At 46.4% G+C, this 72089-nt stretch overlaps 1 protein-coding gene across 1 annotated transcript; it reads left to right on the top strand.

Annotated features, from left to right (window-relative positions):
- Positions 1-29789: 29789 nt before the first annotated feature.
- Positions 29790-56580, top strand: TEX14 (testis expressed 14, intercellular bridge forming factor). Its single transcript, XM_066588273.1, has 6 exons — positions 29790-33623; positions 42310-42440; positions 49449-49572; positions 51482-51660; positions 55446-55597; positions 56375-56580. The coding sequence occupies exons 1-6, from the start codon at positions 29790-29792 to the stop codon at positions 56578-56580; spliced, it is 4626 nt and encodes a 1541-aa protein (XP_066444370.1).
- The last annotated feature ends 15509 nt before the right edge of the window (positions 56581-72089 follow it).

Genomic DNA, 72089 nt, shown 5'->3' on the forward strand with positions numbered 1-72089 from the left:
TCAGCTACACTTCAAAACAATTTTCATTTCTATTATTTTATAAAATATTTTTTTACCAACATTATTCACTCTTTTGTGAAAATAAGGCCTATACCACTAGATGGCGCTTAGTACCCCGATGATCCCAATATGGCACCTTCAATGCTTCCCTCAATGTATTTCACTCAACAAAGAGCAGGAACATCAAGGTTTTTATTTCAGATTTGTATTAAATTAGTATTGACTTTGTTACACTTTTGACTTGTGTAGAAGGAAGCCTGGTCAGAATGGATGAGAAAATAAGGTTCCTTCTGGGCGTAAAAATGTGTAACAATGAATCTGCACCTTATCCTAAACAGGAAATTCATATTATAAAAAAGACATTAAAGGACAAATCGCAAAAGGTCATAAAACTTATCTCATCACCAGTATGGGTAAAAGTTGTTACAGTTTATGAAGATAAGGTGGTGATCCTAGTACAGTGATGGCAAACCTTTTAGAGACTGTGTGCCCAAACTGCAACCCAAAACCCACTTATTTATCGCAAAGTGCCAACATGTCAGGGGGCGGGGCTTACATTATTTTACCTCCGTCGTTCTAAAAAGGACAGGGCTGCTTACAAATAGACAGCGTGCAGATTTAGACTGCTTTTTGGAAGCGGAAATGCTGCAGAACGTCCTCAGCAAAAAATTCTGTGGAAACTTCTGCAGCATTTCCGCATCCAAAAAAGTCAAAATCTGCACACTGTCTATTTTGAAACAGCCCTGCCCATTTCCGCCACATGTAAACATACCCCAGTGGTAATAGTGACCCCCCCAGCGGCCCTAGCGAAAATAGTGACCCCCCAAATGGCCACAGCGATAATAAAGACCCTCCCTAGCGGTAATAGTGACCCTCCCAGGGCACCAGCAATAATAGTGACACCCCCCCAGCGATAATAGTAACCCCCCAGCAGCCCCAGTGATAATAGTGGCAACCCACCCCCAGGCGATAATAGTGACCCCCCCCCCGGTGATATAAGTGACCCTCCCCCCAGCGGTAGTAGTGACCGCCCCCACAGCGGTCCTTAGCAGTAATAGTGACATCCCACAGTGGCCCCCAGAATAATAGTACCCACCCCAACTGTAATACTGACCCCCCCTACACAGGAGCCCCCCCGTATCATAGTGACACCACACAGTGGCCCCCAATATCATAGTGACACCTGTGAGGTGTGATAGACATGATGATTAGTCAGTGTAAAATGTCTATTGATTTGTACTAAACTAGATGTATTACGCAGCTGTAGTGATTTAACTCTTAGAGGCTAATGACTGCATAATTTCATTATAGTAATTGCTGGACAATGGCATGGTGAAAGATGTGTGTTATAATGTTAGCCTAATATATATATGTTCCACAAGCAGCCTCTGAGAGTTAAAAGTCATAGTATTACATGTATACCTGTATTCAATACTGAGTGTTTCCCCAGTCCTTTCCCATCCCCCACACAGAAACTTCTCCATACTAACTTCTGCAACAAAGAGATACTTTCAGTTTTGACCGCATGTAATAGAACAAAGGACAAATGAGACACACAGTGGACTTTGGAGAGGGGTGGGGGATTCTATATGATCTGACAAATGAGAATTCTATATGTTACTGATGTAATCTGTTGCACACCCATAAAGGGGCAGGTGTCATGTGTTACAATAAAAGCCTGAGGCTCTACACTTTAGAGAGACTCTCCCAGCTTAGACCAGCACTTGTGTCTGATCTGGTCGATGATGTGTGCACACTATACAATTTGGAAGCTACAGAATACCCCGAAACCTGCTGGAGGAAAATATGATCCAGTTCAGAGGTACTGAGGGGCGTGATAGTGGATGGTCGCTACATCGCCCCTAGGTTCCTGTATTATGCCTAGTGGGGCTGGAGGAAGTTCATGTCCCGCTGTTTGAGACATGAAAGTCCAGGAGTTCAATGTAATCTCCAGCAAGTAGTTGCTGGAGGTTTTCCTTTAAAAGTCTTTGGGCCTGGATTTTTGGAATGGATGTCAGTTTGGTAGTAAGGCCATCCATTCCAATTCCTCCACTCCAGGGTGTGTGCGAGGTCAATCAGCACAGGTGCTGAGGCTGAGCCAGCAGGAGGTGTGCATATAAATAGCAGTGTGCACTGACACAGGGGGGAATAAGATGGCTGCTGGACCCTGGCAGCCTGTGATACCTGCTAGAGGTGGAAGCCTTGCTGTGTGGTGAACCTGCTGAGCGTGACCTGGTCAGGCAGGGACTGCCTATGGACCTATTGCTAGACTGTTATTTTCATGCCTGAAGCTAAGGCTGAATTTTTTTTTATTTTTCTGGACTGAAATAAACGCAGGTCACGCCTGCACTGGGACTTTACCAACTTGTTTCCGTCTTTGACTGCCGCAAAACCCGCAATCTACCGAGCTGTCCTCCCAAACACCCCACAGCAGCCCCCAGTATCATAGTGACACCCCACAGTGGCCGCCAGTATCATAGTGACACCCCACAGCAGCCCCTAGTAGTAAGAGTGACACCCCACAGTGGCCCCCAGAATCATATTGACACCCCACAGCAGCCCCTAGTAGTAATAGTGACACCCCACAGTGGTCCCCAGTATCACAGTGATGCCACACAGTGGCCCACAGTATCATAATGACATCCCACAGCAACCCCCAGTATCATAGTGACACCCCACAGCGGCCCCCAGTATCATAGTGACACCCCACAGCGGCCCCCAGTAGTAATAGTGACACCGCATAGCGGCCCCCAGTATCATAGTGACACTGCATAGCGGCCCCCAGTATAATAGTGACACTCTACAGCGGCCCCAGTATAATAGTGACACCCTACAGCGGCCCTAGCGAAAATAGTGAACACCCACAAATGGCGCCAGCGATAATAGAGACCATTCCTAGTGGTAATAGTGACTCCCCCAAGGCTCCAGCGATAATAGTAACTCCCCCTTCCCGCCAGCAGCCCCAGTGATAATAGTGACAACCCACCCCCTGGTGATATTAGTGACCCCCCAGCGGTAGTAGTGACATTCCCTCTTGCGGTTATAGTGACTGCCCCACAGCGGTCCTTAGCAGAAATAGTGACATCCCACAGTGGCCCCCAGCATAATAGTGCCCACCCCAACGGAAATAGTGACCCCCCCACAGTAGCCCGCCGTATCATAGTGACTCCACCCAGTTGCCCCCAGTATCATAGTGACACCTCACAGCAGCCCCCAGTATCATAGTGACACCATACAGCGGCCCCCAGTATCATAGTGACACCTCACAGCGGCCCCCAGTATCATAGTGACACCTCAAAGCAGCCCCCAGTATCATAGTGAAACCCCACAGTGGACGCCAGTATCATAGTGACACCACACAGCGGCCCCCAGTAGTAATAGTGACACCCTACAGCGGCCCGCAGTAGTAATAGTGACACCCCACAGTGGCCCCCAGTATAATAGTGACACCCTACAGTGGCCCCCAGTATCAAAGTGACACCCCACAGCGGCCCCCAGTATAATAGTGACACCCTACAGTGGCCCCCAGTATCATATTGACACCCTACAGCAGCCCCCAGTAGTAATAGTGACACCCCACAGTGGTCCCCGGTATCATAGTGACCCCACACTGTAGCCCACAGTATCATAATGACATCCCACAGCGGCCCCCAGTATCATAGTGACACTACACAGTGGCCCCCAGTATCATAGTGACACCCCACAGTGGCCCCCAGTATCATAGTGACACCCCACAGTGGCCCCCAGTATCATAGTGACACCCCACAGCGGCCCCCAGTATCATAGTGACACCCCACAGCGGCCCCCAGTATCATAGTGACACCACACAGTGGCCCACAGTATCAGTGTGTGCATCTGGTCGGGGAGCTGCAGTACCCCAGCCGGTAATCACTGTAATGGTGAGAGACGTCACCAGAAAGCAGGACAAAAGGTCCTAAAGCGGGACTGTCCTTCCTAAATCGGGACGTCTGGTCACCTTAGTTTACAGCCATGTGATCCCGGCCTAATAGGGGTGTGAAGAAGAACACAGCATGTTCTATTTTAGGGCTTCTTCACATGGGCTTATGCGCGACTATGCTCGCAGTTACGGTGCATAGACACTCATGAACGTGTTTTCCTTTCTCGAAGTATTAAAACTCTGCAGTATAGCGCAAGATGAATAAAAATGCGTGAAGATTGGTCCTGTTGTATCTTTCTCCCACATAGTATTAACGGGCGAGAATCCTACTAGTGCAAATGAAACTGTTGAATCAATGGTTTCCTTTCGTCCCCTTATGCAGCCGTGATTATCATGGCTGGATAACGGGACAAAATCGCACCCATGTGTTTAAGGCCTTTACGGCGTATTGTGAGCAATAGAGCCCTGTTGTCCTCTATGGGTGTGTAATAAATGCTGTACATACTATTACATTGCGTATAAACACACACACACACATGCATCGTTGCTTAGCGACAGAGCGGGAAAGAAGAAAAAATGAAACCAGGACGGCTGCGGATGACAGCGTGCGTGATATGTTATCATGTGCAGTCCAAAATCACTGCCATACACGGCGATATGTCGGGTCACACAGCGGTAAAATGCTGCGTTATACTGCATGCTCGTGTAAAGGAGCCCTTATGGTTAAACAGATGAGCGCATGCGCTACTACGTTCGTGGCTACGGAGTGTATTAGTGCATGAACTGTTTGTTTTTGACTATTCATACTCTGTGCTATTGCGGTAAGATAGGCCCCGCCCTATAACGCAGCATTAGGCCCCGCCCTATAACGTAGCATTAGGCCCCGCCCTATAACGTAGTATTAGGCCCCGCCCTATAATGTAGTATTAGGCCCCGCCCTATAATGTAGTATTAGGCCACACCCTATAATGTAGTATTAGGCCCCGCCCTATAACGTAGCATTAGGCCCCGCCCTATAACGTAGTATTAGGCCCCGCCCTATAACGTAGTATTAGGCCACACCCTATAATGTAGTATTAGGCCCTGCCCTATAACGTATTAGGCCCGCCCTATAACGTATTAGGCCCCGCCCTATAACGTAGTATTAGGCCCCGCCCTATAACGTAGTATTAGGCCCCCTGCACACAGCAGACACAGATTCCACCTGAGGAGTCCGGCACTGGCAGCAGCGGCGTCTGAGTGTACCTGCTCAGTCGCCATATTTTCTGTACTGCTTTTGGACCCGGGGGCTTGCCGTTGTTCACACGCAGTAATTTATTTTTTCCTGTGCTGTCATTGCGGATGGTCAGATGGCTTCCAATGACTTCAATGTAAGCCGTTCGTGTGGAGCCCGCATGGAAGTGAAGCATGCTGCGAGTTTTCCTCCGCAAGTGGAAATTGCTATTGATTTCCGCTCATGTGAAGGAAGCAGCGGATTTCCTTGGGAAGTAAAAGGCGGTATTTGCTGCAGAATCCGTGGTTGGCGTCTGCACTGCAAATCTGCAGCAAATACGGCCCGTGGGCAGGAGGCCATAATGTGTGAGGGTCCTGATAGTGGAAACCATCAATGGTTTCGCTGCGTCCCGTTATGTAGCCGTGATTTTCACAGCCGCATAATGGGACAAAAATACAGGCATGTTTTTAATAAGCCCTAAAGGAGCATGCAGGTTATGTGAGGGGCAGCAGCTGGCAGAGCTCACTATGGACTCATCTCCACTGCATGGAAACCTAGGCAGATTCTGTGTGAAATCTCATCACTGACACCACAGAAGTACAGGGCGCAGCTGACAGAGCACTGCTCTACACACTGCTGCCGGCTCCTATACAGGCAGCAGAGCGCGGACTCCGCGGCCCTGGGAGAAAAACGGAGTAAACTGCGGTCTTCTACAAAATGGCGGCCGCAGCTGTTTAATTGGGTTATGTGGTGTCACGTGGTGTTTCTCCGCCGCTTCCACGAGGAGCGGCCTGTGTGTATGTCGCAGTTGTGCGGTGTGTGGGCGGGGCGCTCTCCTCGCTGTGTACACACGGCTGTAGCTCTGCATCTCGGCCTCTGCTGTTTGCACGAAGGTTAGTTCCTCGTGGGTGTCACGCGGTCCTCCGCTGGACCAGTGTGCTAACACTCTTCTGCTGGGGTCTGGCACCACCAGTAATTGCCAGAAGCAAGGTGTCTGCCTGCCCCTCGCCATGTGTACATGCCTCAGTGTCCAAGCACACAGCTGGGGGTCCCAGCTCCATAAGAGTGCAGCAGCCCCCATAACTGGACCATTACTCCTTTCTGAGTGACCCGCACGGTTATTGCGCCCGCAGCCAGCGATCAGTCATTCATCGCATAGAATTACCATTTTATGGTTGGAAAACCCCTTGAAAAGCTGAAATAGCGTGATTTATCCCAAATAGTGCAAGAGGAGGGGCTGCGGGCGCCGCTCACACTGCGGAGACGTCTTGGAATCTGGTTGCAGCTCCTCCACTTCAGCCGCTCTCACACATGGATGCGGCAAAACTCTGCGATTTATTTTCTTTTTCGGGAGATTAGGTTCGCTAAATGATGAAAAATAGAGTAGACAACGCTCAAAAACGGCAGCACTGGACACTTAACACGTATCTGTGAGGCCCCACTGTAGTCAATGGGAGCGTTATGCTGCGATCACCGTGGCGTTCCAAACGCTGTGGTCATCGCGGTAATGCGCCTGTGTGAGAGCGGCCGTCCTCCTGTAGTAGGTGGGAGAAAACTGTGAACCGCACGTGGCGGATATTCGCACCGGTCACTGTGCTGCCAACCTGCACATGGTGTCACATGTCAGAAACGCCAGTTAGATTCTGTCGCCAATACCGGAAAAAGCGATTTGTTTCCCGCATCGCAGAAACCATCATTCATGCGTATGACTCCATTTAAAAGAATGGTGGTCATGTGCTTCTCGCGGTGCACAAATCTCGTGCGCGAATCTCAGCCGTATGAAGCCGGCCTTCAGGCTTCTTCTGATGGCCGGGATTTTGTCCCATTCTGCATCAGTCAAAATCTTGGACGCAAAACGCGATGAAAGAAAACCACTGATTTTGCTGGTTTTGTTTTGGCTAGCGGGATACTAGCGTAATATTACTGCGTGCGAGAGAAGATGGGTCGGGCAGGTCCTGTCTGCTGATTTGTTTTTGGATTGTGCGCAATAGTACTGAGCTTAAATAGTCAAAAAAAATCACTGGTTCATCCGTAAACGTGGTCAGTAGTGGCGAGTGTATTTGCGTATGCGCCTGTATGTTGGCGCCCTTACATGTGGGGTCTGATGCCAATATGAGCCTTGTGTGGTGCAAAGTGTAAGCTCTTGCCTACAACCTAAAGGTTGCAAGTTCAATCCCAGCGTGAGTCAGGTAGCCGGCTCAAGGTTGGCTCAGCCTTCAATCCTTCTGAGGTTGGTAAAATGAGTACCCAGCTTGGTGGGGGGTAATAAGTAAAAATTACCTGAAAGCGCTGTGGAATAAGTTGGCGCTATACATAAATGACAAGATTTATTTTAATATGGCAACTGTTCTGTAACTGAGCAGGATGTGGAGTTGGAAATGTGCAGCATGCTTGTATGTGATGGTTGAGAGTTGATTGCTGGGGGTCCGTCAGTTAGGGACCCCCTACAATCTGCTGCTATCCAGCCCTATGTCGGATTGTCGGGGTCCTGAATGACAGATCCCTGCCATTCAACAGCTGATCACGGGGGGCTCTGTACAGCAGACCCTCGCCAATCAGCAATGGATGACCTATCATCAGTAATTAAAGGGGTATTCTGGTGAAATGAAGTTATCCCCTATCGGCCACTACATGGGAGGTCCTTGCGGGGCTTCCGCTCCGACCAGTCTTCATATTTGAACCCAATAGAATTCCGTGCGAGGTTCCCAAATGCTCACAAATTGGAAATACGCTGCGCAATTCAGTATTAAAAAAGGACACCTCATTAGGCTAAATAGCCTTTTTTTTTAAATTAAAGTATTTTTTATTAAACTTTTTCACCTTTTGCATATTCTAAAACATTTTTTTAAACAAATCTTTGGTTTCCCCTCCCTTCCCCTCTCCCCCCTCCCTCCCCCATCCCCCCTAAGATCTCTCTCTCAACGTTCTGTTCTTTGGGTAAACTGTCTCTGAATGAACAGTGTTGTGTCGTAAACAATAATAACAGTTCATGTAACGTATATTTGTTTTCTTCTTTGGTCTTCGTGTTGCTTATCTTCTTGCTGTTTTCTTTTATTGATTCAGGGTTAGATTTTTTGTTGCATTCGAGGGGGGGTCATATTTCTTTTGCCCGTTGCCCGGTCTCTCTCTCTCCAATCCCTCCTTTCTTAACTTTTCCCTATTACTCCTTACCACTTTATTTTATTGTATATCGAGTCTGTAATTTGTTCTACATTTCCCAATAAACTTTATATATATCGATTACATACGTTGTTATGTCTTAGTAAATCCCCGGTTTACTGGTGCCTCCCCACACGGCTCACCACTCCCTATGTATTTGGTCCAACATTACTGCTCTGGGCGTGTATCCATCTCAGCCATATGTCCTGATATTTTTGACTGGTCTTACGCTTAGTGTAAATACTCCTTTCCCACGGTAAAATTTGGTTGACCTTATTTTTGAATTCTCCCAGCGTGGGTGGTTCTTCGTCCAACCAGCGCTGGGCTATTGTTTTTCTGGCTATATACAATAGTCTGGCTACCGCTAGTTTTTCATGATCATCTAATGTTAGATCCTGTATGTATCCCAGAATGCACACGTATGGTGTAAAGTCCATACGTATGCCAAATGCCGCGTTAATTGCATTTCTTATTCCCATCCAATATCTGTGCAATTTTGGACATCGCCGTGTGGGTTTTGCACCTTACACATATCGGGGAGGTTCTCATTCCTATATTGTGTAAGAAGGCCGGGGTGCGGTACACTCTGTGTATTAGAAATATTTGTGAGACTCTGTGTGATTCGCTCAGAGATAACTTGGGTGTCATTTGTAGGATTTCCTCCCAGTGCGACTCCTCAATGGGCCCTATGTCTGCCTCCCATTTTGCTCTTGTTGATAACGGGTTGTGTGCATTGACCGTGTCCTGTATATGGGAATATAGTACAGATATTTTCCCCGCTGTGGTGGTGGCTTTTCCTATTATGTCCGCTACTATATTTATTACCATTGTTATTTCCGCCGTGTTTTTTTCCGCTTGTATAGCGTGTCTAAGTTGCAGATATTTGTAAAAGTCACTATTGGGGATGTCGTGGTTTTGCCTTAACTGCTCGAAGGTTTTTAGTTCCCCCCCCCCTCCAGTATCTGGTCCATTCTCCTAACTCCCCTGTCTTTCCACCCTTGGAATCCTTTTAGCTTGTTGATTTCTGGCAGGTGCGGGTTATTCCATATGGGGGTATGTTGTGTGCAGTTTTTTATATCAAGCATGTTTCTGGTCTTCCACCATATTTTATGTATCAATAATAGCGTGGGGGCACTTTGACCGTTTTTTTTAAACGCTCCACGTTCCAGGGTTTCAAACAAATGTGATCCGTTAAAGAGATTTTTAAGGATTCTGAAACTAGCGTCGTGTGTTTCTTCTGTCTCCCATCCCCTGAGATGTTGCAGCTGGGAGGCCATGAAGTACGAGAACGGATTGGGCAAGGCTAATCCTCCCTTTTCTTTTGAATTGTATAGCAGTTCTAATTTTATCCTAGGTGTCTTCCCTCCCCATATGAGTTCTCTAAACAGTCCCTTGGCCTTGTGGAAACATTTTTGTGTTATCCAGTGTGGGGAGTTGTGTATTAGATACAGTAATTGGGGCATCCATATCATTTTTATAAGATTCACTCTTCCTATGATTGTCTTGGTTAGTTTTTTCCATATGTGAAGTTTTTGTTTCCATTTTTCCATAAGTGGTTCCAGGTTTATTTTCCCGTACTCACTGACCTCTTTCGTAATTTTAACTCCCAGATATTTAATTGTTGGGGTGCATTTCAGGGTTAATTCTCTATTGGCAACTTGCATGTCTGGGGTGTCTATTGATAGTATTTCGGATTTGGTCCAATTGATAGCGAGTCCTGAGAAGGCTCCAAATTCTTTTATTGTTTGCATCGTGGTTTCTAAAGATTTTTCCCTGTCCCCTAAAAATAATAACATGTCGTCTGCATACAAAGCGATTTTCTCCTCCATGTTTCCTCTTATGAATCCCACTATTTCCTGGTGTGACCGAATTTTGCATGCTAGGGGCTCTATTGCAAGTGCAAACAGGAGTGGTGATAGTGGGCATCCCTGCCTTGTCCCTCTATGTAGTGGGAATGTTTCTGATGACCCCCCGTTGATGGACACATCCGCCTCCGCTCTAGCATATAGGAGTTTTACTCGTCTCACAAATATTGGGCCACAGCCCATTTTTTCTAGTACCTTCCACAGGTATTGCCACTCAACGCTATCAAACGCCTTGGCCGCGTCCAGTGAGCATATGATTCTGTCTCCGGTATTATCTACGGGTATTTGTAGGTTTAGAAATACTCTACGGATGTTCGTAGCCGTTGATCTTGCTGGTATAAACCCACTCTGGTCTGGATGCACCAAGGTGGATGCCACTTGTGATAGCCGCTTGGCTAGAACTTTTGCTATAATTTTGACATCCGCGTTTAACAGCGATATCGGCCTATACGAGTCCATCAACAGGGGGTCCTTTTCTGGTTTTAACAGAATTATTATTTTTGCTTTTCGCATTGTTTGTGGTAGTTCCCCTTCCTTTTCCGCCCCCGCCCATGTCTCCAGGAGTTGTGGTAATAAAGTGTCTGCATGTTGTTTGTAAAATTCTATTGGGAAACCATCCTCCCCTGGGGCCTTGTTATTTTGCATGTCTTTTACTGCCTCTTGCATCTCCTCCAAGTCTATTGGTGCATCTAGAAACTCTCTCTGTTCCTCCGTCAATTTATGTGTTCTTATATCCGCCAAGTATTCCTCGATTTGTTCTACCGTTTTTTCCAGTTTCGAGGAATACAGAGAGGAGTAAAATTCCCGTGCAATCTCTCTTATGGATGTTGCGTCCCTGACTATCTCGCCTTGTGCGTCTTTTAGTTCAATGATGTATGTGGGGCTGGTTTGTGCTCGGGCTATAACTGCCAGCATATGTCCCGTTTTTTCTCCCTCCTCATAATATGTCTGTTTCCTGAACCCATTTTTAGTGGCTGCCGTTTCTAGGACGTATTTATTAAGGGCCTCTTGGGCCTGTTTCCATAGGTTGAGTGTTGTTATAGTTTTCTCTTTTATGTAATTTTCTTCTGATTCTTTTAGTTTGTCTCGTATTTTTTGCCCTCTTTCTCTATGTCCTTTTTTTGCCTGTGTGATTTGCTGTATGTATACCCCCCTCATATATGCCTTCATGGCCTCCCAGCAAATCGTCATACTTGTGGTATCCTTATTTAATATGAAGTATTCCTCTAGTGTTTTTTTCACTATTTCCTTGTTTAATATGTTTAGCCAGTGCGAGTTCAGATTCCATCTTTTTTGGGAATGACTCACAGTGTTACTGTGCTGTATGTCCAGACGTAGGATGGAGTGGTCAGAAACAACTCTTGGTAGATATTCTATCGAGGTTATATCTCTATATATCTGAATATTCCCTACCGCTAGGTCTATTCTAGATAAGCATTGGTATGTGGATGAGTAGCAGGAGTATTGTTTGTTTGTGGGGTGCCGTGTTCTCCATATGTCTATCAATGATATCTCGTTTATTAGTTTACCTAGTGGTGTCAGGTTCCTTTCTTCGTTTGCGTTTCCTGCCCTTAGTCTGTCCTGTGCAGGGTTAATGACCGAATTAAAGTCGCCTATGATAAGGACTGGAATGTCCGGTTTATCTGTTATGAATCCTATAACTTGCCTCATTATCATGTTATTATATGGTGGCGGGATATATACTGAAGCTATAATGCATGTGTAGTTGTAGATTCTGCAGTGTAGGCATATAAAGCGGCCTTCTGGGTCAATTTTTCGTGAGAGACATTTAAACGGTATATTTCTGTGTATCACTATGCTGACCCCCCTGGAATACCTCGTGTGTGTGGAGTGGAAGCTCTGACCCATCCCCCCTATTTTGAACGTGTCCGTATTTTCTTTTGATAAATGTGTTTCCTGCAAGCATATAATAGCCGGGCCTTGTTCCTTGATGACTTGCAGTACTGCTGATCGTTTTGTCTGGTCACTCATACCTCTCACGTTCCACGATACGACCCTTATCCTACTACCCATTTTCCTTGTTTTTTGTTTTCCGCAGGGTTATTATTTTCTGGGCGCCTCCACCCCTTTTTGTTTTTATGAGTGAGTCGCACTGGGAGGGTCCCCATCTCTGTATTTGTGTCTCGCCCGTGTCGCCCCGTATATGTGTATGTGTATTACTGTTTGTTCTCCGCATAGGGCTTCTCCAGTAACATTTTGGTTTGGTCCCCCACATCCCCCAGTACAGACATTTATCCACATTTACTGTACATATTTTCGTTATTTGCAACACATTTATCATTTGTACATTTACGTTGACATTTCTTCCCCTTATCCCACCCTGAATCATTTTTCTATCGTTTAACCTTATCCCTTTTAACTGTATCTTATCTAATATTCCCCTAATATGCGAGAGAGAGACCAAACAACAGACACCCCCAACATGTAACTCACTGATCCGTTGTCTCATCGGATCGGGGTACCAGTCCTCCATTCTCCTACGCGATGCATCCTGTCGTCCCAGGAGCTCCTTTCAGAAATTTTCGGTTCCCTTTGCATGAACGTTTCTTTAGGTGCAGCCTCTTCATGGTGTCTTGCGCGGCGATCTTCCCCTCCGAATCTGTTCTTCATTTTGATCTATCCAGGCACCTGCATCTTTTGGGTTTTCAAAGAATTGTGTCGTGCCCAGCGCCGCCACTCTCAGTTTAGCCGGGTACAGCATCCAGGCTAAATAGCCTTTTAAATCACGGCAGGGGTGTGCCACGCAAAATACAGTACTACATGCTGAAACACGCTCAAATCTACCTCATCAACCTCGTTCACATTGCGAATACATTGCGCTGAAGCATGCGTAATTGCACGTATGATCGTCTGAAGCTGTCCTTACGGAAAATGACTTGGGGAGCAGAAGAAAATAACTCATTCACTTAAATGGATTGATTCACATGAGCGATCTTTCTCTCGGACCGATAGTCTGATTTAGAAAAATCGCTGCCTGTCCTATTTTTGTGCGATTCTTCAAGAATCCCTCATCATTTTCTATTGGAGCGTTAAAAGAAATTGCATCGCAATCGAATTCTGAGCAAATGAGATGCATGTTAGTGCAGGTTATTACAGGGACCACAAGAAAAAAAACTAGGAAATGCAGAGCTGAGAAAAACGTATGCCGAAATAGTGAAAAAATTGTATGGAAAACAATTATTCAGTGCCCAGAACCGCACTGGCATGTGTGAATACGGCCTTAGTGACAGTAATTGTGTAACTGATAGGGTTGTTCCTATCTCATAAAGGTTTGGCATATGGCTGGAATATGACATCATTCTATAATTGGGTGGGGGGTCTGACCTCTGGGGCTTCCACTGATCCACCAGGCTGCATTGGTTAGTAGGGTGCTCCCCTCACAGCTGCTCCTGGCCACTTGGCTGTGCAGGGAGCTGCAGCATTGAATGTTCAAGTGAATGAAGCCCCCTGAACAGCCGATGGGTGGGGGCACTGCTGTGAAGGGTAAGCATAGAAGGGGACACAGCACTAAACTGGCAGTTCGCTTCTTTCACAGAATTGTTGGGATACCAGAGGTTGGACCCCCGATGACCATAAGGCTGCTTCTACATGGGCGATTTCCTTGCTATGTGACAGTGCTACAAATCGCATGTATGTACAGCCCATGCCTTTCTATGGGTTCTTCACACAAGCGATGTTTTGTAGCGAGCGACATTGCGAGACTACAAAATCGTGGTATGCTATATACAGCTGCGATTTGCAATTTTTTGTAGCCCATGTTTCCCTATGGAGCCTTCCTTACTGTTGCATCGCATTGCACGAACGCGTTTTTTTCGTGCGGTGCGATGCAACTTTTACAGTAGGAAATCCTACTGTAAAAGCCATAAACTAAGCCCTAACTGCAGGGGGAAAAAAAGAATACATCACCTTGGTAGCACTGTCCGGCTCTGCTGCATCTTCTCTCCAGCACTGGTCTTCAGCATCTCTTCTAGCCGGGGATTGAAAATCCCCGCCTCCTGGAAGTGCTGCCTCTGATTGGCTGAGTGCCATGATGCTTATCCAGTCAGAGCCAGCGTTCGATGAACCAATCAGCCATTCATCGAGCGCTGGCTCTGATTGGCTAAGCAGGGTTCATACGCATCATGAAATACCTGGAATTTGATGAAAGTCATGGAATACCTGGAAATGTCATGGAATTTCTTATTTGTCATGGAATTTTTTCTGAGTAATAATAATAATTCCTGAGATTCTTGTTTGTTTTAGTTATGTTTGTCCAAAACAATTCATTCCATTACGATCCAGTATTGTGTTTAACACTAGAGGCCAAAGGAATAAAGAACTAAAAACACACAAGAATCTCAATACTCAGCCTTAGGGCTTATTCAGACGACCGTATATTGGACGGGTTTTCATGCCCGGACAATATATGGTGTCCCTCTCTGCAGGGGGAGGAGGCTGGAAGAGCCCAGAGCAGTGCACTGAGCTCCTGCCCCCTCTCCGTCCTTCGCCACTATTTTCAATAGGCAGGGGCGAAGCTAAGTTGCGAAACTTAGCTCCGCCCCTGCCTTCACCCATTGCAAGTAGTGTCGGAGAGGGGGCGGGAGCTCAGTGCACTACTCCTGGCTCTTCCAGCCTCCTCCCCCTGCAGAGAGGGACACATGAAAACCCAGCCCATATATGGTCGTCTGAATAAGCCCTTAAAAATACAAAAAATATTTCAGATTTTGAAGTTTTTGTTCTCTTGTGGTTGATGATTTTTTTATTTAAAAAATGATTTAACTGGAAATAGCTTGACTCAGCAGGGTGTGTCTCTTGTTATTTTTGTAAATAAAACAATAAAAAAACAATAAGGGCGCTTTCACTCTCATGAGAAAAATCACACTTTTTTTGAGCAACGCAAGAGGGAGTGAAAGTGCAGAATTATGAAAGTAATGATTTTCAATGGTTTCTTTTTTTTTTGCGATGTTGCAAGAAAGAAAAATCATGGCATGCCCTATCTTTCTGCGTTTTGCATTTTTTTAATCTCCCATGTTTCCTATGGAGCTTCCTTTTTATCGCATCGCAAAGCAGGAACTTGCGATTTTCGTGTGATGCGCTTTTATCATTAGGCCTGTTGACTTACGCGCTAAAAAATTGCAGCAAAATCGCGAGTGGCAACAATATCGCCAGTGTGAAGGAGCCCTTAACCTTTGATTGCGTGTATTTCAAGTTGCGCGACTGTCATTGAAAATCAATATTTTGTCAAGGAAAAGTCATGTAAAAGTTTTTTTGAAAACCTGTATGAACCCTGCTAAGCGTCACAGCATTCAGCCAATCAGAGGCAGTGCTTCCCGGAGGCGGAGATTTTTTAATTCCCGGCTGGAAGAGATGATGAAGACCAGTGCCGGGGATCATGAAAAAGATTCAGCAGAGCCGGACAGCGCTTCTAAGGTGAAGTATTGTTTTTTTTTTCTGCAGTTAGGGCTTATTTTTGGGGTAGGGTGCTTTGTAGCGCCACAAAATTGCGGTAGCGCAGTGAGAAAACGCAGCGATATCACATGGACCACCGATGCGATATCGCTGCAATTTTCCTGTGTCGCCCATGTGGAAGGGGCCTAAAGTGATGGCCTATCCTGGTGACATGGCATCACTTAACAAGATGGGAATACTTCAGAGAAAACTATAGTTTCCAGTGTGACTCCTGTGGCTACTGTGTATGGGAGAAGTGGCTACCAGAGCTACTGCATGCAGTAGACGATTGGTGTGATGAGGGTGAGATTAGGAGGTGGTGGGTGTGATTGTTTGTCTTCTGGAGCTTCTCTTTATAATATATCTGAGGTCCTGGAAAACTCTTTAAAATCCGCAGTGTCTGACTCTACTAATTCACCGTCTTGTTCTCTTCCTCTGTAGAACCATGTCCTCCTCTAAGGTGATCTTACCACCATATCCAGTGCAGATCGGTTCAGTTAAACACTACTCTCCTGAAAAATATCTCCAAGAGTACGTACAGTGCGGTAACTATGCAAAAGTGAAGAAAATGCTGAAAAAAGGTAAGGGTTGTACTATAAGGGCGCCCACCCACTGGCGATTTGCGTTTCTCTGCGTTTTGCGTTTTTTCTCAAGAGCAATTAGAATTGAATGTACTCCCACCCACTGGCGTTTTGCGTTGCGTTGCGTGGCGTTTTTTAACATAGGAACCAGCAGTTGCATATGTGTCCTTATTTTTCTCCTAATGCACCCATGAAAGTCAATGGAAATTAATGGAAACGCCGCGAAAACGCGGCGTTTTTCACGCACGGAAATCGCAAACGCCAGTGGGTGGGCGCCCTAATAGTGTGCTAAAAGATAATGTAACTGTAACCCCTCGTACAACACTGGTTATTGCTTCACCGATTCTCTGCTTAACCCCTTAATAACATGGCCTTGGTTCTAAGTGGATTAAAGTGAAAACAAAAAAAACAAACTTCCACCATCTTTTGTTGCGTCTTGGTTCTACGGCACACAAACTGCAACAAAAATGACATAATAACTTTATTTTATGGGTTAGTACGATTACTACGATACCAAACTTGTATCGTTTTTGTACTACTTTTATTTTTTTTTTAAATATATATTTTTTAAATATTTCCAGCCGCCATCTTTTGCCCGCAATAACTCTTCATTTTTCCGTGGACGTAGTTGTACAAAGGCTCATTTTTTGGAACACATACGACTTTTTTATCGCTTTTTATTGCATTTTTTCTTGGAGACAGGGCCACCAAAAAAAGCGCATTTCTGAAAGTTTTTTTCCCCCCTTTTTCAGACGACGTTGATCGAGCAGGAAAAATAATGTGTTACTTTGATAGATGGGATTTTTATAGACGCAGCGATACCAAATATGTATTTTTGTTTTATAATTTAAATTCTTTTATTGTAAATATGTCAGAATTTTTATTTTTTATTTTTACTTTTATTACTTTTTCAACGATTAGTAAAACTTTATTGTTTTTATGTTTACTTCTTTCTTAATCCCCAGAGGGAACCAACTAACGATGGTTTGATTGCTCCTGCAGTATGATGTAATGCCTTAGCATTACATCATATCACGATCGGGCTGGCAGTCTATCAAGCCACCACACCAGAATGGCTTGATAGGCAATCTGACAAGACAGCCCTGGGGCCTTTCAGAAGGGCCCTGGCTGCCATGACACCTGCACGGCTCCCTGCGATCTCCTCAGAATTGACAGCGGCATCTAGGTGGTTAATAGCTCCTCTCAAACGCACAGCTTTTCGGGGCTTTTGCGGCTGGGTTCAGCTGTAATAAACAGCCAGCGCCCACGCTAAATGAAGGGAGATCGCTCCACGATCTCCCTTCATACATACCACGACCCCGCAGGAGGTAACTGTACGACCTATAGCAGGACGGGGTTAATCATGAATTATGTCTTATATGCATGGTAAAGGGCGCACAAAGCTTTATGGCAATCTCTACAGGGGTTGTCCCGCGCCGAAACGGTTTTTTTTTTTTTAACCCCCCCTTCCACCCCGTTCGGCGCAAGACAACCCCAATGCAGGGGTTAAAAAAACAATCCGGAGAGTGCTCACCTGAATCCCGGCGGTCCGACGTCTTCATACTCACCTGCTGAAGATGGCCGCCGGGATCCTCTCTCTCTGTGGACCGCAGGGCTTCTGTGCGGTCCATTGCCTATTCCAGCCTCCTGATTGGCTGGAATCGGCACGTGACGGGGCGGAGCTACACGGAGCCGGCATTCTGCACGAGCGGCCCCATTGAAGACAGCAGAAGACCCGGACTGCGCAAGCGCGGCTAATTTGGCCATTAGAGGCCGAAAATTAGTCGGCACCATGGAGACGAGGACGCTAGCAACGGAGCAGGTAAGTATAAAACTTTTGATAACTTCTGTATGGCTCATAATTAATGCACAATGTACATTACAAAGTGCATTAATATGGCCATACAGAAGTGTATAGACCCACTTGCTGCCGCGGGACAACCCCTTTAAGTCTCTGTGCAATATCATATTCTCCCTTACAAGCGAAAAATACTTTTGTAATAAGGAATGGGACAAAGCAATTTTTCTCCTACAAATGCAGGGCACCAGACGGCGACCAAAATGGTCCCAATTGTACCTTAATTTAACAAATGGCAATAAGATTTTTCAATCTTGTTGCCATTTGCGACTAGTGCTGCTGACACAATGTGCGGCCAGGCTGTAATACCAAGATATATGTTTTGCATCTAGTACATGTGTGCTGAGGCATTGATTCTAGCAGATGTGCCTATTGTGTGGCTTTTCTGCTAGAATCCCCATGCCCGATGCTTATATTGCCAGAGTCTGGAGAATCAGCACTGCTTTAGGCCTCATGTCCACAGGCAGGTTTAAATTCTGGGATCTGCGTGGTTCCCACCCTGCCTGCAGCATTAGGACATTCCGGATTTGTGTGGGTCGTCCGGCGCCTCCTCCGTGCATGTGGGCGAGCACACCAGGAGTGACGGACGGATGGCTTTCATTGACTTCAATGGAAGCCTCCAGCGCGGGTCCCGCAGCAAAACGCAGCAGGCTGTGATTTGTTTAATCATATGTCCAGGCTTCCCCACTATAATCATATACAATGTATGTAAATACAGTTCTGATTATAACTAGTATAATACTGCTCCATATGTACAAGAATATAACTACTATAACACTGCTCCATAATGTACAGGAATACAACTACTATAATACTGCCTCCTATGTACAAGAATACAACTACTATAATACTGCCTCCTATGTACAAGAATATAACTACTATAATACTGCCCCCTATGTTCAAGAATATAACTATTATAATACTGCTCCATATATACAAGAATATAACTACTAGAACACTGCTCCATAATGTACAAGAATACAACTATTATAATACTGCCCCCCATGTACAAGATTATAACTACTATAGCACCGTCTCCTATGTACAAGAATATAATGACTATATTCCTGTATATAGGAGGATGTATTATAGTGGTTTTATGCTTATATGTAGGCGGCAGTATTACATAAGAAATAAAGCAATGTTGTGTTAAGGCAGGAGTGTTAAGGCAGCAGAAATACTGTCTTAAACTCCCATTCATGATGTGAAGGTTGCAGGTTCAATCCACGCGTAGTTCAGGTAGCCGGCTCAAGGTTGACTCAGCCTTTGATCCTTCCGTGGACAGTAAAATGAGCACCCAGCTTGGTGGAGGGTAATAAATAAAAATGACCTGAAAGCGCTGCGGAATAAGTTGGCGCTATACATAAGTGACAAGATTTATTTATTTTTTTATGTTCTTGCAGTCCTGCTGTACCATCTAGTTTAGGGTATCTGTGCTATTGTGTGGCTAGATTCTGCACCTTTAAAAGGAGAAGATTCACTTTGCCATAAGGTGACTGCAGAAATATGGAAATCTTAAGATATTTGCAAAGAGATTGAAAATATATGATGTGTTTCTCTGCAGGCATCTCTCCTGATGGCACAAATTCCCAGGGGCAAATGCCTTTGTTTGTGGCGGCATTGCTTGGACTGCGAAAAATAGTTGAATTGTTGTTGAAATTTAGATCCAACCCCAACCAGTAAGTATACAGTAAAATGGATTATTCTGGTTGTAGAGATATACATATAGCACAGATCTGAGCTATGCTACAGTTACATTAACCTTCTATTTATTGGGCGACCTCATCCATGTGAACATCACGGGGGGATCTTCATTAGACAACCCCTTTTAGCATTATTATTTCATCTATATATATAGTGTAAGGACTAGTACAAACAAATATAGGACCGAAGGTAGAGCCACAACCTGATCCCATTCCGGATATGTACACAAATAATAAGTAAATGAGCTCTTTACTTTTTATATAAATTGGCATCATTTCCTAAACCTTCAAACAGATCTATCCACTCATGTGTTCAATATAAAGTCTATAAGCCCAGGTTTTGCATCTATATCTGATATTTAGTGCATATCCGGTGGAAGCAGATCTGCAATAAAATCCGCTGTGAATTTGCAGTATATTTGCTGTGGGTATTCCCCATCAGATATGTGCCGTGTGAAGGTGGTCTTGGGGTAATGCTACGCATGGCAGATTTGTGAACATTTCTCTTATTGTTCCATACATCTGAATAGAATTTGTAAAAACATAAGCAAATGTATGGAACAGATATATTTATTTACAGAAATATCTGCCACAGATTTGCCACATATGAATGGAACTGCAACATCCCAATATTCTCATACAATATACACATGGCTGTATTCCAGCTCTTCTTTGTATGGTGCCGTAATAGGGCTGCCATAGAGGTGCACGGACCCTCTACTGTCCTGTTTGCTTGCAGTTTCATATGTATGCTTACCGAGGATTCTGTGGCATGTTCCATCAGATCCATATGGAAGGATCAATGTTCCCCCATAAGTATTGCTTCTAGAGGAGAGAATCAGTATACACATGAATTCCACAAGGAGCTTGTATGGCTGTGTGCTAACAAACCGTACAGACTGCGCTTAATGCTCTGACATTCTTATGGGCCCTCAGGGTATTTTCACTTATAGCGGGAATGCTTCTGATTCTCCACAGCGCAATTTGCTGCGGGAAGTCAACAGCATTTTACGGTGCGGGTAGTATGGATTGGATTGTAAGAATTCATGACCTTAAATCCACACCGTATCATTTCATGCCGCTTATTTCACCCTTTGCACTCCAAAACTGAAATCTGCGGTGAAATGGCAGCGTTTCTACAAATGACATCTGCCCAATGTGTGTGCTTCTTGCCATTGTGGATTCTCTAATGTGGAAAATCTGCAGCAGGTTTGTCTCGTGTGTCCGTACTATTTGGTCTAATGGGAGATCGAAAAGTTTGCCTTGGCCCCCCTGCAGCCTAGTCCAACGTTCATGGAGGGCTTCTTCACATGAGCGTGATTTCTGCGGCCATGATTTCAATAGTTTCGTTTTCATCAGCGGCATTCTCTCCCATTAATAGGACGGGTGAGAAAAGATAGGACTTGCCCTATATTTCCTGCATGTAGTATTAACCCCTTGAGGACATGGCCTATTTTGGGCTTAAGGACACAACGATTTTTGGCAGATTTTTATCTCCATTTTTCAAAAGCCATAACTTTTTTATTTTTCCATCGACATGGCCATATAAGGGCTTGTAGCTTTTATTGGGGACATTTTTTGGTATATAGACTATATTGTAAAACTTTTATGAGTTTTTTTATGATAGCACGGAGAAAAAACACATCAGTTCTGCCATGGATTTTTTTTTACAGCGTTAATCATGCAGCATAAATGAAAGAATACATTTTTTTTGGTACGATAACGATACCAAAATTCTTATATTTTTTGGAGGTTTTTCCATTCTTCCGCAATAAAAACCCTTTTTTTGGAAATCTTTTTTTCTAAATCGCTGCATTTAAAGTCTTATAACTTTTTTATTTTTCTGTAGACGGAGCTCTGTGAGGGCTTGTTTTTTGCGAGCCAAGCTGTAATTTTTATTGGTACCATTTTTGGGTACATAAGTTTTTTTAAATTACTTTTATTGCGTTTTTTGGGAGACAAAATGCTAAAAATTTGCATTTTGCCTCAGTTTTTTAGGTTTTTATTTACGCTTTTTGCCGTGCAGTGTAAAAAGCACATTCAACTTATTGTATACGACGATACCAAATATATGCGATTTTAATTCAAAAAAGATGTTATGCTGTGGAAAAAAAGCACAAAAAAGGGTGTTTTTTATTTTTATTTTGACATTTTTACTGATTTTATGTCCCTGTGGGGGACTTGCACTATACCAGCTCTGATCGCTATAATAAGGCATTGCAGGACTTCTGTTCTGCAATACCTTATCGCTTCTTACAGCGATCACAGGCACTGGCAATACAGGACGCCGGTATGTAGCATCCTGTTGCCATGGTAACCTGTCTGGCTCTCTGCGATTATATTGTGAAAGTCCAATGACGGTGACCCTTGTCATGCCGCGATCTATATAGAAGGAGTTAACAAGCGGGGGTCACTGCTCTGATGCAGCCACGCTGTTGCAGGGGGAGCCCAGCTATCCGTGACAGCTGGCCCCTGCTGCCAGATAGCCCAAAATCTCTTATGATCTCACACTATCCCTAGGGCGTAACTGTATGCCCTGTTGTGCTCAGTACCCCTCTGCCAAGTTTGAAAAGTTCAAGAAGAAAAAAAAATGTTTCTGCACAACTATGCTCCGTAGCCGCGAGCGTAGTTGCGCATACGGCCGTCTTATTTTGCCCTGATTCTTATCAATGCTTAGTAGAGATCACAGTAAAGGGTAGTCTATAGTGTGATCTTTCCCTGAGGGCCATTTATACGGGCCGATTATCGCTTAAAACCCGTTCACAAAAATGAGCGATAATTGTACGCGTAAATGCCAAAAAATCATTTACCGTTCGCTCACTCTTCGTTATCGTTGACTTCCAGTCAGCATAAAAATCATTGCTGGATCGCGGGCTTCTCGCTGATCGTAAAAAGCCAGTGAGAATCCTACGATCCAGCAGGGATTTCTGCCTGTCTACAAGCTCTGCACGAGCGCTAACAACCCTACTGGTGACGCCCGCGCCTGTGCAGTCCTTGATACGACTGTCGGCTCGTCTAAATGGGGCATTAGCCTTGTTCACTGGGGCTGCGTTACTACAGCTTTCTAAGTGTACAAGTACAATGGCAATCAGATGTCCATATCTCCTCTGTTGTATGTTTGCAGTCGATGCTTTGATTGGAGCACGCCGGTCCATGCTGCAGCATTTTCTTGTGACCAGTTGATTATGAGTAGGATCATTGATGCAGGAGGGGACTTGCGACTTCATGATCAGAAATCAAAACAACCCTATGACTGGGCGCTCTTGGCTGGAAAAGATGAAAGTGCTCAGGTTAGTCAAATGAATGGTTTGGCTTTGTAGGGACTGTACATATAGTACATCTCATTGTATTTGCCACTCAGCTCCGAAATATCATATGGGTGCTTTGGGTTGCCATCCTAACTGCCCATATAATAATCCACAGCACTGGTGAAGCATTCAGTTGCCAATCTTAGTCGGCGGGTATTTACACAGGCGATTATCATGCACGATTTCTGTGCATTGCAAGATGTACAGAAATTGTGCACAAAAAGAACCCATTATTTTAAATTTATATCTCAGCATCTCCTATTTTTGAGCGACTCTGTTCAAGAATCACCAATTATTCCCTATGGGAGCAAGAAAAAAACTGCATCACACTTGCATGAAACTCACATTTACATACAAGTGTCATTTTTCTATTTTTACTATTGGATCAACATTTGATTTTTACACAAGTGCAGTGCTGCATTTTTTATTGCAAATCACATTGCACTTGCATAAAAAATAGCGGGTTTACAAGTGAGATCAGTCCGGGTTTCTTGGATCTATATCACACTTGCTCACTCAGTTAAAGAGGAGCAAGTACTACTGTACAGCCATCCCTCTCTAACTCACTGAGACAAAGCAGGGACATAGTAAGAATTGATAGTGAAGTAGGAACTGCATGGCTACGCTGCCATTTAGCATAGGAGGAACACTGCTCTGTACCCTCACGAAGTTATGGTGGCCCCTCTACACTCCCATACATTTATAGTGGCCCCTCTACACTCTCATGCAGTTATAGTGGCCTCTCTAAACTCTCATAGTTATAGTGGCCCCTCTACACTCCCATACAGTTATAGTGGCCCCTCTACACTCTCATACAGTTATAGCGGCGCCTCTACACTCCTCCCATACAGTTATAGCGGCCCCTCTACACTCTCATACAGTTATAGTGGCCCCTCTTCACTCTCATACAGTTATAGTGGCCCCTCTTCACTCTAATACAGTTATAGCGGCCCCTCTACACTCTCATAGTTATAGTGGCCCCTCTACAGTCTCATACAGTTATAGTGGCCGCACTACACTCTCATACAGTTATAGTGGCCCCTCTTCACTCTAATAGTTATAGTGGCCCCTCTACACTCCCATACAGTTATAGTGGCCCCTCTACACTCTCATGCAGTTATAGTGGCCCCTCTAAACTCTCATAGTTATAGTGGCCCCTCTACACTCCCATACAGTTATAGTGGCCCCTCTACACTCTCATAGTTATAGTGGCCCCTCTACACTCTCATACAGTTATAGTGGCCGCACTACACTCTCATACAGTTATAGTGGCCCCTCTTCACTCTAATAGTTATAGTGGCCCCTCTACACTCCCATACAGTTATAGTGGCTGCACTACACGCTCATACAGTTATAGTGGCCCTTCTACACTCTCATACAGTTATAGTGGCCCTTCTACACGCTAATACAGTTATAGTGGCCAGTCTACACTTATTGCATCACCAAGCACGAACTTGCGATTTTTGTGCGATGCGTTTTTAACATTAGAAACTCCTATTGTCTATCTCAAAAAATGTGTGAGAAAATCACAAGCAGTGCAATGTTTATGCAAGAAAAAGCATCGCTGATGTTCAAGACATTTCATGAACACAATTGCGATTTTCCTATGATTTTCTCTCTGCAAAAATCGTGATCGCCAGTGTGAAGGCACCCTAAGATGATTACATATCTCAAACAGCCCTTGCTCAAAGAAAGTTGTCTAATAGAGCATATGGAAAGAAGTTTATGGCCTCTTTCACATGGGCGACAGTGATATCGCCGCAAGAAAATCAAAGCGAAATTGTGATTTTGTAGTGTTCTTTAGTGAGTATTTTCAAGGGGGTGAAATACAAGTCCTACCATGAGCTCCGCCGCACGTCTCCTCCGGCAGTTCCGCGGCACTTGTCTGTAGTCTTCAGCCAGTACTTCCTGGTGAGGAGCTCAAAATCCCTGATTGGTTCTCGCGCGCTGCAGCTCAGCCAATCACTACTATAGCTGTGATTGGTTCACCGAGTGCTGCAGTGATTGGCTGAGCCGCGACGCTCGAGAACCAATCAGAGCCAGCGCTTTCTGGAGGCGGGATTTTTGAACCCCCTCACCAGGAAGCGCTGACAGAAGACTGTAGTCAAGTGGGTCAGAGTTTCGGGAGGAGAAGTGCGGCGCAGTAGACAGCTCCTGTTAGGTGATGTATTGTTGGTTTTTTTTTTATGCACCTAGGGCTTATTTTAGGGACCAACAGTAGGACTTACTACTGTAAAAGTTGCATGGCACTGCGTGCTTAGCAACGCAAAGAGAGGCTTTATTTGAAAAAATGGGCTACAAAACATCGCAAATTGCGGCTGTGTTGAGCATGCTGCAATTTCTTTTTCTCGCAGTGTAGCAGGCTACAAAACATTGCTAATATGAAGGAACCCATTGGAAAGCGAGGGCTTCACATACATGGGATTTGTAGCATCGCGAGAAAATCGCACGATTTTGTCACCTGTGTGAAAGTGCCCTAAGGGTGGAGCAATCCCATCAATGTTTCTTGCGGTTTTCTCAAGGACTTGTGCTTCTAGGTTTTTATACCAAGATTGTAATGGGGCAACAAATAAACCATAAACTGCAGACATTGCAAATAACTGTTCTATTTGTGATTGTGTAAATGTATGATACTTCTCTTTTTTTTTTACTTCAGATGATTGAATTTATTGATCGCTGTACTATTCGCATGCAAGCTTTAATTCACTTTTATCCTTTGAAGCCCATGGACATTGATTCATCGCAAGACCTTACTAATAGAGCATCATTTCTTAAGCTGTTTTCACCAAGGTATACCTACCTTATGGTTTTATGTTTAAGCCTATCCACACATTGAGGATATCTCGCATTCTGGCCACAGCAGGGTTTTAACAGAGATGTTACACTTTAATGAAATGTGATTGTTCTGAGTGAGAGAAACCAAGTAATCTTGTAGATATACCTTTTAATGGCTAACAAAAATACCTGATGTTATAGTGAGCTATCAGATCTTCTGTGGACCCTTCATCTGGTCCATAGAAGATCCGAAAGCTCACTATAACATCATGCATCGTACTATGTAATGCACGGAGATTCCGCCTGGCGATCATGTGACCGCCGTTTGTCCCCTGACCCCAGCTGATACATGATCGCCGGGCCGGGAGGCTGAAGGGAGATTGTGGAAGTATTACTTCCGCATTCCGCCCGGCGATCATGTGACTGCTGTGTGCCACCTGACCCCCGCTGTCACGTGATCGCCGAGTCGGGAGGCTGAAGGGAGAATGCGGAAGTTATACTTCCGCATTCACCCGACAGTGATGTGACCGCCTGCACCCTCCTGAACTCTTTCAGATCAGGAGGGTGAAGGAAGAATTAATTTTTTCTCATCCATTCTCCCCAGCTCCAATTTATTTGGAGCTGGGGAGAATGGATGAGAAAAAATAAATGGATTGGAAACTGTTAATGCACCTCTTCCCTAGCGGTCCCCCCAGTAGTAATAATGCATCCACCCCCAGCGGTCCCCCCAGCAGTAATAATGCACACCCCCCCACTCCCAGCGGTCCCCCCCAGCAGTGATAATGCACCCCCTTCCCACCCCCAGCGGTCCCCCACTTGTAATAATGCTTCCCCTCCCCGAGACCCACATACTTACCCCTCCTCCTCGTGGAAGCGCCGCTCGTCTTCTGTCTGATCGCTGGTGCCTCCTCCCCCTGCTCTTGTGGAACCAAGTAGGAGACGTCGGGGGACGGGGGAGGAGCATCCCGGCTGCACACTGACTTCACAGCGCGCTGATCAGTGAATGCCTTCAGGGGAGCCGCGCCCCCTGCAGGCATTCAGTAATGTGGTGAGCAGCCGATTGTGACGCGTGCCAGCAGGGAGGGCTCTGTGTGCCATAGGTTCGCCACCACTGGTTTGGCAGCTTGTCTCCCCGGCACTGTACTGAAGCTCTTTCAGCAGGCGGGAATTTGAAAGGGCTGCGTCTGATTGGCTGAGTGCTGTGACCAATCACAGGCAGCGCTGATTGTAAATCCCCATCTGCTGAAAAAGCTTTAAAGCAGTGCCGGGGACCAAGCGGCTAGACGTGGAGATGTGAGTATATATTTTTTTATTTTTACACAAGCTAGGCTTGATTTTCTGGGAAGGGCTTATATTTGAAGCCCTTCCCCGAAAATCACTGAGGTTGGTGCCTGCAGCCCATTGCTTTCAATGGGGCCGCTGACAGCAGCAAAGGGCATGGAGCTTAGTTCACGCGTTTTTTTGTACGCACGGATGCTTGCAAAACGCTCATGTGAATGAGGCTTTAGGACGCAATCATTTTTTGGGGATTTTCATCTTCACTTTTCAAAAGCCATAACTTTTTTTTTTCTGCAACAAGCCACAAGAGGGCATGTTTGTTGCATGGTTAGCTATAGTTTTATTGATACGATTTTAGAATACAGCTGGGATCAGAGTTATTTATCTCTGATCCCAGCTGTTGCAGCTGGCTCCCACCGTGGATGGCGAGGGCTCAGCTCTTTAGCCAGCAGCGTCTAAATTATTCATATGGATGGCATTTTGTGTGAACCTTCTAGTAACTTCTGGATTACTATAGTAGATCTTACAGAGGTTGCCTGCCCTTGGTTTAAATTATATGGTTTTTAGGGGGGGGCGGAGCTTGCCGATGCCGGAGTGAGACGCGTCCCTGCCGGGTTCCCGCAGCAACCGCCGGCAAACATAGCCTACCGTGATCCAGACGGCACGAAAAGTCACCTGACAGCACCATGGGGAAGAGGAGAACAGCGGGGAAGACACAGGAGGCAGCGGAGGACGAGCCGCGGCGCATAGAACGCTTCTTCAGCGGCCGCGGACCGCCGGCTTCTGCATCCAAGATGGCGCCGGAACACGTGCACCCGAAGTACATGGAGCCCAGCGGAGACAGCGGGGGGACAAGCGGAGCAGAGGAGGCAGGAGCGCTGGCACCACTAGCACCACCAGGGACAGATAAGTGCACTGAAACACCGGGTGCGGGCTCCGGGGCTGACGGGGGGGACATTGTATCTTCCCCACGGACTGCCGCCATATCAGAGGGGAGCTCCGAACGCTCAGCCCAGCACAGCAGTGCACCACAGGGGGCAGACAAGGAACTCTCTGATGGGCACATGCACTCCCAGAACAAGGGATTGTGTGCAGCCCACACACATAACAAAGGGAGCCCAGACCACATCAAGGGCTCTGCTACACCACAACCCCCAGCAGAGAGTTACAGCCAGCCACAAAACCACAAGGGGGGCACAGACGCAAAACGAGCATTGCAGCAGCTAAGTAATCCAGGGGACACTCACACCTTGACAGGTGGGAGTGGTAGTCGCCCACAACAAACACGCAGGAGCAGCGCCACAGCAATAAAAAATACACCAGGCCGCCCGACTTCCCCAAACGATTCCTCATCTGATGATGACTGGAATTGGAAAGAGCACTTGAGATCTCTCCCGACAAAAAGGGACTTCCAGAGGCTGGAGGCCTCACACAAAGAGGCGCTATCCCTTTTACATCAAGAGCTTAAACATGTGGGAAACCGCGTAAGCGCGGTGGAGGAGACACAGGAAAAAGTCCTTTCCACACTTGATACTCACAGCCAAGTAATCAATGCGCAAGCCCTACAAATGGCAGACATATTGGCACATATCGATGATCTTGAGAACCGCCACAGGCGCAATAACTTACAGCTGAGAGGTTTATCCGAGGAGGTGTTACCCTCCCAACTAGAGGACTGGGCACGCAATTTCTTTAGCTCACTACTAAAACGCAGCCCTGACCAACCGGTCGTAATCGATCGCATACACAGGACTCTAGGCCCCAAACCGGATGATCCTAATAGGCCACGGGATGTCGTATGCCGCATACACTATTTCAAAGAAAAGGAGGCCATCATGAAGTGCGCCCGCGACAGAAAGGACACTCTAACCCACAATGGGGTCCCTATAGCAATCTACTCAGATCTAGCAAGACGCACCCTGCAATTGCGCAGAGCCGTACGACCCCTGCTAGATGTCCTAAAAGCTAACAAAATCCTGTACCGGTGGGGTTACCCCTTCCAGCTCACGGCCACCAGGAATGGCAAGACAGGAACTTTTAGATCACCAGCTGACCTCCCTAGATTCCTAGGCACTCTGGAGCTCCCAATGGTGGCACTGCCGGACTGGCCCCACCTTCCATCACTACCCATATCTGGGCCCAGGGACACCTGGCACGAGGTGGGACCCCGGGGTCCTGGGCCCAGAAACCACACCAGCAAACCACAACGCTGATTGTCACACGACCAAAGTAGCTGATTCCCGGCGACTTGGCGCGAGCCGCCGATTCTAGACCTACAGCGCCGTCTGGACACGCCCACAGCGCTAAATATGCATGGTCATGAACCAGTAGACTGCAACGTTGTTTGAAGGCCTGATGACTGGTTATGCGCACTACTATGTTATAACTGCTGTTATGTTACTACTGTTATCAAAGTTGCCTAAAGACACGAGCCATATGGTTGACCTCAAGGTTTGTCGGCGGGGATGGCGGGAGGCCCGGGCCATTTGGTTTCGGTGATCTCCCCTTCTCTCCGGGTTGACGTCACTACAGTGCCCTCTATAGCTGATCGATGGTCGGCTCCCCGCCAGCTAGACTAGGAATGTATGACCTAGTCGACAGAATGTTCATTTTCTGTCACCCCATCCTTTATTCCCCTACTTTCTTCCCACTATTAATGTCTCCCTTTTCCTTTTTCTATCCCTCGTCCTGGTCCCGAGCCCCATGGACAGCAATAACACCTTGCTCAACCGTCAATATACCGCCATGACAAACCTATCCTTTTGCACATTTAACGTCAGAGGCATAAACGCCCCGGCCAAAAGAGGCCAAGTTCTGTCCCATATGCATAAAAAGAAAATTATGATAGTCATGTTACAGGAGACGCACTATAGAAAAGACCACATTCCTAAGAGTAACAATAAATACTACACAAGCTGGTACCACAGTACACACCCAGATAAGAAAATCTGTGGCACGTCCATTGCAATTCATAAGAATCTCCCCCACAGAGTCCTGGCCTCTAGGGCGGATCGCGAGGGCAGATACATCTTTCTCAGAGTTGACCTAGGATGCCGCATAATAACGGTGGCTAACGTCTATTTCCCCAACACAGGTCAGATTGCCTTTGGATGTCGGGTTATGGGGGAACTGGACCAATTCGCAGAGGGATCGTACATAGTGCTGGGCGGCGACTTCAATCTGGTCTGGGACGCGGCTCTGGATACGTCGACGGGTAAGTCCAGTCTCTCCCCGGTAGCCCTGCGTAGGTTGCGGAGAAGATTATCCGAGCTTAAACTCGTTGATCTCTGGAGAACACTACACCCGGAGATCAAGGACTTTAGCCATCACTCCATCGCCCATAATAGTTATGGACGTTTGGACTATCTATTTGTCTCCCACGGCCTGTTGGACTGGAAACCTAGGTGCTCTATAGGTAACTTCATCTGGTTGGACCACGCGCCTGTATATGGGGCCCTATTGGGTGGGGAGGCGGTAAGGGGACTAAACACATGGAGACTGAATGACAACCTCCTGGGCGACCCTTGCTGCCTGCAGGAGATCAGACAAACAATAGAATCTTTTATAGAAACCCACAAAACGGACACAACCTCCCCAACCATCCAGTGGGAAGCCCTAAAATGCGTCCTGAGGGGGGTCTTCATCTCCCACGGGTCAAGACTTAAGAAGGATAGGGTAGCTAAACTGGCGAACTTGATATCCCAGCTGGAAAAAACGGAACAGGCCAATAAGACTAACGCATCCCCGTCTTTAAAAGCGGAGATATCAACACTACGCCAGCAAATTTTAGGGATTATGGACCAGACCTATCTGCATCTGAGGGATAGAGCGAAGGGAGGATATTATGAGTATAGCAATAAATGTAGCTCTTGGTTGGCTAGGGCGCTAAACCCGCGGGAAAGCCAGGCACATATTTTCTCAATGAACTCAGTAAACAAGGGCAAGGTCCACGCTACAAGCGACATCCTGGAATGTTTCAGAGAATACTATGGCGAGCTATACAACATTGGGGGGACAGTCGAAACAACCGCAATAGACCAATACCTACAAAAACATGCACCAACAATGATCCCAATAGAGAGACAGGAGCTACTAGAGGAAGACATGTTAGATCAAGAAATACTAACAGAAATTAAAAATTTGAAAATAGGGAAGAGCCCGGGGCCGGATGGCTTCACCCCTAGGTTCTACAAGACATGTGGGGACTTGGTGGTACCTCTCCTGGGCAGAGCCTTTAATGCAGTATCTGAAAGATGCCCATTCCCGTACCAAGCCTTACAGGCGATCATTACAGTTATCCCAAAACCAGGTAAAGACCCCATGGCTTGCGGAAATTATCGCCCAATCTCTTTATTAAACGTTGACACCAAATTATTCGCTAAAACGATAGCCACGCGCTTACGTCCTATCGTCCCCGGATTAGTCCATAGAGATCAGGTAGGATTTGTAGCGGGACGAGAAGCTAGGGACAACACGATACGGACCCTAGCATTAATGGGGAGAGCACGAGAAGAAAAAATCCCGCTCTGCCTCCTCTCGGTGGACGCCGAAAAGGCCTTCGACCGCGTAAACTGGAGGTTCCTAGAGGCGACGTTAAGGAAGGTCGGACTGGGCAAGAGGGTGATTAACTGGATAATGGCCCTTTACAATAACCCAACAGCACAGATACGCGTCAACGGGAGGCTATCTAACCCAATTAACATAAAGAACGGAACGCGACAGGGCTGCCCGCTGTCCCTGACATTATACGCCCTGGTTATGGAATCACTGGCGAACGCCTTAAGGGAAAACAAGGAAATACTGGGTTACAAAACAACGAAGCAGGAGCATAAAGTCGCCTTGTTTGCTGATGATCTATTAGTATACATTACCAACCCCAACCGGGCATTGCCCGCTATCCTCAAGGAGTTTGATAGATATAGTCGGGTCAGCAATTTCAAGATCAACCTGAAAAAATCAGATATACTAAATATTACACTCCCGACGTCGGAAATCACGCGGCTTAAACACCTATTCCCCCTGAGCTGGCGAGAGGACAACATTAGATACCTGGGGGTGATACTCCCTACGGACCCCGGGAAGACCTATGACTTAAATTACGAACCTATATATTCTGCTATGATAAAAGACTTCGAGAGGTGGAGGCCAATGACTCTCTCGTGGTTTGGCAGGATTAGCGTCATTAAAATGAACTCCCTTCCTAAACTCCTGTATATATTTCAAACACTACCCATACAAGTTCCGAGGAATTTCTTTGTAAAACTGCAAAAGGCAGTGACACACTTCGTGTGGGGGGGAACTAAACCGCGCCTAAGCTACAGACTACTGACCCAACCAAAAAAAAGAGGCGGAACGGGTCTGCCGGACTTGCTACTCTATTATAGAGCTGCCATTTGCAGAACGGTGCTAGACGTGGTGCATGAGGGGACAACTAAACGATGGGTAGAACTGGAGCGAGAGCTAGCGACAGGGAGGATCCGGGGACTTTTCTGGCTACGCGGCGGGATAGGAAGGAGGGGCGTTAAAGTCTCCTCTTTTATAAGCTCTTTACTGAAAGCGTGGGACAGCTTCGCGGTGAGGGGTGGCCTGGTGAGAGTCCCCGGGCCCTGGACGCCATTGAGAGGGAACCCAGATTTTCCTCAAGGAGACATAGGTTTGCCCATACTGGACGGGCTGGGTATTGAGTTGCCCAGGGTTAGGGACGTGGTGGACGGAGAGGGCCTAATACCACTGGACGTCCTCTTGGGGAGCAGAGTGGGGGTGACAGGCGCGTGGTTCCAACACTACCAGATTGGTCACTATGTACGAGCCCTGGGTCCGATCTTGGAGTTGACGGCACCGGACACCCCTTTCGAAGGGATGTGTGGGGGACCTCAGAGGACAAGAGGAGAGATCTCCGCGGTCTATGGCTTTCTGGTGGCCGGGGAGAGACTGGACCCTGGAGGTGGGTCTAAGAGGGCGTGGGAAAAGGAGCTGGGAAGAGAGCTGACTACGGAGGACTGGGCCAAGGCCATATGCCTGACCCATAAGATGACAATCTCGAGCAGCCATCAGGAGCTCAACTACAAACTGCTAACGAGATGGTATCGCACCCCTGTGCGCCTGGCTAAATATTACCCTGGGGTGTCTGATCTGTGTTGGAGGTGCCAGAGAGAGGTGGGCACACTTTCACACATATGGTGGTCCTGCCCGCAGGTCAGGAAACTCTGGAGGGAAATCGAGTTCTTACATAACGCCCTGAACAGGGACTCTTTGGTGCTGTCACCCGAGATGGCCCTTCTGTCGATCCTTCCGGGGTCAATAAGAGCAAACAAGAATGGCTCCCTAAGATTCTTCCTCTTAGCTATGAGAACAGTGATACCGAGATTGTGGAGATCCCGTGAACCCCCCACAAGGGTGAACTGGGTGACCGCCCTGGACGAGATAGGCCATATGGAAGAGTTGAGAGCAAAAGATGACGAGAAATATTCAGCATACCACGCTACATGGGAGCCCTGGTTGACATTCCGCAACACCACGGGCTTTGGACAGTGGCTGGTGAGTGGAGCTTTGCCTAACTAATCCCATGTTTTATGTACGGGGCCATGGAAACGGGACCAGGACCATTTCCCCCATCCCCCCCTCCCTTTTTCCCCCCATCTTCTTCCCCCTTCTTTATTGTCTGTTATATATGTACACACACAATGTTATTATTCTCTCCTTATCCTTCTTACTCCTCCCTTTTTGTTTTGTTTTTGTTTTGTTGTGTTTTTTGCGTTTGTCTTGTTGTGGTTTTTGTGATTTGTTTTCTTTTACTTAAAGCTCATAACGTTATATAAGTAATAAGTTATAGAACACTCAGCCTATACCAAGCGGGTATTGATAGCAATTGATTGGGGTGGGCGGGTGAGTGGGAAAGTTTTACGGGTAAACTGCTTCCAAGTAAAGACCATCAGCAAGGTCTATGCCGCGATATTACTAACAACAGCCATTAGGGACAAGTCTGACGTCCTCCCGAAGCACGGAGTTAACGGCGGCTTAGTCAAACGAGAAGAGGTTTTTCACAAAGCTTGTACTATTGTAAGCTCTAATTTCACACTGTACGTACTGCAGAAAATTTCAATTTCATACTGTTTGTACCTCAGAAAAATTTAATAAAATACATTTTGAAATAAATTATATGGTTTTTAGATTGGCAATCAATGTCAGACGGAAGTTTACATAGTTTTCCGCAGTACATATTTGGAGCAGTTTAAGAGGAAAAAAAAAGTCATCCCCCTCTGCTAGAGGTCCCCTACCTTTTTGTACTTTGAGACATGTATGGAAAACCAAGAAATCACAAATTTGCTAACACTTTCTGATCTATCTATTTTAGTGTGAAATGTAACACTAGTATTCTACACTGGGGCTGTTCGATCATGTCTGCAATAATGTTAGTTCCATCACATTAGAGCTGTTTAAGATGATGTAAGTAGTAATGTATTTGGGGCCATGTGTTGGAGCAGGCTATCAGTCGCCCTACAAGATGTAAATAGTCAGCATTTGTGACATAAAAACAGAATTTAGTTTTCTGCGTCATTGGGGGGAAAGCAAGACCTTCCGTATAGATCTTGCCACTAGAAGGTGAAACTAAGCAAAGAGAGAGTACTGCCCTTTTACATGAGACATTCTCGTTTGCTGGCATCATCACGAGCTCATTCACGCTCGAGCAGTGTATTTGGACTGCACGATTCTCGATGAGAATATCATTTGTATGTGAAACACTAAATGGTCAGTGTTTAAACTGCCCTACAAGTGAACGAGCCAGCGCAGATTTTTATACCACCTGAAATTGAACAATGAGCGAGGACCTCACGATTCTCGTTCGTCATTCCGTCATCAAAAAGGAACCATTATCAACAGTTTAGCTCGTAAGAATGATTTTGTAAACATAATCGTTCGGTCTAAATGCAGCATTCATCTCTCCTACCAGCTATACCCCTCCTGCAGATAGTGAACTAAATCAGTTTTAGCTTAGTGCCCCTAGGAGGCAGACCTCCTGCTTTGCAGGTCTTCTCCGCTTTTGTTATTTTAGCTTATTTTTGCTTTTTTACCTCTAGCTGGGATTCAGGGATGAGTCAACTTCCCTGCTGACTCGCAAGTGGAGGGTGCGAACAGTGCTGCATCTGACACACTGTTGCTCCCTCCCCAAGAAGACAAAGTGGAATAGTGCAGCTATAACTACCCTGCTTCCTGTCAGCCTTTCAGTCACCTGAATTTCCTGCCTGCTCACCCTAATTCCAGCAATCTCTCACCCCTAGTGATAGTCGCTTAAGTGGTGACCCTGTTGGTGCCCTAGAGAAGCCGAAGCGAAAAGGATGAATATGGGGTGAGTATGCTGGACTCGGTATTTTGTCCCATCCCACCTTTTCATTACCCCTCTCCCAGCCCACCATGTATTCTAGGGAATCTTAGGCCCTATTACTCCTCCCCTACTTCTGTTGGCATCACGGCCACCCTCCTTTCAGGTGTCCCTAATAGTCCCTTTGCAGAACTAGAAATCCATCTTTTGTTACCTCTTGACACTTTCTGTCGTTCCCTTCTTCATGGTAATCTGCTGCTTGGGAATTGCTCTCTGTGTCTCCTCAGGCTCTGCCAGCATTGTGATTCCCCATCGCCGCATGGTCCCCTAATCTAGACCCAGGCTTTTCGGGCCTAGTAGGCCGATATTAGGAGCTGGCACTTCCCAGCAGGCGAGACTGGATGTGGTGAGAGCACATGTCCAGCTTGGCTTCCCTGTTCCTGGAATCCTGCAGCACTTGGAAACCCTTCTCCTGCTTCGCACCAGATAAATCAGTGGTGGCGAACCTGCGGCATGCGTGCCAAAGGCGACACGCAAAGCCTTTCCTGCTGGCACGCGTTGCCGCCGGCTGCTCGCCACATTAGTAAATACCAGCAGGGGCCGCAGCTGCCCTGCTGGCATTCACTCACTGCGCTGCTAGCACCGCTGATCCTGGCCACACTGTGACGTCAGTGTGCAGCCAGGATCCTCCTCCCCTCCCCTGATGTCTCATTTTAGGTTCCGCGAGAGCAGGGGAGGAGGCGTCCGTTAGCACACTGACGCCACAGTGTGTGCCGGGATGCATATTAACTTTTTCCACACCACTTCTTCCCTATTCAGCAATTTCAGCAACCAGATTGGTTGTTTGGGTTGGCTGATTCACCAAACAACCAATCAGGTTGCTGGAACTGCTGAATAGTGCAGAAGTGATGTGGAAAAAGATAACTTGCTACCGGATCAGCGCAGATCAGCAACGCCGGGTAAAGGAGGGGCAGAACTTCCATGAGGAGGAGGGGGTAAGTGTGTGGGTCTCGGGTTGGGAGGGGGGGTGTCACTATCATAGTGGGGGCCACTGGGGGGTGTCACTGTCATAGTGGGAGCCGCTGGGGGGGGGGTCACTATCATGCTGGGGGCTGCTGGGGGGAGGGGGGGCACTATCTGCTGGGAGGGGGGTCACTATTACCGCAGGGGCCGCTGTGTGTGTGTGTGTGTGGGGGGGTTACTATTAATACTGGGGCCACTGGGGGGTGTCAATATTACCGCTGTGGGAAAGGGGGTCAATATTACCACTGGGGGGGGGTCACTAGTATCACTGTGGCCACTGGGGGGGCCACTATCACCGCTGTGGCCGCTTTGGGATGTCACTATTACTGCTGGGGCTGCTATGGGATGTCACTATTACCGCTGGGGCTGCTATGGGATGTCACTGTTACCGCTGAGGATTCTGTGGGATGTCACTATCACTGCTGGGGCCGCTGTGGTATGTCACTATTACCGCAGGGGACGCTGTGTGTGTGTGGGGTCACTATTACCTCTGTGGGGGGGTCACTATTAATGCTGGGGGGGTGTCAATATTACCGCTAAGGGGGAAGGTCAATATTACCGCTGGGGGGGGGTCACTAGTATCACTGTGGCCACTGGGGGGGGGGGCACTATTACCGTTGTGGCCGCTGTGGGATGTCACTATTACCGCTTGGGCCACTATGGGATATCACTATTACCGCTGGGGCCGCTATGGAATGTCACTATTATTGCTGTGACCACTGTGGGATGTCACTATTACTTCTGGGGCTGCTATGGGATATCACTATTACCACTGGGGGTTCTGTGGGATGTCACTATCACCGCTGGGGCCGCTGTGGGATGTCACTATTACCACTGAAGGTTCGGCGGGATGTCACTATCACCGCTGGGGCCGCTATTGGATATCACTATTACCGCTGGAGCCGCTATGGGATGTCACTATTAGCGCTGTGGCCGCTATGGGATGTCACTATTACCGCTGTGGCAACTGTGGGATGTCACTATTATTGCTGGTGCCGCTATGGGATATCACGATTACCGCTGGGGGTTCTGTGGGATGTCACTATCACCGCTGGGGCCGCTGTGGAATGTCACTATTACTGCTGGGGCTGCTGTGGGATGTCACTATTATCGCTGGGGCCGCTGGGGGATGTCACTATTACCGCTGGGGGATGTCACTATTACTGCTGGGGCCAATGGGGGATGTCACTATTACCGCTGTGGGATGTCACTATGACCGCTGGGGGATGTCACTATTACCGCTGGGGCCACTGTAGGATGTCACTATTACCGCTGGGGCCGCCGTGGGGTGTTACTATTACTGCTGGGGGTTCTGTAGCATGTCACTATTGTCCAGGCTAGCATCCTGCATACGCCCTCATCTGTTTTCGAAGGGGCAGTTTTCTTTGCGGCTTCGAGCCTCTCGGGAGCTCACCGCTTTCAATTACAATTATTTTCCTCACCAGAGGGATTCCTTGTTTTCATTTCGTATGCTCCAGGACGGAGTCTTCAAGACTCTTTCTTCGTGACCCTTTCTCCAGCACCTTCTCCCCACTTTCCCATCTCGTCTCCTAATAACTCGCTCTCCTCTTCTGGGAGTGGTAACGCCTGGATGGAACAATAGGATAAACACTTGCAGCATCCTTAGCCTCGTTTCTTCTCTGGCACTGGTCACTTTCCATTGAGCTATTGCCGCTCTAAGAGGACATTCCCTTCCGTCATTTCTAGGACAGAATTCAGAAGAATTTTGCCTTGGGATCATCATTTACGTTCTTCTTGGTACCCTTTGGTCCTTTCAGCACCAGACCTACTTTGCTCATTCTCCCTCTGCTCAAGGCAGCTCGAAGCAATCTGCCGCAATGTATATCATCACTAGCCAGCATACTGTAGCCAGCTTAGCCCCACATAACAGCTCTCCTGCTATTCACATGCAATTCTGGAAAGTCAGTAATAACATAGCTTTCCTCACCGCTTACATCCATGGGCAGAGAACCGGAGAACCAGCCTCACCTGTCCGGAACATAGCTGTCCGGAGCATAGACTATGCTATTCTATAGAAGGTCTAGATACATTTCCTTTTCTGCTGGTAGCAAACTGGAGAATGCACAGTACCTTCCTCTTTGCCTTTTTCTCTTATTCTGTTCTTCAGCCCTTTAAGTTCAAGTCTGTCTTTTCAATCCGCTCGTAATCATTGCTAGTCTGTAACGACCGTTGGTTAGTCTATCCATACTGATTAAACCAGAAGCACCTCCTAGTCATCCGAATGCTTAATAGGCTTCATGTTCTCTTAGTCCTACCTGGCAGGCATCAGAGGACTTATATGCGCTTAATGGGATCAGGTTGCCCACTCTACCTTTTCTTTGTCCCACCCCTTGGGTACTGATCTAGAACGTCTTGCTGTGTCCCCCAATGACATAGACGCGGAAACAGGATTTTTGTTTCTTACTGTTAAATCCCTTTCTTGTCACATTCATTGGGGGACACAGCACCCACCCAGTCGGTGTCTTTTTTTACTAGCGTTGCCGGTCCTTTTCCAATCATAAACTCTCAATCTGGCCTGGTTTTCTTTTTTCATCTAGGGCTTGTTCTCTGGTTATGGTCTGTATTGATGGCCTTCATGTGTTATGTACTACAAACTGCTTATGTCCAAACTCTTATACCTCAGTGCCTGCAGGAGGGGTATAGCTGGTAAGAGGGACTAACTCTTTCTTTGCTTAGTGTCGCCCCCTAGAGGCAAGAGCTATACCCCAAGGTCTTGCTGTTTCCCCCAATAAAGGTGACGAGAAAGTGATTTTATGGTAAGTAACACAAATCCTGTCTTTCCTGCAAAGCAGAGACTTGCATTCCCAGATAATGTTTACTGACATTTGTGTTTTTCCATTTATTGAGAAATAACGGGTCCCTCTCCAAACCCAGCAAGTCTGAGAAGATTTCCGCAAAGAAAGCATGCTGCTTTGGCTTTGGGCAAGTAATGTTGTGAATGAGCAGTGATGTATATGTTGCATCTATGATGTAGCACATTAAAGGGGTTGTCTCGCGAAAGCAAGTGGGGTTAAGCACTTCTGTATGGCCATATTAATGCACTTTGTAATATACATCGTGCATTAAATATGAGCCATACAGAAGTTATTCACTTACCTTCCCTGCGCTGGCGTCCCCGTCTCCATGGCTCCGTCTAACTTCAGCGTCTAATCGCCCGATTAGACGCGCTTGCGCAGAAGGGTCTTCTGCCTTCGGGTCTGTCCGGCAGCAGTGGTGTTCTGGCTCCGCCCCCTTCTACGCGTCATCACGTAGCTCCGCCCATCACGTGTGCCGATTCCAGCCAATCAGGAGGCTGGAATCGGCACACCTGATGGGGCGGAGCTACGCGAGATTGGTGTGTTGTGAGATACACAAAACTCACATAAATTTACAACTAATTATTTAAATGGGTGTATTTACATAGACGATTTTTCTAATTTTCGCAGCATGTTCTATTTTTCTGGAAGTCTGCGGCAATCTCACTCATTATTTCTATTGGGTGAGAAAAAAAAATCGCATTGCACTTGCAAGTACTTGATTTTTTAATTTTTCCTAATAAAATACACACATTGTAAAAAAAAATCAAGTACCTAGAGGGAGTTGTTGAAATAGTATGACACTATGTATGTGTGATTGTAATGTAAGTGATTATAATATCAGAGCAATAGGATAATTTATTGTGGAAAGCTGACCCCTTGAAGGGAGGCTCTAGCACCTGTTGTACTGCCTGTAGCTTGGATACAAGATGTGATACTTCCGGGCATGGAAGCTCTAGTTCCCTGTTGTACCGCCTGTAGCTTGGATGTAAGATGTGATACGGGCAGGCATGGAGGCTCTAGCACCTGTTGTACCGCCTCTAGCTGGGATACAAGATTTGATACTGGCAGGCATGGAGGCTCTAGTACCCTGTTGTACTGCCTGTAGCTTGCATACAGGATGTGATACTTCCGGGCATGGAGGCTCTAGTTCCCTGTTGTACCGCCTCTAGCTTGGATGTAAGATGTGATACAGGTGGGCATGGAGGCTCTAGTACCCTGTTGTACCGCCTCTAGCTTGGATACAAGATGTGATATTGGCGGGCATAGACGCTCTAGTACCCTGTTGTACCGCCTCTAGCTTGGATACAAGATGTGATATTGGCGGGCATAGACGCTCTAGTACCCTGTTGTACTGCCTCTAGCTTGGATACAAGATGTGATACTGGCGGGCATGGAGGCTTTAGTACCCTGTTGTACTGCCTCTAACTTGGATACATGATGTTATACGGGCGTGGAGGCTCTAGTACCCTGTTGTACCACCTGTAGCTTAGATACAAGATGTGATATTGGCGGGCATGGAGGCTCTAGTACCCTATTGTACCGCCTCTAACTTGGATACAAGATGTGATACTGGCCGGCATGGAGACTCTAGCACCCTGTTGTACCGTGTCTAGCTTGGATACAAGATGTGATACGGGTGGGCATGGAGGCTCTAGTACCCTGTTGTACCGCCTCTAACTTGGATACAAGCTGTTATATGGGCGGGCATGGAGGCATTCAGGTTCTGTATGGTATCCTACAACATATTAGTCCACATTTCCTGTAACTGAACCTCTAGGTCATGCAAACTTGTAGGCGATAAATCTGGCGACCATGCAAGCCACGGACGTGTGACAATGTTGTGGAGACATTCCTATGACCTTCTTGCTGTGTGCGGTCGAGCATTATATTGCTGCCTCTTGGAAGCCGCCATAGCAGACAACACATGTGGCTGCAGGATGTCCTAAACATATCGCTGAGCTGCCATTGTCCCTCCTACCACTACTAGTGGCGACCGACAGAGGCGATGGTGGGTGGGTGTGAAAGGCAGTACATGTAATGGGGTGCCCTTAGACTAAGTGTCCTTCAGCCAAGCGCTCCGACAGACACAGGGGCCTGTACTGATGATACCGCCTGTCTCTGGATGGCAGACAATGAAACAGTTGTTGCTGCTTATTTTTGTCAGATGATCCTCTCTACTGGTGGTCTGTCAAGGGTGTCTTGAGCCCGGGTTACTTGGTGTGCGTGTCCTCGCACACATCTACTGGTCCTAACAGTCTGGCCAGAACAGCCCGAGTGGTGGGCAATTCGTCAATACGACCATCCAGCTTCTCGCATTCCAATAAAACACCCCCTCTCAAACCTTGTTAACTTGGCGTAAGCTCTTTGATTGCATCGTAGAGGCGTCTAGTGGTCAGCAAGCCTTAGAAAACTGAGCATATTCAGCGAAGCGTATCGCACTTGCAGAGAAAATCACAATTTTACAAGAGTTACATTGGTTGAAGTCTTTCGGACCGATATTGCGCTCGCCTGTGTCAATAGAGCATCATCACTTCCTTGAAAGGTCATGTGTTTGTTAGGTGTTCTGTAGATGACTGGACGGCCCCTTGTGCTGGATGTCCTGCAGTTTGGCCAGATTAGACCGCTATCATCTTGTGCCGCATGAAGTGAAGGTGGGCCGGTATAAAGCCAGCATTAATTCAGAACAAAAACTGCTCACATTTAGAAAGTCCGGTCATTTTGCTTTTTTTGTCCAAAGTAACGCATGGTGGGCGCTGAATTAACCAATTTTCTATGAATACATGTGAATTTGGTGCAGGTGCTGTAGAAAACACCTCTGTCCTGTATAATTAATCTGATCTGGTTTGATCCAGTAGATTGTACCTGTCATATACATTTGTGGCATATTAGACCAAATTAGATAATGGTCAACCAAGAAGATAGGAGAACAAGCTCTATTCATGAGCCCTTGAAATCCACATGTTTGCACCATTTTCAGCTTTATATCTCCTTCTAAATACTTTTTATGGCTTTTCTATGTATTTGATGTTTCTCGCAGCATTATTTTTCTTCTGACTTTCAGTTTTGTGTGCGGGATAATGGCCAAGCTGGATTTATGCTAACTTTCCCTTTCATTGAAGAAAAAAGCCTTGTGCGGGACGAAAGCAAGCCTACATTCTCCTATGCCGCTGGACCATTCATGACGATGACAAAGTAAGACATTACAATCTCCTTCTATCACTTTTTTTCACAGTCCAGCTTTCACATCCGTACATGGCTATGGGGAAAATGATGGTTTGCACTATCCTGCGTATAGTTGCTATACCGATATCCCTACTTTTCCACATTTTGTCCAAGTTTAGCATCACGTTTCACCCCAATGCTATCCTACGTTTTATCTCTGGCATAGATTCTCAATCCTGGTCAGTTTTTGAACCAAGAAAGATGGCGTCTCGCACACATTCTATGGCCTCGTTGTCAATTTTGTGAAGAATCTGTGTGGTACAGTCCAGGCAGTGTCATCATGTAGGAATTCTTCTGACTAAAATTGTGACATCTTGAGAGAACACAAAGCCAAGTAATTTCCAGGCGGTCACATTGAGATCACATGACGCACCTGAAGAGAAGTTCTCCAGGAATTTTGACATAGAAAGGAATAACTAAGGAAAGTAATACCAGCTGACTTATATATATTGGGGTCAAGTTACATAATGAGAAAAAAAGATCACTGGAATAGGCCTTTAATAAAATCCTACATTACAGTGAAAATTGACGGATTGTCATAAGGTTTTCTTCCTACATCCTGGGGACAGTTCTAGAAAACCTGAAGCAGGACTGTTGCAAGAAAACTATGTTCAATGACTCTACTTGTGCATAGAAAAAGGAATATATAGTCTCTTGTAAGAGGCCTATGGTTTCCACCATGTAGCTTCTGACATACAAGTACTGCCCTGTGTTTGAAATGCAGTCTGCACTATGAAAAAAATGCCATAGATATGGCACAAATCATTACAACAATCTTGTTTGGCCACTTATTTCAGTAGTCTAGCGGCAACTGAAGGGATGGGCAGGTGAGGAACAAGGAGTTGGTGATATGTTCCACAATCTCTTGTATCCAGAAGTTATAATTGAGAATCCAATTGATACTATTAACAGAATGGTACCTTAAAATGTGACTGCCCTACTTATTCAGTGTGATCCCTAAGGCCACGGTCACAGAGGGCGGATTCCCGACAGAAATGCCGTGGTTTGGCCGCAGCTAAAACCACGACATTTCCGCCGGGAGAACCGCCACGGAAAAAGCCGCGGCGGCTTTGAAGTGGCCCGGCCGCTCGCTCTTCCACTGCGGCCGGCGCTCCTATAGAGGAGAGCACGGCTGCAGCGGGAAAAAAAAATAGACATGCTGCTTTCGGCAAATTTGCGAAGCAGCAGCGGCTACTGCCGGCTAAGCCGTAGCGGATTTGCCGTCCCGTGTGGACGAGATTTCTGAGAAATCTCGTCCACATGGCTGACTAATCCTGGGAGTAGCCAGCCACATGCGGATTTGCACGGAATTTCCGCGGCAAATCTGCCCCGTGTGAACCCATCCTAACGTGCGAGTTGCAAGCATTGGTCACTACACAGGGATCGCAGCAGCGGTAACTGCTCCAACCCATGTGTGTTGCAACGCTGACTGCGGGCTCCCAATCAACAGCAGCAGAGCAGTGGTGGACCCCCGATACTATCTCATAGTATTCTGCATTGAAAACCACTTTAAAGGAGATGTCCCGCGCCGAAACGGGTTTTTTTTTTTTTAAACCCCCCCCCCCGTTCGGCGCGAGACAACCCCGATGCAGGGGTTAAAAAAACCACCCGCACAGCGCTTACCTGAATCCCGGCGGTCCGGTGACTTCAATACTTACCGCTGAAGATGGCCGCCGGGATCTTCTACCTTCGTGGACCACAGCTCTTCTGTGCGGTCCACTGCCGATTCCAGCCTCCTGATTGGCTGGAATCGGCACGTGACGGGGCGGAGCTACACGGAGCCGCTCTCTGGCACGAGCGGCTCCATAGAAGACTGCTGAAGACCCGGACTGCGCAAGCGCGGCTAATTTGGCCATCGGAGGCCAAAAATTAGTCGGCACCATGGAGACGAGGACGCTAGCAACGGAGCAGGTAAGTAAAAAACTTTTTATAACTTCTGTATGGCTCATAATTAATGCACAATGTATATTACAAAGTGCATTATTATGGCCATACAGAAGTGTATAGACCCACTTGCTGCCTCGGGACAACCCCTTTAAGTGCCCAACAGTGCTTTCACACAGGAGCGATGATCATTCAATGAATAGAGGTAGAGCGGTGCGGAGATTGCTTCTGCCCGCCTGCCTCCGTTCCCAGCAAACAGGCAGTCGTTCACAGATGAGCAACTGCCTGTTTACACAGGCCGACTGTTGTTTGATTCTATGTCTGCACAAACTGAACGATGAGTGATATGCCATAGAATTATCGTTCGCCATTCAGTTGCTGGTATCTCTTATACTGAACGATCATTCAGATTAGTATGTTCAAGCAAGAATCTGAATGATAATCGTTCTATGTAAATGAGCTTCTAAGGGGGCTTTCAAATGAGTGGAATATTTCTGCACAAGATGCAGTTTAACTGCCACTGCGGAATTCCACTCCAAAACTTACACGTCACATGCAGATTTTGATGCAGAATTGTCAGCTGTAGAGATGAGCGAACGTTCTCGGTTCGTGTGTTTTTGGACTCGAGCACCGCTTTTTCCGAGTAACTGACTACTCGGACGAAAAGATTCGGGGGGCGGCGTAGTGGAGCGGGGGGTAGCAGTGGGGAACAGAGGGGAGCTCTCTCTCCATTCCCCCCCTCACTCCCCTCTGCAACCCCCCCGCGCACCCCCGGCGCCCCCGGAATCTTTTCGTCCGAGTAGTCAGTTACTCGGAAAAAGCGGTGCTCGAGTCCAAAAACACCCGAACCGAGTACGTTCGCTCATCTCTAGTCAGCAGTAATTTTTAATTCTGCATCAAAATCCACACTGCGGCTGCAGATTTTGGTGTGGATTAGAGATGAGCGAACGTGCTCGGCCACGCCCCTTTTTCGCCCGAATACCGCGATTTTCGAGTACTTCCGTACTCGGGCGAAAAAATTCGGGGGTCGCCGTGGCGGCGCGGGGATTTGCAGCGGGGAGTGGGGGGGAGAGGGAGAGAGGGCTCCCCCCTGTTCCCCGCTGCTACCCCCCACGCCGCCACGCCTCTCCCCGCCCCCCGGCGCACCCGAGTACTTTTCACCCGAGTAGTGAAGTACTCGAAAATCGCGGTGCTCGATTGCGAAATCGCCCTTACCGAGTACGTTCGCACATCTCTAGTGTGGATGTTTCCCCGTCTTGTGTTCACAAAATACCGTGTTCGGAACTGTGGCATTTTACAGCGATTTTGCGTAGCGTTTTCAAATGCATTCTGCAGCATTGACAGCGTTTTTTAACACACCCCATCATTGTGATGAGTTGTGTTAAAAAGCTCTTAAACACACGAAAATGGAGCAGACAGCGCTAATCTGCGAGGCCCCATTTAAAATTAATAGGAGAGTTATATAGTGCTAAGTGCTGTAAAAAGTGGGCTGTTTGAGAGCAGCTTAACCCTTTCCAATCCATTGTCTGACGTCTGAAGACATTCTGATTGAAGGCTGTACAGCTCCGATGTCGGAAGACATCCGGCAGGGTATTCTTACTGTATATTACTGGCCGCTCTGTTGTCGGGGGGGCCTCTCCAGCATGTCCCATACCGCAGTACTGGCTCTAACCAGCAGATGGCGCCATTATATAATGGCAGAATGAGAAAGTCCCGTAGGAAACTCTGAATCCAAAATTGGATTGCAAAGGGTTAAAGGTGGCTTTACATCAGACAGCTATGCTCCAAACAGTCACTTGGTAAAGTGAATGTAACCAAAGTTGTTTCTTATAAACACAGCCACCATCCGGGTGACGACCAAGCATTCGTCTGCTAGCTGCTTTGTTTCAGTTCACCTAAAAATAGTCGCGGGTGGATATCATCTGGTGTAAACAGATAATTGTTTGTCGGTCAACGACTCGCCAATAGCATTGTGAGAAGGTGCGCACTTCAGTGGCCATGAAATTGTAGAAGTGAACAATAATCGCTCTTTTTAAAAAGACACAAGCAAGTTGTGGAGAAACTGTTCAAACAGTAGTTGTCCTGTGTGAAGGCCCTCGTATAGTGCACTGTCCTATACAGCCATATGTAGAAGCTGCGCAAGAAAACGCTGCAAAATGATAGCACAAAATACATGCATTTAAGTGGAAACAAATGCCCCCAAAGGTGTTCACAGCCTTTGAGCTCATGTTTTGTTTTATATATACACCCGATCAAAAATGTGTTTCTATCCCAAACATATGTTTATGTGTATGTCCACAGTAATCTGCCTTAGGCCGCCTGTCCACAGCCACAACAGAATATCGCGAGTGATTTTCCGCTGCGGGGCAGCACTAAAGGTCACCGCGATGAGCCTATCCTAATGATTGGTTCATCGCTGCATGCCACGATTTTTAGGCGAGAGTGGTTAATCGCTATGGACTTCCCGCTCGTGTACATCGGGCTCCGCTTCCCATAGTTATCCTATGTAAAGCGTTTCAAGCGTGATCTGCGTGCGATTTATCACCGTGGATCACGCTATGAAGTATCGCCCGTGGACAGCCAGCCTTAACCCATTCCAAATGCTGTCTGGTTTTGTTAATTAAACTTTAGATTGTTATATTGTCTACACTTTTATAAAATTCCTGAAAATCCTTGTCAATTCTCCTAGCTTGCTGTGGGGAAGTACAGAAGTTACAGTAGGGGTTAGGGGACAATGTTCAGAACAAGTGCTTTGCTGATCTTCTTATAGCCGAAGAGGAGAATATGAGGTACGTGAGCCTTTCTATTTTTCTTCTTCCTCTCCTTGATTTACAGTAACTTTCCTTGTGTTATGGCACTCACTAAGACAAGTTTCGGTGCTATATAGTGTGTTACAGGTCTGTTCCTTCATTCATCACTAGTCACTCCACTGTATGGCTACAATTTCAAGAAGGAATAAGACTTACTGGGCAAGATCCAACTTCCAAGCTTTCATACCTACTTTGAGTCTTCTTGCTCCTTAGCTATTAGTAGAGACTTCCAGTGGGTACAGAAGCGTAGGCATGGCCATCTCTACCTCTGGGCCCAGAGTGCAACTAATCAGGGCACTGACCAATTGGAAAGGGGAATCGGAGGTCAGCCTGATGTACCACCAATCGTGTAGTTATAGGGATCGCAATGGTTGCACTTCCTAGTGGGGCCTTACGCTATTGGGGCACACAAGCCATCTTACCAAACTGACACTTCCTGCCCTGTTAGTCATTTTACAATGATTTGATTCCACTGCCTAAATCTACTGTGAGCTGTGCATTCACCAGTGTGTGAATTGTCAGTCATCGTGTCTTATCTGCACTACTCATTGGAGTAGAGGAGAGTGCAGACAGGAGAAGATGATTTCCGAAGATGATTTATGCCCACACGGCTCTGAAGTAAGGAACCAAATTAGTGTTAAATGATTAACAGCTCAACCAGGGAGAGGCAGAGGAACTTATGGAGGGCAATAAAGGATATTTAATACATGGTGGAGGGCCATAAAGGGGGGGGGGGGGTTATTACATTTCTGGAGAGCAATAAGGGATCGTTTATTACACAGGGTACAGAGAGCTCTATTATCTCCTGGCAGCACAGAAGGCACAATAAGTGGGCAATATTACATCATCGGGACTCTCTAAAAGGGCACTGTTTCTACATTGGGCTACTAAGGAGGCATTATTACAGGGGGCATCTGGGCACTATTACTTTGTGGGGGGAACAGTCCAGAAGTAAAACAATTGCAGAAATATAGATCATATATGTGTAGCCTGAGAGGGGAGCATATCAAAGGTAAAACTAGCCTAAAAAAGGTGGAAATTTTGGTAGAAGCCTTTTTTGGATTAAAATAATGTAAACTGTTCAGAATTACGCCACTAAAGGCACCTTGTAACAAAATAGGTGAGCATTAACAGGGGCGGATGTGGCTATCCAGCCCAACAGATTTGCTATATATAGTATAAGAGCCATACGCTTCTTAACATGTTGGATGCATCTTACTCCAGTGGAGTTCATATTGAGACAGGGATATGAAATTCCAGTCTTAATAACTTCCCCTAAGTAGTTAAAATCATTGTAATATGAATACAACTATATGTTAAAGGTTCTGGGAAAACTGATAATATGAACAAAAAGGGTCTCTCCAGGGAAGCTCCTAACAAAGTTTAAAAAAGTACCAGTAAGGCATGGTTGTAAGAAAATGTTTTTTAAATCCTTTGGAGTAGAATTTTAAAAAAATTCCACATTAACACCTTTGGTGACATTCAATATGCATGTATGTCAGATGCGCATGGGGTTTATATGGAGTGGGCTTAGGAGTCAAACCTGCACGATACACAGGGTATAGATACCTCGTGTCAAAAACTGCCAACATCCAGCCTCATCGGCCAGAATTGGAGATAATAGAGACCCTGGCCATTAACCCCTTACTTGCTGCAGCATTTAAATAGCTTGACAGGGAGGGGGCTACCTCTATCTCCCGGAGAGCACCTCAGTGAGGAGATTGTGTCATGCTGTTTGATTCCCCTGTGGTATGAGTTAGTAAGATGCCCTTAGAAGCCCATTAGTATAGTATACAATATAAATGATCAAACGTCTGCAACTTGTGGCCCTACATAGGGAATAAAAGAAATGTAAAAGTAGCTTAAAGATTTTTTTTAATTACTTTAAAAAAATATTAAAAGTTTAAACCCTCCCTTTTCCCATTTTTATTGTAAAAGCTAAAAAAAAGCATATTTGGTATTATGTCGTCTATAAATGTCCAATTAATTAAATTAGCGTTATTTATCCTGCACAGTGAATGCTGTCAGAAAAAATTACACAATGCTTGAATTCAACAGAAAGCAATCAAAAAGCCATGTATGAACAATAATGGAACCAGTAGGAATTACAGGTCATCCTGCAGCAAACAGCCCTCACACAGCCTGATTGATAGAACAATATCATTTCTTTTGGGGGTTATTTCTATTGACTTTTCTTCAATATTCTAAGTTGCTGTAAAACTGTTCTAATGCTTAGAGAAATACTGCAGTGTTCATGTAGTTCCTGCATTCTTCTGCTTCACAGTTACCTGCAGCATCCTCTTATCCTTCAGCTGTTAGCACTGTCTACATCGCCTTCTCTGGAGAGAACACAACTGGTGTTTGAGCGAGTCACATTTGGGTCCTTTTACAGCATTTTACATGAAAAGGTAATTTCCAGAAATGGCTCTAAGGCCTCATGCACAAGGGACGGATTTTTGCTGTGGAATCCGGAGTGGGCATCTGCAGCAATAACCCTCTGCAGCATGCTATGGAAAAGTGATTCTTCATGCACAGAGCGGAAACCAGTTGCGGTTTCCGCTTGCAGATTAAAAATTGCAGCATGCTACATTGAAGTCTATGGAAGCCTTCCGACCCGCGGCCTGTTCACAATCGACATTGCGGATGAGCTGCCGATTCCGCGGGAAAAGCAGGAGCTTAAAAAATAAATTAATCTGTACTGCGGCAAGCAGTGCGGACCATCTGCCGTACAGAGAAGCCAGAAGAAGACAGGTCAGCACGGACGCTGGTGAAGAGGGCCGCCTGCACACACAGGTATGCAGGGTCAGCCGCCGTGGTTAGGGCTGGATTCTGTGCAAGATTCTGCAGGCGGAATCCGAACCTGTCGTGTGCATGAGGCCTAAGTCAGTGTGGAGCATGATTTTTTTACTACTGTTAAAGCAGCTTTTATGGTTTGAATGCAAAATATGTGTAAATATAGATTTTCAGATGAAGTGATTAACATTGCAACCTCCACAGCTGCTGTCTCCATCATGCCTCAGCCTTGTCTCCTAGATATGTCTTCTTCTCAACTCTGCAGAGCTCTTGGATAAGATTTAAAAGGACAGCCCAGTTTGGGCAATGTAGGTCCCGCTGTCTGCAGTTCATCACTGCTGGAAACCACGACTTTTGCTGATTTCGGAGAATCGTAGTGTAAATGTTTATCTGGCCTCCAATGACTCTACATGGAAAGTGAAGCATTGGACTGCTATTATATAAGGCTGTTAGCGCTCATGTAATAGTGCAAATTGCTGTGCTGCACTTGCAGGTTCAGCCTGACAGTTGTCAGGAAAATGCGAGTGCTAGCAGCAGCTGTGAGTGTTCGTATAATATCACGACGACCACTGATATCTTTGGCCTTTTCAGTGAACACCTGGTGTGCTCCAGAGCCAAGAACAACCTTAGTAGGGTAGATTTAAGCAGTTTAGCTTAATCCAACATCCTTCTTCTAAGGCTAGGGCTAAGCGATGACGTGTGTCACACAAAATCAAGTCTCACAAAAGTTATATGACAAAAAAACTTTATGGAGCTTGTCTGCAACTTAAGGCCCATTTACTCGGAGATCACTCAAATGACAGTTTGAGTAACAGCTTTGAGCGATCATTTTGCATAAACTATTAAGTAGTTACTCAGCTACTAATATCTATTTATTGTGCAAATGAAGCCTTTAGCTGAAAGCATTTAATAGCCCAAGAGCTCTTATCTGCTTTCAGTTTTTTTGTTCTCCGATGGGAAACAATGCTATCAGCACTACCCACGGAGAACTGCTGATAAGGCCGAACAACGATTTTTAGGTTGGCCTGAATTTAACGATCAGCTTGCAGTGCATGAAAAGTGCATGATGGGCGCGCGTTTAGACGCAATGATTATCGCTCAAACGATTGCTTTTTAGCGAGTTTTGAGTGGTCATGGCTCCGTGTAAATGGGCCTTTACTGTTATTTGACTGTGTTAGAACTGCAATTAAAAAAGACAGGTCGCAGGCAAGCCACGGTTGCATACTTTTTACATTGATTTCTGGTTTGGATTTTGTGGAAGTATTGTGTCGCAGTTGCGTTAGGTCAAAACGCAATCCCCTTGACAATCATTCGATTCAACATCGCATTCAAAACTGTGATCTTTATGTCGCACTACACATGTCGTTGTGTTACCCTAGCTTGTAATCAATAGTATGGCAGCTACACCAGTGCAGTGTATTAGCTATTGGCAGAAATGTGTAATTTTGCAACACTTTTTCGTACAATGAAATTAGCTGCTAGCTTTTCTGTACTGTTAATCTTGATATCTTCTGACATTTTCAGCGCTCAGAATACCCAATATTGCACTTAGGAACAATAGTTCACATACTCCTCCAGATGATTGAGGCGCTCGTATTTCTGCACTGGCGTGGATTCATCCATCGCTCCTTTTCTTCACATGCCATTCAGCTGGTAACAGCAGACAGAGCCAAGATAAGCAACTTTGAGTATATGGTAGAAAGGTAAAGAATATTTCTTATGTGTACATGTTCTGTTATAGTAAAGGTTATTAGTTTTGGCATGTATAGATATAAAGTCTGTCTTTGTTTTTTTTTTGTCTATTCCTAAAATATGAAAAAGGGTTTTCCCGTGAGGAACATTTATAACTCATTTACAGGATATGTGATCAATGTATGATCGCTGGGGTCTCACTGCTCGGAATCCGACAGATTATGAGAATGGGGGCTTCTACGTGCCTGTTTTGAATGGAGCATTGGTAATGTGTGCACCATTGATCATAGATTTATCCCCTTTCCCATGGACAGGTGCTAAATTGTGTTTGTAGAGCTACCGTTTTAGGGCCTGTGTCACACAAATGTATTTGTGCAGCGTTTTACATGCAAAATATGCAGTGAATAAAACCCATTGAGTTTTGTTGGTGCATTCAATGCATTTTGTTTTCACAACAAATATACAGTATGCTCTATTATCCTGCGCATTGGCTCATAAAAATAGCACATATTGAACTCATTAACTTAATTGCCAGTTCAGTGAATGAGAGCATGGTTGTGTGCTTCAAAGCATCTGCAATAAGTACATTAAAACACGCGGATGTCCATGTAGATATGCAAAACCCATTGTGCAAATATGCGGGGAAAATGCACTAACCCGGCCTTAGGATAGATTTCCGGATTTGCTCGGAAATGTATGTGACTATCCTGTTCATCTAAATGAGGCTTCCAGGAATCCATGCACCACCTGCAGAAATAACCAAATCTAAGAGTATGAATAAAGAATAAGGATGAGCGAGTATACTCGCTAAAGCACTACTCACTCGAGTAATGTGCCTTAGCCGAGTATCTCCCTGCTCGTCCATAAAGATTCCGTGATCGCTGCGGCTGACAGGTGAGTCGCGGCGGGGAGCAGGGGAGAGATCTCCCCTCCGTTCCTCCCCGCTCTCCCCCGCAGCTCCCCGCTCTGCGGCGGCTCCTGAATCTTTAAGGACGAGCAGGGAGATACTCGTCTAAGGCACATTACTCGGACGAGTAGTGCCTTAGCGAGTATACTCGCTCATCCTTCATAAAGAACAATCACAGACCTCTCTATAACAAATCTGCTGTGTGACCTCCCATGTGCCTCTTTGATATTGATTGTCACAATGAAGAATAGTTATAACAAAATGCAGTCCTATATTCAATCATCTACTTTACACAGATTTCATCATTGCCTACAAGTTTTACTAGAAGTTTGTCTAATATCAGTGTTGCTGGGCGACTATAACAACATCTTTTTGATGTCCTATTTCCAGTAGTTGCCCAGTTTAGAAAATCTAATTCTTCTTCTCTTATAGAGATTTCTGTGTTGTGGATTTTGCGGCAGATTAGCTGCAGACAGATTGTGGTATGAAATTAATCCGCATGTGAATTGCTCTAACAAGTAGGGACTGTCCAAAACTGAGAACTTCTGTAAGAGTATATACTATACTAAGTAGAATTATTTAATGCAGGAAAGATTTTATTGAAATCTAGAACTATATAGGAATTGTACAAGACAGTGAGGCTAATTCACTATTGGAAATTCAGCAATTTTCTGGTGCAATTTATGCCGGAAAACTGGGAAACATTCTTTGTGCCACATTTACTACACTATGATGACGAAAGTATCGGGGCACCCACTAATTCTGTGCTATCAAACGGTTTAAAAAGGTTAAAAGTTTATTGTTATAAATGCTCAAACAATCTATTCAAGGAGTACGGTAGCAATCATTGTATTAAATCATACGCAGTTCAATAACTATTGTGAGGGATTAGTGTTTAGGGGCAGTAGCAGCGTGGGCATCCGCGGCCAGAGACAGTGACAACGGGCAACAACGTTCTTTAGTCCAGGCTTTGCCTGGGTTTATTGCAGCAGAAACAAAACCAAAACGTAAACAAACACCTGCTCGTCTGAGCGCTCACTATACATATGCTTGTTCCTGACTACTCACTGTCAGAATACTTCTTGCTTGCTGCACACAGCCAGTCCGGTCCTCAGACCTGTGGAGGTCTCACCACACCCTCCTGGGTGTTGAGGTTAGGGGCGTCACCCTGTCAACCTCGCCTCTTGGCTCTCTCACAGCCCACACGCTGGGCTAGCCGGGCTCCTTGCTCCACAGAGCCCTCTCTCTGGCTCTCAGCCAGACGCTTTCTCTCTGGCTCTCAGCCAGATGCTCTCTCTGGCTCTCAGCCAGACGCGCCCTCTCTCTGTCCTGCAGGCCCAGGCTTTATAAGGCCTGGTACCAGCCCCACCTGGTACGTGGGAGTGACCATCCCACCCTTCGCTTTGGTCACTCCAGGAAAAGCCGGCCCGGACTATGCGGCTTGGAGCCACTTACAAAACTACAACGTGTCAGTAACATAGCGTTACTGACACAGGAATGCTGGCTTCCTCCACCGAGCCCAGGCCGCTCGGTGGCACGTATCCACCCTCCAGCATTTTATCAGTCACTGTCTCACATTATGTATCTATTGACATGTATCTAACAAAGTTTTTTCTTTGATTCTGTACTCTGCAAATCTTTCAATAAATAGCACAGAATTTTAAAAAAAATCGTTTTATCAGGCAAAAGGGGTATGCAGACTGGTTGTGCGAGCATAAGGTATAAAGGAGAGTATCACATATCTCAGGAACCATCAGAATACCACAAGGTGTAGAGTTAACAGACTTAGAACGGGGAGAAGAGAGTGTGGAAAATACTGGTGAGAAGGCGCAACGCTCCAAGCTAGTAGAAGATTAAGGTCCAATATGCGATAGTGAAAGCACTTCTTTTTTATTATTTAACAAAATAAAAAAACAGCAAGTGAAAACGCATTTCGGGGACGAGCCCCTTCGTCAGTTCAGCTGGATTAAACACGACAGGATGCCTGGGGGTGACACATTTCCAAGGTTTTTGGATGTGCCACAGGTCCTGTATGTGGCAGGGAGACAGGGAGGAAAGAAGACTTTGAACAGCGTATGTAAGTATGTTGTCACCTGAGCAACCAATCAGTACGGGACATCGCAGCCCTTTTGTACCATCCAAAACCCGCTGTTGGCAATGTTATTCGGATATAGAATATATCTGGTGTGTGCTGTGCAGTAACATTCGGGGAGCTCTCTAAACTGATAGAAAGTGGACAACGAAGCCTTGTACGAGCTGGAAGGCATCATGCAAATCATTTGCCAAAAGATTCGCTCAGTTGGTCTCATAAACTATTGGAAGTCCCACACACATTAGCACCAGAACCATCATAGGGAACTCTATGTGAAGGGTAGCCATGGACGAGCGGCTGCACACAAGCCCAACATCACAGCATGAATGCACAGAGGCGGCTGTGATGGAGCTTGTTGTGAACTGTTGAATCGTAGTACGCTATCTTCTGACCAGGTGATCGCATTTGCCTGGATCAGATTGTCAGTGTGGCGGTTGCCTGGAGAGCGGTTTCGACGTGACTGGATCGTCACAACAGTGAAGTCTGGCAGGGATTCTGTTATAGAGTGGAGGACTTTCTGCTGGGAAGGACCAGGGCCATTGATTATAGTGAAGTCCATCCTCAATGTCGAAGGGTATTGTGACAGTGTGGTATTACCTACCCTGTGTCAATACCTTGGTTCAGCTCCGTGTCTCTACCAACATGACCGACACCATGCCATACAGCACACAGTGTTGAAGCTTAATTTAAGGAGCAGGATGTCTGCAAACTGTACACATGACCGTTTATTCTGAAAAGTCAACTGAAATGACCGATACGCTTTAAGGTGTTTTTTAACATTTTTGTTTGTCTTCCAGCAAAGTTATGGCGACGTGTGATGGAATCATTCATTTCCCAATACCTAAACGGTTGTATTGCTGGGCATCTCCTGAAATAGTTGCGGGAAAAACTGGTACTGTAAAGTCTGATCTTTACAGTTTCTGTGTAGTGATGCAAGAAAGTTTAACAGGTACATTGATTTGTGTTTGTTTCATACTGAGAGCATTTACAAGAAACCTCATTTTTAGTTTTATGTGACAGGATGTAGCAAAAGATTAGAGCTAAAAACAAAGGAAAAGATTTAGCAAACACACTTATTATTGCCTATAAATACATATTTTTCTGCATTTTTGGAATGATGTGTAAGGCCTCCTGTCCACGGCAGTGATTTCGCCGACGGTAAATCGCTGGCGAATCACGCCGTCTGAAGCTTTCCATAGCTTTGCTATGGAAAGCACCGGCCCCATGTCCATGAGCGGAGAATCGTTGCAATTCTCCGCTCGCGGCCGGCAATTCGCAGCATGTTGTGAATTGCCCCGATTCTCCGCGGTTAGCCTATCAGATTAGGCTGACCGGCGGAGATTCGTCTGCGGCTGCTGCTCCCGGGCGGCAGTAGGGATACTGCAACGCCCGTGGACAGGGGGGCCTTACACAAGAATGCATGTAAGTGAAGTTTTTCTGTCTTCAAACTTTTGGCCATGTATTATAACTACAGTGGGTATGGGAACTTCGGCCATCAGTGATGCCAACCCTTCTGGCATTCTTTAAAGATTTAAAATGTTTAACTTGAAATCTCCCATACAATGCTACATGACACAAGCCATATATATTATGGGTTTATTCACCCATTGCAGTTATGGGGCAGTTTACTCACAATTTTGGTATGAATAAACCCAAATGGTAAAAAATTCTTTCTGGACCTTTTGTTCTCGCAGTTCCTAATTTACGGATTATCTTTACATTTTAGACTCTCTGCCATGGAATGGGGTAGATGGCGAAGCAGTTAGGGATGCCATGGATTCTGGACATTACTTGACTGCTGATCCAGCTCTTTCGGAACCATATTATTCTTTAGTCAGCACTGGGATTCAGGCTAGACCTAAGGAACGGACAACACAGCTTCAGGATATTGCATATATGCTGAAGAATGATGTGAAGGTAGTTGGATTATAGAATATATTCAATAGCCTTGTTGCCCATATTTTATATTGAGGGACCTTAAGACCGCACAGTCTTAACTTTTTTGTAGTGCGATCAAATAACTTTTCAATTGACGCTTATTGAAAAATCTTTGCCCTGTGCATATAGCCTTCACTCTCCCAGACAGTGGTCACATGGCCATTAGTAGTCATAAAAATTGTGCTGCACAAATACGACACCAGATTTACTGGATAACAAGATAAAACGGCCACATGAAAACAAATTAAAGGTGAAGATTTTTTTTTGTATAAAATTAAATTGCCAAATTGAATTTGAGTTCTAGTAGCATGGCCAATTTTGATAAATAGAAAACGCACTTAATCCCAGACAACCCCTTTAACTGCTATTATACCGAGCCTGTAGAAAATGCTGGTATAGAATAATAGAAACGAATTGGTGGAGCAACCCAAGTAAATTATGCAAGTATGAAGTAGGAGACAATGTCCTCTTTTTGGAGAAAGATGAGCTAGGGATTTGTTTTCCATATTTTAAGAACCCCGGGAGGGATTTTCCATGAATGGAACGGGCAGCTCACCCCAAATCCTGTTGTACCCAACTGAGTGAACGTTTCCATCTAATAAGCACTGCGGAATACGTTGGCGCTATACAAATAAAGATTATTATTATTAAAGACAATTCTTAGGGTATGTGATGCAACCTCCAGGTGTAATCTAATTACATGAGATTAGTTATTGCCAAACTTCTCTATTTATTAAAACCAGTTTTCAGGTTAATGAACCTCTTCCTCAGTACTTGCTAGGATACACGTCTGGGAGCTGACGGTGTATTTTGCAGAGAGGGTTAGGCAATTGCTGATGTAAAAAGTGCTGGGTATTTTGTGCTCTGAAGCCTGTGAATGGAGCCGTGGACTATAGTCATAGTAATGCAAGATATAGTTTCTCAAGATATGAAGTAAATGTCTCATAGGCAGACCACCACCTTATCAGATGGAGGGTCCCCTGATCCTCCTTCCACTAGGTGTTCTGGCTACATCCAGCTGCAGGGTGTAATACAGAGCTGACCGCTCATGTAGACGGACTCAAGTCTATGGGACTTAAAAGATCTGAGGAGCTTGGCCACTGTCATCTCTCCAGGAGAATTAATACAGACCGCTGGAGCCGCAGGGCATTTTACAGGTGAAGAATGTTTTTGTTTTTTTTATTACATTTCCTGCTGCCGGGTTAGTTTTTAAATCTCTCCAATAACCCTTTTAATCCTGCTCAGGCTGTCTCTGTGGGACTTTCTAGGGCTTTATCAAATAAAATATATATTAAAAAAAAAATCCCAATAGCAGTAAAATTGCAGCATTTTAGCTCTAGCAACTGTCTGCACTGCCTTCTGTAAGCGTGGTTGATCTCTCATGTCAATATTCATTATTTTGCACTGCGACTGAGCTAATCTGTCTTCAATATTTTCTGAATAGGATGGAGACATAATATATGTAGAATCATCTGGTGTAATGTTAAGGAGATAGTAAATAATTATTATACAGTCTAACACTAAGCAGATAGGCTGCATTTGTAGCCTATATTGGGATTTTACACTCGCTGTATTGAAAGACAGCTGTAAAAGATGATTCTGTTTACTACTAAAATTTTAGTAGTGAAATGCTTTTTGCTCAGTGCCAAACCCATATCTTCCCAGCCACACTATGGCCAGCGCTGCATGGCATGATATGCTTTTTCCGTTCAAAATATTTTTATGCGCATATTTTTACTGGCATTAACATACATTCGTCATTTGCTTATGGATTTGTATTGACTTGCAATATCACAGACAAAAGTAAATCAATTCTTTACATTACAAGACTTTGGCTATGCGTCTTTTCTTTTCCTTCCTTCCTAATCAGGCAGTTGAATACTGCCCTAACTTATCAAAACTTAAACTGTAATGAAAGCATAATTGACAGACAGGGTGGTATGGGATAGGTGGGGGGGGGGGGGGGGAGGAGGGGAGAGGGGAGGGGTTAGGCTTATATGGGGAGCTGGGGGTGGTGGATCTCTGGGGCACGGTTTGAGGTGGTAGAGCCCATCCCCGGGAAGAGCCACTCTCAACTTCCGGGAGCTTTCTGGGGTCTACCAATGTCTTCTACGGACGGCCCGTAGCTACCCAGACCTTAAATCGTTCAGTGGACCTGAATGTGGTCCACATCTGCCAGGTATGGTAGAATCTTTCCTGAGTTTCGCCGTCCTCTGCCCCCAGCTCGTCGAAGCGCATGAGGTCGTTTATTTCTTCTACCCACATCCCTCTTGAGGGGGGGTCGTGGATTTCCAGAGTCTGGGGATGACCCTTCTGGTTGCGAGTATGAAGAATCTAAGGACATTGTGTTTAATACTTTTGATAGTTCCTGGGAGGATTGAGAGGAGGGCCATCTCCTGCGTGAGTCTGAGATGTGACTTACAGATATGATTATATAGGTCAATAGTTTCCTTCCACAGATCAGACACTCCCGGGCAACTCCACCAAATGTGGGACATGCTCCCTATGTCAGTGTTACATCTCCAACAAGTTGGTGGTGTCTGGGGGAAAATTTTATGTAGGTGGTCGGGAGTTTTGTACCATCTAGACAAAATTTTGAAATTTAACTCTTGTGCTTTACCAGCAGAGGACATTTTGTGACATAGTGTCCAGGGTCTCTCCCAGTCCTCTCTTGGTAGGCTGTGACCTAGTTCCTTTTCCCAGGCCTCTATGTATGCAGGGTTTTGGTCCTCTATCTCTCGATTCAGCATCAGCCTATATATGGATGAAATCATGTGCCTCTGTGTGTTTGACGGCATGGCCATTTGCTCAAAGGGCGTTAGCGCGCCCGTTAGGTTCGCCCGGGGAGCCAGGGACCCCACAAACCCCTTCAGCTGAAAATATTGTAGCCAATAGCCGGGACGGGATCCTCTCTCATCTATGAGCTCAGTAAACTGTTTTAAATTCGTGTTGGACATTACAGCTCTAATTCTTGGTAGTGGCGACGTGTGTAAGCCTAGTATGGACGTGCCCTCTAGGGTTGTCTTGAATTGTGGGTTTGTTATGAGAGGGGTTAGGGGGCCAGGGACTGAAACCATGCCTTTTTTTTGCCTGAACTCTGTCCATGTCTTGAGTAACTGACCTACAAACGGGGAGATGTTGGGGATCTCTTTTATGAGTTTAGGTGGGATCTATGCTGCTCCTCGTAGGGTTCCCGGGACCAGTGCATGTTCTGCAGCAACCCAGAGCTTATGACTGTTGTCTTTAATTAGGTCTATCGCACAGTTTGAGAGACAGGCTTTATGATAGAGGGTGAAATTAGGCAAGCTCAGGCCCCCTTTTTCCTTTTGTCTGGTGAGGAGCGAGAAGCGCATTCGTGGCTTCCTTCCTCTCCAAACGAACGCTGTAATGAGGGTTCGAAGCCGTTTTAGGTAGTAGTTTGGAAGTTTCACCGGGACCGCCTGACATATGTAGAGGAATTTCGGTAGCGAGTCCATTTTAATTACGTTGACCCTGCCATTCCAGGACAAGAACAATGAGTTCCATTTGTTAAGGTCCTTTTCAAGTTCTGACAGGAATGGGAGGAAGTTGAGTTTAAAGATCTGTGTGGTGTCTGCCAGGAGTTGAATGCCCAGGTACTTTATCGAGGACCGTTTCCATTTGAATGGGAATTGTGCCTCTAGTTGTGATACTTCGGTCTGCGGCAACGTTACGTTCAGGATCTCTGATTTTTGTGTGTTTACTTTGTAGTTGCTAAGTCCGCCGAAGCGTTTAAACTCTTGTAGGATTACGGGGAGTCCCACTTGTGGATTGGACAGATAAATTAGCAGGTCGTCCGCGAACAGAGCCATCTTGTGTTCAAGGTTCCCGGTCAAGATCCCTCTAATTGAATCATTTTGACGGATTGCGTTAGCTAGCGTTTCCATGGTTAACACATAAAGAAACGGGGAGTGGGCAACCCTGTCTTGTCCCTTTTGTTATTTGGAAGGCGTCCGACAGGGAGCCGTTTACCCTAATTCTAGCTGAGGGATTTCGATATAGGGACATGATTCGGTCTTTTGTTTTCGGTCCCACCCCTATTTTGTCCAATGTGGCCGAGAGGAAGGGCCAGCCGACCCTGTCGAACGCCTTCTCAGCGTCGACCGCCAGGAGACATAACGGGTCGCCCATGACCCCTGCTCTGGCCATCAGCGATAGGGATCTAACCGTGTTGTCCCTTGCTTCTCTGCCGGGGACAAATCCTACTTGTTCTCCATGTATCAACCGTGGTATGCAGTATTGTAATCGTGTGGCTATCAGTTTAGCGAATAGTTTTATATCTATATTGAGGAGTGATATGGGTCTGTAGTTGCCGCAGACCGAAGCATCCTTCCCTGGCTTTGGAATAACTGAAATGTGGGCCATTAAGGATTGTGTCGGGAATGGGCACCCTCGTTCTACCGCATTAAAGGCTCTGAGAATTAGGGGGAAGATTTCTCTGAAGGTTTTGTAAAATCTGGCTGTAAAGCCATCTGGGCCGGGGCATTTGCTCACTTTTAGATCTTTAATGATTGTAGTGAGCTCCTCTTCACTGAAGTCTTTGTCTAGACTCGCTGCCTCCTCAGTTGTCACTCTTTTGGGGGCGTTTTGGGTCAAGTAGGCCTCAATTTCGCCATCTAGTCCCTGGGTGTCAGTCTGTGTTTGGTCTCTGATGTTGTATAGTTTAGAATAGTATTTTTTAAATTCTTCCAATATGTCTGTTGTGGCGTGCACGTGTCTTCCGCCCTCTATCCTTATTTTGGTGACATGGGTGGGGGACGATCTAGGGTGGAGGGCTCTGGCTAACCAGCTTCCACATTTATCTGCATATCCGAATGTCCCTCTACGTAGTTTGTCTCTCTGAGCTCATGAACGTTGGTCGAGGATTTTAAGTATTTGCTGCCGTATAGAGGAGATTTCGGCTTTAAGTACGTCGCTTTGGGATTTTTTGTTGTCTTCTTCTTTGGTTTGTAAATTTAAAATAAGTGTGCGTAGTTTTTTTTTTTAAGTCTGGAACCGTGCGATATTTGGATTCCCCGGACGACGCACTTTAACGCTTCCCACTGGACTGGGGCTGGTGTTTGGTCGTTCTGGTGGTTCGCTATGAATCCAGTGATTGCATCCTTAATGTCTGAGACACAGAAGGAATCACGGAGCAGGTTGTCGTTGAGTCTCCACGAGGTGATTCCCGCGCGGCCTGGGTGTACTGAGAACCCACCGTACACTGGGGTGTGGTCTGACCAGATAAAGTCGCCCAGGGAGCACCTCGGGGAGCAGTCCAACAGACTCTGTGAGACTAGGAGCATGTCTATCCGTGAGTACGTGTTGTGTACTGCCGAGTGGAATGTGTAGTCCCTGTTCCTCAGGTGAAGGATCCTCCACAGATCCACCAAGTGTAGGGCGTGTAGTGTTTTTTTGAGTCGCTGTAGTGCTGATCGGGGTACAGAGGTCCTACCTGATGAAGAGTCTATTTCTGGGTTCAGTACCAGGTTCCAGTCCCCTCCAAGGATAATTTTGGATCCGCTGGCGAATTCGGCCAAGTGCTTTAGGATCTTGGTAGCCGTTGGTACTTGTTCCTGGTTGGGAAGATAAATATTAGCCAAAGTATACAACATATCAGACATTTCTATTTTTAGAAAGACAAATCTGCCCTCTTGGTCTGTTGCGGTGTCCATTACATTGTATCTAAGGTTTCTGTGTAAGGCTATAGACACCCTTCCCGCTTTCTTTGTGGGATGTGGGCTGTGGTACCAGATGGGATATAGTTTGGAGTTGCATGCTGGAACATTGTCTGCTCTAAAGTGGGTTTCCTGGAACATAGCTACCTGAATTTTTTTCTTGTGGAGATGGTAGATTATCTGACCTCTTTTCTGGGGGGAGTTTAGGCCCCTGGCGTTGTATGTGCTACATGTCAGCTCAGCCATGGTTGTCTTCAGTGGAGAACCGCCTTCTCGTAGAGCCCCCACCGCCCCCAGGTTTGGGGAGGGAGTTGGAAAAAGAGGGGGAAGACACGTGGGGTAAATCAAGAAAAAACAAAAACAGCAATAAAAACAAATAACTGGTGGTAAACTGGTGTTCTATCATATTCCGATAGTTTGCGAGGGCTAACTTTGCCATCGCTTGTGCTATAGTAGCAGAAACTAACAAATTTACGAGCTTTCGCTCCCTACCCCTATGACTTTAAACTTGTTGTAGTGAGTCTGATTCCCAGAACCCCTTGGACCCCAAGAAACTCGCCTTCCCCTTTGCAACTTTGCCTCGCTCTGCCGAACAAGCAAAGTGGTGGTTAAGTGTTCTTTTCAGGTTGGTTTTCCCGACTTGGATTTCTGAGGTTCCCCAGTCTCCTGGAGTCTCTCTCTTCGTCGGCGCGATCTGCGTTCCACCGTCTGCCATTCAGTTCTTGGAGGTGGTGTCGGCAGGGAGGCTGATTTGGGCCAGTCCGGTAGGGACACAAGTGGCAGCTCGAAGGTCCCCAGGAAATTGGGTAGGTCTCCCAGGCTTCGGAATGTGGCTGTTTTACCTCCCTTGCTGGCGTGCAGCTGGAATGGGAATCCCCAGCGATTAAATGATTTCTTTATCCCGCAATAAAGTGAGTAGGGGCTTCAATGCTTTTCTTAGCTGGAGGGTCCGCCGTGATAGATCTGTCAGGATCATTAGTGGAGTTCCTTTGTAGGACAGGTCGCTCTTTTTTCTAGCTTGGTGGAGGATTTGTTCCTTCAGCTTGTAGAAATGCACCCTGCAAAGGACGTCTCTTGGTCTGGTCGGATCAGTGGGTTTGGGTCCCAGCGAGCGGTTAATTCTGTCTATCTCTATTTCTGTGTCCGGTGGTCTCTGTAGCAGGTTGTTAAAGAATTCTCTTGCCCATTTGTCTAACTGGGCGTTGTCAATTTCCTCTGGGAGGCCTCTGATTCTTGGGTTATTCCTCCGGTGACGGTTTTCTAAGTCGTCAATCATGTTGTATAGTCGGGATATCTGGTGGGAGTGCTGGGTGAGCTCTTGGACGTGGTCGTTCATGGTATTAGTAACTATCTCTTGCTCCCCCTCAATCTCTTCTAATCTCTGACCTAGATGCTGTATATCTTGTTGTAAGGCAGCGATGTCGTTCTTGTGGGATGTTTCCATCTTCTGGAAGAGGCCGTTGATTTCGCTTTTAGTGGGGAGGGCTCGCAGGTGTTCCTTCCAGTCCCATTCCCCCGGGGGGTCATGTCTCGGGGGCGCTAGGCACATTACTCTGCTCGCACTCTTCTGCTTCGTGCTCGTGTGTGGTGTGGTGCTTGTGGCGGGCAATGGGGAGGGGGATGCGGAGTCTTCTGCGCTCGACCCTTCTGACGCGCTGGTCACGCTTCCGGGCTCTCTTCTCCCAGGGCCGCTTACTTCGCCCCTTCCCTGTGTGGGTCTCTGAGGCTGGGGGGGCTGCTGGACATGGGGGCCACTGCCTCCTGCTGCCATGTTTTGTGCGGCTCTCTCATCCCTGTGGTCAGCTAACAGGGTCTCTTCTGTCTCCCTGTCTCTTGTGCCCTGGACTGGGGTGTGGGACTGTCCCCTTTGGGTCTTGGGGCTGTGTGGTGTGGGAGAGTTGTCCTTACCCCAGTCTGCTGCCGGCTCCTCTGCCCCTGCTGCCGCCCGGTCCGCCTGCATCTTCCTCTCGGCTGCTCCTGTGCGCTGAGCTGCTGAGACGTGTTACTCCGGCTCCGCGCTTCCAGCGGAGCCGGCACCCGCCAGCACTTCCTCCACGTGCGCTGCCCTCTTGACCGACGCATCTCGCTCCCCGCTGTCTCCCGCGGCTCTGAGGAAAGCCGACAGTCCGCTCCCCTGCCGGGTCAGCCTCTTCCTGGAGTGCTCCTTTGATTTTCCCTTCACCATCGGGCCAGTGAGTGATGTCCTGGGGTTCTTTTTAGGTCCGGGATTGCTGTCGGGGCCGGGAGCGAGGCGAGCGCACGTCTCACTCGCTCATCTGCTAGCCACGCCTCCGCATGATATGCTTTTTGACACAATGCAGTACTGCCATATAGTGTCTGGTTATTGGCTATAATGCATAGTGATAGTGATGATCCATTCATTGTTTCCTGTTATTCTATATTAAGGTTACCCTGATAGTAGGTAGATCCCAGCAGGAAGTTAGCCAACTAGCAGATACAAAAGGGGTTGGCCAATTTACAATTAATATTAAAAATTATTTTAATTTGGAAATATGCTTATTATTATTTCACTGATATACTTTTTATTTATACAGAGTTCCTTTGTACCAGTTTCCTATGTCACTTCCCTTTGTCACTTCCTAACTGCTCCTCCGTCCATTAGATGGCTGAATATGATGAAACATCGACCTCATTCAGCCACCTCTATTGTAAAACATGGCGCAGAGACGCATGGAAGAAAGATGAGTGATGTCGTTGGTCACATGCGTCTCTGCAATTAGCATCCAGCTATCATATGGAAGAGAGAACAGTCGGCACAGGAGAGCGGGGCTTCATGAATTCAGCACAATGGACGTCCGTATGGAGAAAAATTACACTAGAAAGTTAATAACGACATTTCCAAAGCATTTTTACTATAATTGTAAATTGGCCAACCCCTTTAACTGCTGATCCCCACTAACATACAGCTTAAACTAGGACTCCAGAGAAGCTGTCACTGTCACCTATGAGTCGGGGTGAAATTGTGCTATTACTTGTGAGCGCTCTCAAGGTTTACCTACGAAGAAAAAAGGGACCATAGCCCTAATAAAGCCTTCATTTATTATATCCTGTTCTCACTTATCATACAATACGTTGGCGGTATTTCCTTTAGCATGCACTTGTGTTTTCTATCACCCTGTAACAACTTTATGTTTGATTTACGTACAGCACTTCATGGACAATGTTCCATGTACAGAAGATGCACCTATGGTTGAAGAGGCAGGAAGGGATATGAAAATGCAGCATATAGAAGAGGAAATTCCACCAGGTACGTACTTTTTATAGGAAAGTTTTGATTGATTAGGCTTATTGATGCTTACCTAGATAGAATGACTTATCCGATTTACTAACCAACCGAGTAGAGGTGGTTTTGAAATAGGATTATTGAATAACATGAATGGTGAACTCCCCCAATGGCACTAAACATGTCAACTACTATGTTTTGCTTTGTTACAGACCTGTTTTATAAAGGAACAAGTATTTCTAGTTACAGTTCAAGCAAAGTTGTTTCCTCCACTGAGTCACAGTCTGAAACCCTGTGTGACTCGTTAGAACACACTGATGAAATGATTGCCCACCTACACTCACTAGAGAAGAAGGGTCAAAACAAGGCGGGGGATTTCTGTCCACAAAGTATTAGCAGCCCATCCATTTCATTATCATCAGTCAGTAATTGTGAGACAGATACAAGTTCTAATTCAGAGGAAGAAGATATTGATTGCAGAAGCGTAGAAACAAATGGAAACTGGCAAGATGAATTGCAAATACTAACTAATAGATTAAATTCAATCCAGATGCATCACAAATCCACGCTTGATAATCTTCTCTACATACAGCAGTATTTTCAGGAGCACTACACTATACTTGATGGCGAAGAGGAACAAAAGCAGGCCGAAAACAAACCTCACAATGATGAAGATGAGGTTGATCAGGAGCTTCCACTATTCAAGAGTAAAACTTATGCTGGATGGTCTGCTGTAGGCCCCCCACCTTGCTATGTACCTCCTGAATGTGTGTCCTACTCCAGAACCAACATCACATCACCTACAAAGAGAATAGAGCGTGAGAGTGCTGTAGACATAGTGCAAAAGGGCTCAAAGAAGGGGGACTTGTGCACCAGCCTTGGCTCATTTAAAGGGAAGACTCTTGAAACATTGTCTACTGGTCAGGTAATACTTGCATAATATTATATATAAGTATATATAAACCAATGAGGAATTAAAGTTTATTTTTCTAATTTATTTCCTCACTATTCGCTAAAGTTAAACAATCTCGTTAAATGCATTTATTATTAAATTATGACAACTCTACCTACATTATGCCTGTTACCATATTAGTTTACCATTAAAGGGGTTGTGCCAAGCTTTACGCTTATCCTCTATCCGCAAGATGGGTGATAAGTGTCTGGTTGGTAGGGGTCTGACCACTGACGACTCCCATTAATAACAAGAATGCAGGCCCTGCACCCCTCATATGAGTGACACTGCCGCTCCATTAATCTGTACGAAACTGCCTGATAGATGAGTATAACTGGGACCCCCACTGATCAGACACTTATTCCCTATCTTATCAATTAGGCACCAGTTTAAAACTTGACACAAGCTTTTTAATTTACTTGTTAAACTACCTAAAATAAGGCATTTATAAGTTCTATTAATAAGGGAGATGGAACAATACCTCCACAGTGCCACCTATTGGAAGGCAGCATTCCTTGTCAATATAAGTCAATGTTAGACTCCTTATACAAGCCTTTTAACAATGACCTGGAATTGAAAGCAAAGCCAGACTCCATGCACAGACAGGAGTGTTTGCCCCTCATCAGTGTGCAGTAGGATTCTGGCTTTGCTAGAGAGAGGCCTATGATGTGGGGTCAGAAACGCTATCTTTTCTCCTTTGTCTGGGTTCACACAGGGCGGATTTGCTGCGGAAATTCCGCCCGGAATTTCGCCGCGGCAAATCCGCCTGCGGCTGCTAATCCCGTAGTTGGCCAGCCATGTGGACGAGATTTCTCAGAAATCTCGTCCACATGGCATGGCAAATCCGCCGTGGCAAAGCCGTCGCTGCGATGCGGACTTGCCGTCTGCAGCATGTTTATTTTTTTTCTTCTTCCGCTGTGGCCGCGCTCTCCTCTATGGGAGCGCCGGCCGCAGCGGAAGAGCGAGCGGCCAGGCCGCTTCAAAACCCGCGGCTAAGTGCCGTGGGTTTTGAAGCAGCGCTTCTCCCAGCGGAAATAATGCTGTTTTTCGCTCTGGCCAAACTGCAAGATTTTCGCCGGGATTTTGCTGTATGTGAACTCAGGCTTAGGGAGAGCATCTAGACAGTGAGTGAGGAGACTTAAAAGGCCATTCATGCTCCTCTGGGTAATATGCAAATAAGGGAGATGGAACAATACCTCCACAGTGCCACGTATTGGAAGCAAGCATTCCTTTAAGTCAATTTTAGACCCTTTATACAAGCCTTGTAACAGTGGCCTTTCAAGTCTCCTCAATCACCGTCTTGATCAGTGACAACGAACCTTTTAGAGACTGAGTGCTCAAACTGCAACCCAAAACCCACTTATTTATCTCAAAGTGCCAACACGTCAGGGGGCAGGGTTTATCACGACGTATGATTTTACCTCCATCTATCTAAAAAGGACAGGGCTGTTTCAAAATAGACAGCGTACAGATTTTGACTGCTTTTTGTGTGCCGAAATGTTGCAGAATGTGACAAATTCTGCAGCATTTCCGCATCTAAAAAGCAATTATAATCTGCACGCTGTCTATTTTGAAACAGCTCTGCCCATTTCCGCCACATGTAAACATACCGTAGCGGTAATAGTGACTCCCACGGCTGCCCCGTTGGTAATAGTGACCCCCCACGGCGGCCCCAGCGGTAATAGTGACATCCCACAGCGGCCCCAGTGATAATAGTGACATCCCACAATGGCCCCAGCGATAATAGTGACATACAACAGTGGCCTCAGCGGTAATAGTGACATCCCAAAGCGGCCCCAGAGGTAATAGTGACTTCCCACAGCTGCCCTAGCGTTAATAGTTACATCCCCACAGTGGCCCCAGCGGTAATAGTGACATCCCACAGTAGCCCACAGTAGTAATAGTGACATCCCACAGTGGCCCCAAGCAGTAATAGTGACATTCCACAGCGGCGCCAGCAGTAATAGTGACATCCCACAGCGGCGCCAGCAGTAATAGCGACATCCCACAGTGGCGCCAGCAGTAATAGTGACATACCCACAGTGGCCCCAGAGGTAATAGTGACATCCCACAGTGGCCCAAGAGGTAATAGTGACTTCCCAAAGCTGCCCCAGCGGTAATAGTGACATACCCACAGTGGCCCACAGTAGTAATAGTGACATCCCACAGTGGCCCCAGCGGTAATAGTGACATCCCACAGTAGCCCACAGTAGTAATAGTGACATACCCACAGTGGCTCCAGAGGTAATAGTGACATCCCACAGTGGCCCCAGCAGTAATAGTGACATTCCACAGCGGCCCCAGCAGTAATAGTGACATCCCACAGCGGCGCCAGCAGTAATAGCGACATCCCACAGTGGCGCCAGCAGTAATAGTGACATACCCACAGTGGCCCCAGAGGTAATAGTGACATCCCACAGTGGCCCAAGAGGTAATAGTGACTTCCCAAAGCTGCCCCAGCGGTAATAGTGACATACCCACAGTGGCCCACAGTAGTAATAGTGACATCCCACAGTAGCCCACAGTATTAATAGTGACATCCGACAATGGCCCCAAGCAGTAATAGTGACATTCCACAGCGGCCCCAGCAGTAATAGTGACATTCCACAGCGGCCCCAGCAGTAATAGTGACATCCCACAGCGGCGCCAGCAGTAATAGTGACATACCCACAGTGGCCCCAGAGGTAATAGTGACTTCCCAGAGCTGCCCCAGCGGTAATAGTGACATCCCCACAGTGGCCCCAGCGGTACTAGTGACATCCCACAGTGGCCCACAGTAGTAATAGTGACATCCCACAGTGGACCCATGCAGTAATAGTGACATTCCACAGCGGCCCCAGCAGTAATAGTGACATCCCACAGCTGCCCCAGCGGTAATAGTGACATATCCACAGTGGCCCCAGCGGTAATAGTGACATCTCACAGTGGCCCTCAGTAGTAATAGTGACATCCCACAGCGGCCCCAGCAGTAATAATAGTTGCATCCCATAGTGGCCTCCAGCAGTAATAGTGACATCCCACTGCGGCCCTGGCAGTAATAGTGACATCCCACTGCGGCCCTGGCAGTAATAGTGACATCCCACAGCGGCCCCGGCAGTAATAGGGACATCCCACAGTGGCCGCAGTGGTAATAGTGACATCCCCTCAGTGGCCCCCAGCGGTAATAGTGACATCCCACAGCGGCCCCGGCAGTAATAGGGACATCCCACAGTGGCCGCAGTGATAATAGTGACATCCCACGATGGCCCCAGCGATAATAGTGACATACCACAATGGCCCCAGCGATAATAGTGACATACAACAGTGGCCTCAGCGGTAATAGTGACATCCCACAGCGGCCCCAGAGGTAATAGTGACTTCCCACAGCTTCCCTAGCGTTAATAGTTACATCCCCACAGTGGCCCCAGCGCTAATAGTGACATCCCACAGTAACCCACAGTAGTAATAGTGACATCCCACAGTGGCCCCAAGCAGTAATAGTGACATTCCACAGCGGCCCCAGCAGTAATAGTGACATTCCACAGCGGCCCCAGCAGTAATAGTGACATCCCACAGCGACGCCAGCAGTAATAGTGACATCCCACAGCAGCGCCAGCAGTAATAGTGACATACCCACAGTGGCCCCAGAGGTAATAGTGACATCCCACAGTGACCCCAGAGGTAATAGTGACTTCCCAAAGCTGCCCCAGCGGTAATAGTGACATACCCACAGTGGCCCCAGAGGTAATAGTGACTTCCCACAGCTGCCCCAGCGGTAATAGTGACATCCCCACAGTGGCCCCAGCAGTACTAGTGACATCCCACAGTGGCCCACAGTAGTAATAGTGACATCCCACAGTGGACCCATGCAGTAATAGTGACATTCCACAGCGGCCCCAGCAGTAATAGTGACATCCCACAGCTGCCCCAGCGGTAATAGTGACATCTCACAGTGGCCCTCAGTAGTAATAGTGACATCCCACAGTGGTCCCAGCAGTAATATTGACATTCCACAGCGGCCCCAGCAGTAATAATAGTTGCATCCCATAGTGGCCTCCAGCAGTAATAGTGACATCCCACTGCGGCCCTGGCAGTAATAGTGACATCCCACAGCGGCCCCGGCAGTAATAGGGACATCCCACAGTGGCCGCAGTGGTAATAGTGACATCCTCACAGTATCCCCCAGCGGTAATAGTGACATCCTACAGTGGCCCTCAGTAGTAATCGTGACATTCCACAGCGGTCCCAGCAGTAATATTGACATTCCACAGCGGCCCCAGCAGTAATTGTGACATCCTACAGTGGCCCCAGAGGTAATAGTGACATCCCACAGTAGCCCTAGTGGTAATAGTGACATCCTACAGTGGCCCCCAGCGGTAATAGTGACATCCTACAGTGGCCCCCAGAGGTAATAGTGACATCCTACAGTGACCCCATTAGTAATAGTGGCATCCCACAGCGGTCCCCGGTAGTAATAGTGACATCCCACAATGGCCCCAGTAGTAATAGTGACTCTCACAGTGGCCCCAGTAGTAATAGTGACATCCCACAGCGGCCCTCAGTAGTAATAATGACATCTTACTTCGGCCCCCAGTAGTAATAGTGACATCCCACAGCGGCCCTCAGTAGTAATAATGACATCCTACTTTGGCCCCCAGTAGTAATAGTGACATCCCACAGTGGTCCCAGTAGCAATAGTGACATCCCACAGCGGCCCCAGTAGTGATAGTGACATTCCACAGTGGTCCCAGTAGTAATAGTGACATCCCACAGCACCCCACTGAGACCCATATATTTACCCCTTCCTCCTCGCCGAAGCGCCGCTGCTCTTCTCCTTGTCGCTGCTGCTGGCACTGATCCCAGGTGCACACTGTGATGTCAGTATGCTGCCGGACGCCTCCTCCCCTGCTTTTGCGGAACCTAAGAAGAGACGTCAGAAAAGGGGGTGAAGAGGATCCTGGGTGCACACTGACGTCACAGTGTGCGCCAGGATCAGTGGCGCTACCAGCACTGCTGAGTGAATGGTAGCAGGGAAGCCACGACTCTTGGCGGTATTCACTAATGTGGTGAGCAGTCGGTGGTGGTGCGTGCCAGCAGGGAGGGCTCTGCGTGCCGCCTCTGGCACGAGGTCCACAGGTTCGCCACCACTGGTTTAGATGCTCTCCCTAAGGAGAAAAGATAGCGTTTCTGACCTAAGTTCTACTAGGCACAGGATATAGTTCAACGTCCTGTGGGGATTAGAGAATGTTGGAGTTATTGTATATTTGGAGTAGGCACATAATAAGCTACATACTGGTGTTTTTATGTGATTTACATCACACTTATTTATGTACTTGGATAAAAGAAAGCTTGATCTTGGCATTACAGTTGAAGCATTAAGGACAAGTGTAGTACAGGCGCACTTTTGCAACCGTACCATTGCTGCAAATCTTCACCCGAGTCCAATAATGGAAACAAACAGCATCACAGGACTATGTCGTTTAGGATATTGGATTTCCAGTCGAGATAGGATCTGCAGACGTAAAATGGGTGCAAAAATGAAGCCATGGTAACATTGCCTAAAAACCAGCCTATACTTCATTCTGCAGTCATAATGTGGCTTTATACAGGAGTAATATAAAGTGCGCCAAGAATGGGATTTGCTCATGTCATG

Source organism: Eleutherodactylus coqui, chromosome 1 (genome assembly GCF_035609145.1).
Source record: "Eleutherodactylus coqui strain aEleCoq1 chromosome 1, aEleCoq1.hap1, whole genome shotgun sequence".
NCBI lineage: Eukaryota > Metazoa > Chordata > Amphibia > Anura > Eleutherodactylidae > Eleutherodactylus > Eleutherodactylus coqui.

Bases quoted from the DNA above. Each gene is read 5' to 3' on its own strand.
- TEX14 (XM_066588273.1), top strand. From the start codon at position 29,790: ATGGACAGCAATAACACCTTGCTCAACCGTCAATATACCGCCATGACA. The intron at 51,661-55,445 runs GTAAAGAATATT...TTTGTCTTCCAG, and splicing joins TTTGAGTATATGGTAGAAAG to CAAAGTTATGGCGACGTGTG. The intron at 55,598-56,374 runs GTACATTGATTT...TTTACATTTTAG, and splicing joins GATGCAAGAAAGTTTAACAG to ACTCTCTGCCATGGAATGGG.